At 37.6% G+C, this 60,948-nt stretch overlaps 2 protein-coding genes across 2 annotated transcripts in view; both read left to right on the top strand.

Moving 5' to 3' along the window:
- The first annotated feature begins 307 nt into the window (after positions 1-307).
- Positions 308-19,384, top strand: ADH7 (alcohol dehydrogenase 7 (class IV), mu or sigma polypeptide). The gene is given in 10 exon segments (XM_029234685.1): positions 308-334; positions 4,671-4,772; positions 6,236-6,376; positions 6,985-7,070; positions 7,163-7,379; positions 13,833-14,057; positions 14,403-14,450; positions 16,223-16,358; positions 17,097-17,235; positions 19,360-19,384. Coding segments are annotated over 10 exon segments (1,137 nt in total). The 5' UTR covers positions 308-316.
- Positions 19,385-45,999: 26,615 nt separating this feature from the next.
- Positions 46,000-60,948, top strand: part of ADH1C (alcohol dehydrogenase 1C (class I), gamma polypeptide) — a 15,208-nt gene continuing 259 nt past the window's right edge. Inside the window, exons 1-9 of the mRNA XM_029234682.1 lie at positions 46,000-46,097; positions 49,209-49,310; positions 49,933-50,071; positions 52,019-52,106; positions 52,204-52,423; positions 54,362-54,622; positions 57,483-57,618; positions 58,580-58,718; positions 60,937-60,948. The exon at positions 60,937-60,948 is cut by the window's right edge and continues 259 nt beyond it. Coding sequence (XP_029090515.1) covers positions 46,080-46,097; positions 49,209-49,310; positions 49,933-50,071; positions 52,019-52,106; positions 52,204-52,423; positions 54,362-54,622; positions 57,483-57,618; positions 58,580-58,718; positions 60,937-60,948 — 1,115 coding nt within the window. The 5' untranslated portion in view covers positions 46,000-46,079. The remainder of the gene's footprint in view (positions 46,098-49,208; positions 49,311-49,932; positions 50,072-52,018; positions 52,107-52,203; positions 52,424-54,361; positions 54,623-57,482; positions 57,619-58,579; positions 58,719-60,936) is intronic.

The following is a 60,948-nucleotide window of genomic DNA, read 5'->3' as shown; positions in this document are numbered from 1 at the left end:
TATTCCCAGATATAAGGTGGATAAGAAAGCTTTCAGTCATTTTCAATAGGTTTGATTATCCTGTCTTTGTTAGAGCTCTACCCATGGTTTGATCATTATAAGTTACTGTATTGCTTTTCACAACTTGATCTGCAAATGGTGGGGCTCATGAGCCATTGGAAAGTCTTGAAGGCTATCAGTCATCGCTAAAGGTGGAACTGTTGAGCCAGACTATTTAACTGAAGGCACAAGATGCTGTTATTTACAGCAGACGGAGCCAAACATCAGGCAGAAAAAGTCTCTGTTTACTAATAAACAGAATGAAGAGAAAGACAGGATGGGCACTAATGGAAAAGTAAGCAGAACATTTCTGTATCCTCATTATGATCTAATAATGTGGGACTGATTGTTAAAACTTGGAATACCTTAACGTAATTAAATACTTGGGGTTATTTCTTGGGGAATTAAATGCCCGTTGAGCAAGCATACACTTGGTGGGGGGGACACTAGGTTGGAGTTTCAGAGAATGCCAATAGAAACAGGATAAAACAGCGTATTAAGGTTTTTCAGTAAGACAGTGGGGGAAAATGGAGAAATGTGGTTTCTATTGACATTATTAATAATTTAATTTCAGGATAGCTGGGCATTTGCGCTGGTAAGCAAAATGTTTCCATAAATTGACTTTCAATAGCACGCATTACATTCACTTCTGTAGTTCATAGGGTAACCAAGGTCTCATTCTCAGCCGTTAGAAAAGATTTTCCTGCTGTTGACAATGGAAAAATGCTAATTCTGGAATGCAAAGTGGACAAGAAAGTATCATGCTTTTAAGATTTCTTAATGGTACAGTTTTCATCAAAATACAAGTTAAAAAAATCTTTAAAAACCAAGAATGCATTGTAGGTAAAGTATGTTTATTCTTTTAAAACAGAGTTGGCATTAACTTAGAAATAGTTTTGGCACTTTTTTCATTTGCAGGTTGGTCAGTATAGTTGCTTGCTTGAAATGGGTATGCCAATTGTTTATAGTGTTAGGTGCTTTCATTTGTTTGTTTTGTTTTTGTTTAAACAACTTTGCATTTAGCCTACCTTAAGGTTTTGGAAAAATGAAGATGACACTTGAAGTCTGGGTGATGTGACAAAGTGAGGAGGCCCTATGATGTTAGAATTTGAAATAATTCTTCCTGGAATGCAATAGAACTAGAATAAAAGCATTCTAGTTTGGGTCAAGGACCCAGCAAAACTAGCTCAATCGGGGAATTAATTTTGGACTTTAGAAGCTAGCAACTCTACCCATAGAAATTAATGACTCTTAGGGTTGGAAGGAATCTTAAAAATTTGCAACTCCATCCAACCAACAGATGCTTGAGTTCTAGTTGTGCTACCTCTATAAAGTGGATATCTAGCCATTATTAGAATATTTCCAACGATGGAGAGCTCTGTAACCTAAAGGCAGCAGTTTCCAGTTAAAATTAATGATACAGTATATAATTTAAGATATAGCATAAAAGCTATACTATTTTGATATAGAGATATGCATGCAATAGTGTGGTTTGCATTAGAGTTCTATATTGCCCAAGTTGCTTTAGGGTTTCAGTTGAATCACAGGAAAGGAGGGATTCTCTTTACACTGGGGATTGCTTTTTTCTCTTTTTATAATAAATGTTTTCTTTTTCATTAAAAAAGTAAAAGATGATTGTTTAGTTTGCTAGGGCTGCCATGACAAAGTACCACAGAATGGATGGCTTAAACAACAGAAATTAATTCTCTCACAGTTCTGGAAGCTGGAAGTCTGAGATCAAGGTGCTGGAAGTAACTTCTGAAACCTCTCTTTTGGCTTGCAAATGGCCATCTTCTCTCTGTGTTTTCACATGGTCTTATCTCTGTATATATCTGTGTCCTAATCTCCTCTGCTTATAAAGAAACCAATCATATTGGATTAAGGACCACCCAAATGACCTTGTTTTAACCTCTTAAAAGACCCTATCTCCAAATACAGACATTCCAAAGTACTGGGGGTCAGGATTTCAACATGTGAATTTTGGGGGAACACAATCCAGCCCGTAACAATAATCATTCCAGAAAATTTGGATAATCAGAAAATATGAGAAGAAAAAATCAACAATTGTCTTATATCTTACAGACTACCATTGATTTTTCCATCCATATTTTATGTAGCTGTACTCGTACAATATATAAATATTTTTATCCTATTTTTCCAACTTAATATAAGCATTTTCCAAATTTATAACAATTTATAAACTTTTTAAATGTCTAATTTCTAGATTTACAGTTCATTTACTCATTTCTCTATTATCTACATATTTGTTTACACATACTGTTTACATATTTCCCTTTATAACTAGTGCTGTGATGACCTCTAATATATACTAATATTTTTCTGAATTTACAATTTCCTTAAGTTAGGTTTTTTTAAATGGAATTACCTGGTGAAAGTGTCAAAATATTCTTAAGTAGGGTACAAAGTTTTAGTTATACAAGATGAATTCTGGAGATTTAATGTATAGCATAGTGATGATAGTTAACAATATTGTATTGTATACTTGAAATTTGCTGAGAGGACAGATCTTAAATTAAACCTTAACACACACACATGAACAAACACATGAAAACACAATAGTAACTAGGTAGAGGTAATGGATAAGTTATTTAGCTTGATTGTGGTGATCTTTTCACGATGCATACATATATCAAAACATCAAGTTATATTCCTTAAACATATACAATTTTTATATGGCAAAGATATCTCAATTAAGTTGCTAAACAAAATGTGACCACCCACAGGAAAAAAGAACCATTTTAGTATCCTGATGTATACTGAAAATTATTTTCCAAAGGTGTTGACATGAATGACACTGCCCATTTCACCACCCCTTTGACAATACATAAGTAAAAAATCATTATCGGGGCTTCCCTGGTGGCGCAGTGGTTGAGAGTCCGCCTGCCGATGCAGGGGACACGGGTTCGTGCCCCGGTCCCGGAAGATCCCACATGCCGCAGAGCGGCTGGGCCTGTGAGCCATGGCCGCTGAGCCTGCGCGTCTGGAGCCTGTGCTCCGCAACGGGAGAGGCCACAACAGTGAGAGGCCCGTGTACCGCAAAAAACAAACAAACAAACAAAATCATTATCGACCTAACAGAGAATTATCTCATTACTTTTATTTTTAAAAAAATTTATAACCAAGGAAAACAAACACTTCACTACATATTTACTAATTTGTATTTTCGTCTTTATGTTCTTTGCATGTATCTCCAGGTATGAGTAAAATATGTGGGAGGGCAGAAGAGGTAGTGGAAGTTTTAATGCTTTCCCTATCAATTCGATTATGCATTGTATATATCAAAAAATGTTAACTCGTCATTTTTGCTTTAAGCTTTTTTCCCTCAGACTACTTGCTTGAATTACTTACATTTGGAAGATTTATTTACTGTTTCTCAACACACAAGATTTTCATTCTTAGATGTTTCCTTTATGACTTTTTCTATCATCCTCAAGCATAAAATTTCCTCCATTCTCCATATATTTGATATTTATGTCTTTACTTATCGATAAAATAGTTTGACTTTAAATCTCAACTATTCCAGCAGACACTTGTGTGGAATTGTGGTGTGAGATTTCTAACTTTGAGATTGGCCCACATTGCACTGTGACCCATGACATTTGCCTTGCAGAGGCAGAGGGTGAATGTTAAAGTCACTGATGGCTTTCAGCCTCCCATCTATTTCCAGCATATCATTTCTCACACTTAATCACTTGCAAAAGAGCCATGTAACCATCCATCTAAAGGAGATCTCTAGGAGTGTATGTTAGTCGACAAGTAAGATGAGAGATAACTCATTTTGTATCTGAACAAATTAATTAAAATATTTTATACGATTCCTAGACAGGTTTGAGGATGGGAAAACAAGAAAAATCTCTCCCTGTCTCCTTCTCCCTCTCTCTCTCTATCTCTCCATCCACCCCTCACTGATTTCAATAATGTCAGCAAAATTACTTAATTGAATAACTATACCAAAACCAACTGAACAGCTGGAGGCTACTCACTGAGGATCTCCACCCCTTAGTTTCCACTTCTATAAGATGAGAAGCTTCACCTCGCCTATCTAGACCCATAAGCTGCAAGAACTGGGCTGGGTGCAAAAAAGGATTCAGAGGTGCAAAGACACAAATTGAGTCATCCAGGAATTCAGTCTATACATTTCATGACATTCATGGTTCCCTTCATCTCTAACCAAGCCAATTTCTAATTTCTTCACCATGGCTACATGATTATACAACAATTAAATACTGGCTTAGATTCTTGCAGATAAATCAACAACATTTTCTGTTTTATAAATTCGCTCTTGTGAATAAGTGATACACAGATGACATTTTGTTACTTTGAAATTGTAGCCAAAAAAAACCTAGCTTAATAAAATATTACGTGACCACAGGCAGCAAAAGCAAAGGGTTGGAAAGGGTGTACCTCAGATCTAGTCCAGCCCTGCTTCCCATGTGCTGTGTGCCCATGGATCCATTATTTAGTGTCTCTGGGCTGCATTTCTCATATATCAAACATGGGTGTACATAAGATGATCTCTAGGGATCTTCTGCCCAGATTTATATTATTTGCAGATTCTGTAACTGTAAAGAGATAATTAGGACCCATTATAACTCTCACCAATTTCTTAGGTTATTAAATGTAAAGCAGCTGTGCTATGGGAACAGAAGAATCCCTTTTCCGTTGAGGAAACAGAAATTGCCCCATCAAAGGCTAAAGAAGTTTGTAGTAAGGTAATGAGCCTGAGAGTACATAAGTCTAAAACGTTATCATACCTACTTTGAGTATATCACTGTTGTGAGGTTGGATTCTTAAATAAGGAGATACTTCCCAAATTTTGGTTATTAGTTCTCATACTGGTTTTTTTTTTTTATTTAATAAGGATCTGGTCATACTGAATATAAAATTAATGACTTATTGATTAAAAAACAACCCTGCTAATCTGCTCTATTATAACTTTTATTTGTTGAATTTTTATTGACACAGTGTTTGATAAAAATAGTTAATAATTGTGACTAATGTATCAGATAGTATTGAGATTACTTTTCACAAAGAATGAGGAACTCATTTGTGCCTGGAGAAATGACAGCTTCCTGGATTTCCCTTCCGGAGGATTTCCCCCACTCCTTTGAACAGAGCTTAACCATTAGTTTGAACACCAGCTTGTTGAGTAGGCATTGCCGTCTATCTTTCTTTGACCATCTCCTGTTACCTGAGCACTGTAGTAACAGTACAGTTGTTTTTTGTTTTTGTTTTTGTTTTTTGCGGTACGCGGGCCTCTCACCGTTGTGGCCTCTCCCGTTGCGGAGCACAGGCTCCGGACGCGCAGGCTCAGCGGCCATGGCTCACGGGCCCAGCCGCTCCGCAGCATGTGGGATCTTCGCGGACCGGGGCACGAACCCCTGTCCCCTGCATCGGCAGGCGGACTCTCAACCACTGCGCCACCAGGGAAGCCCAGTAACAGTACAGTTTTGCTCACTTCTCTTCTTATACAACATTCCCTCTACCTTTCATCAAGAGGAGGAACTAACTGTAAAAATCTATTTTTTGTGCTGGCTGCATGGTAACATCTGCCTTATAGTTCCCTCACGAGAGCATCAATTTACTTCAAAAAGGCACTGAGATTCAAAACAAGGCCAGAGGCAGCAATACTACAAATTCCTTAAAGAGAGATTTTTTTTTTTTTTTAAGTTGTTAAGGGTCTTCCTTGCTGCACACAAGCTTTTCTCTAGTTGCGGCGAGCGGGGTCTACTCTTCATTGTGGTACATGGGCTTCTCATTGCTGTGGATTCTCTTGTTGTGGAGCACAGGTGCTAGGCGCGCAGGCTTCAGTAGTTGTGGCATGCAGCCTCGGTAGTTGTGGCTCACGGGCTCTACAGCACAGGCTCAGTAGTTGCGGCATGTGGGCTTAGTTGCTCCGTGGCATGTGGGATCTTTCCGGACCAGGGATTGAACCCATGTCCCCTGGATTGGCAGGTGGATTCTTAACCACCGTGCCACCAGGGAAGTTCCTTAAAGAGAGAGATTTTGGTCTGAGGGTTGATATTTCGGCTCAGAATCTAAGAGTCAACACTATTATATGAGACAATCATACTGATTAAACAATTATAATCTTTTCAAGAGACAGATAAATATTCTCCCAACTGTAAAATGACCCGTTTGCTAGTTGGTGCAATGTTCTTTTCTTTGAACCCAGATTTTGGCCACAGGAATCTGTTGGACAAATGAGCACATGACAAAAGGAGCAATAGTGTCTAAGTTTCCAGTGACTGTGGGACATGAAGCCACTGGGGTTGTGGAGAGCATTGGAGAAGGAGTCACTATGGTGAAACCAGGTGTGTAAATGTCAAGTCACAAGTCTGAGATAAGTAGGGTTGACTGTCCTATCAAAGGAAATAGCACAACTAGGAATTATTAGGGGAGCCTTAATGAATTTAGGAGGATAAAAGAATACAAGGAGAATGGATTATATAGAGTGAAGTTTAATTTAGCAAAATCTCAACTTTTAGCAAGCAAATCTGATGGTGCTTGTAAACTTTAGAATACAGGCATACCTTGTTTTATTGCACTTTGCTTTATTGGGCTTCAAAGTGGAATTTTTTTTTACAAATTGAGTTTGTGGCAACCCTGCGTCAAGCAAGTCTATCAGTACCATTTTTCCAATAGCATTAATTTTTAATTAAGGTATGTACATTGTTTTTTTAAACATAATGCTATTGCATACTTAATAGACTACAGTATAGTGTAAACATAATTTTTACATGCACTGGAAAACCAAAAAATTTGTGACTCACTTTATTGTGATGCTCTAGAACCAAACCTGTAATATCTCCAAGTTCTACTTTTAAGAAGTTCTTGCATGTGGCATGGGCTCAATTCACATTCATCAATTTCAGGCTTTAATGTTAATTACCAACACCTTATATCATGATGTTTTCCCTCTAGGTGACAGTCATCCCTGTCTTTCTGCCTCAGTGTAGAGAATGCAAGGCTTGTCGCGACCCAGATGGCAACCTTTGTGTAAGTAGTCAGTAGGTTTCAGTCACTTTTCTCTAATGCCATTTAGTTGTTCCTGTGCTAATTTTTGAATTGAATTAATATGAGCGTTTGACGTATCAAATAGCATTACTGGTCATGGAGTCCTGGCTGATGGCACCACCAGATTTACATGCAGGGGCAAACCAGTCTATCACTTCATGAGCACTAGTACATTTACTGAGTACACGGTGGTGGATGAAACTTCTGTTGCTAAGATCGATGATGAAGCTCATCCTGAGAAAGTCTGTTGAATTGGATGTGGATTTTCCACTGGATATGGGACTGCTATTAAAACTGGCAAGGTAAGCAGCAGGGTGGGCTAGTTCCTTCTTTTTTATTTTTTAAATAATTTTTTTTGAAAAATTGAAGCTTTTTGGGAAAAATGTTTTTGAAAACATCTCATGTACAGACTGTTTCTACACAATGGCAAATCAACTGGAAGAAAAAATTCAGATTCGAAATTTTATTTCTAAATAAGCACTCCCACTTACCATTGCAACAAAAAGAATAAAATACCTAGGAATAAACCTACCTAAGGAGACAAAAGACCTGTATGCAGAAAACTATAAGACACTGATGAAAGAAATTAAAGATGATACAAACAGGTGGAGAGATATACCATGTTCTTGGGTTGGAAGAATCAACATTGTGAAAATGACTATACTACCCAAAGTAATCTCAGATTCAATGCAATCCCTATCAAAGTACCAATGGCATTTTTCACAGGACTAGTACAAAAAAATTCACAATTTGTATGGAAACACAAACGACCCCGAATAGCCAAAGCAATCCTGAGAAAGAATAACAGAGCTAGAGGAATCAGGCTCCCTGACTTCAGACTATACTACAAAGCTACAGTAATCAAGACAGTACGGTGCTGGCACAAAAACAGAAATATAGATCAATGGAAGAGGATAGAAAGCCCAGAGATAAACCCACGCACATATGGTCACCATCTTTGATAAAGGACGCAAGAATATACAATGGAGAAAAGACAGCCTCTTCAATAAGTGGTGCTGGGAAAACTGGACAGCCACATGTAAAAGAATGAAATTAGAACACTCCCTAACACCTAACACAAAAGTAAACTCAAAATGGATTAAAGACATAAATGTAAGACCAGACACCATAAAACTCTTAGAGGAAAACATACGCAGAACGCTCTATGACATAAATCACAGCAAGATCCTTTTTGACCCACCTCCTAGAGAAATGGAAATAAAAACAAAAATAAACAAATGGGACCTAATGAAACTTAAAACCTTTTGCACAGCAAAGGAAACCATAAACAAGACGAAAAGACAACCCTCAGAATGGGAGAAAATATTTGCAAATGAAGCAACTGACAAAGGATTAATCTCAAAAATATACAAGCAGCTCATGCAGCTCAATATACAAAAAACAAACAACCCAATCCAAAAATGGGCAGAAGACCTAAACAGACATTTCTCCAAAGAAGATATACAGATTGGCAACAAACACATGAAAGGATGCTCAACATCACTAATCATTAGAGAAATGCAAATCAAAACTACAATGAGGTATCACCTCACACCAGTCAGAATGGCCATCATCAAAATATCTACAAACAATAAATGCTGGAGAGGGTGTGGAGAAAAGGGAACCCTCTTGCACTGTTGGTGGGAATGTAAATTGATACAGCCACTATGGAGAACAGTATGGAGGTTCCTTAAAAATCTAAAAGTAAAACTACCATACAACCCAGCAATCCCACTACTGGGCATATACCCTGAGAAAACCATAATTCAAAAAGAGTCATGTACCACAACGTTCACTGCAGCTCTATTCACAATCGCCAGGACATGGAAGCAACCTAAGTGTCCACCGACAAATGAATGGATAAAGAAGATGTGGCACATATATACAATGGAATATTACTCAGCCATAAAAAGAAACGAAATTGAGTTGTTTGTAGTGAGGTGGATGGACCTAGAGACTATCATACAGCGTGAAGTAAGTCAGAAAAAGAAAAACAAATACCATATGCTAACACATATATATGGAATCTAAAAAGAAACAAAAACAAAAACAAATGGTTTTGAAGAACCTAGGGGCAGGACAGGAATGCAGACGTAGAGAATGGACTTGAGAACACAGGGAGGGGGAAGGGTAAGCTGGGACCAAATGAGTGAGTGGCATGGACATATATACACTGCCAAACGTAAAATAGATAGCTAGTGGGAAGCAGCCGCATAGCACAGGGAGATCAGCTCGGTGCTTTGTGACCACCTAGAGGGGTGGGATAGGGAGGGTGGGAGGGAGACGCAAGAGGGGGGAGATATGGGGATACATGTATACGTATAGCTGATTCACTCTGTTATACAGCCTAAAGTAACACACAATTACATTCCAATAAAGATGTTAAAAAATAAATAAATAAAATAAAATTAATCTTTTGTTTCACAAAATAAATATCAAGGCTGGTTTGTTAGTTTATTAGGGCTGTTGTAGCAGAATACCATAGACTAGGGGGCTTAAACAACACAAATTTATTGTCTCACATTCTGGAAAGTAGAAGGCCGAAATCAAAGGGTCGGCAGGATTTGTTCCTTCTGAGGGCTGTGAGTGAAAGATCTGTTCCAGGCCTTTCTCCTTGGCTGTCTTCTCTCTATGTCTCTTCATATCACCTTCCTTCTATGCCAGTCTTTTTTGTCCAAATTTCCCCTTTTTATAAGGACACCAATTATATTGGATTAGGGCCCACCTAATTACCTTATTTTAACTTGATTACATCTGCAAAGACCCTATCTCCAAATAAGATCACATTCTGAGGTACTGGGGATTAAGACTTTAACATATGAAATTGCAGGTTTGGGCATGGGGACACAATTCAACCTATAATGGCTGGCATATAGTATGAAAACATGAATGCATATTTAAGAGTGATTATTTGGATTCAATTTATGTCACTCTTAATGAATCAAAGAAGTAAGTAGAATAACACACAGTTCATAAATAGTAAAACCATTTCCACAAGTAATCTCCATACTGTGGTGGCTCATCCAACTCCAAAGTCTTAAAAATTCCTATATGTTAGTTGACTCCAAATTTATATCTCAAACTCTCTCTGAACCCCAAATTCTTTTGTCCAACTCCTTACCTGACCTCTCCCTTAGAAGGCCTCACAGGTATCTCAAACTGAATATGTATAAAACAGAATTCTTAATTTTCTTCCTCCCTACCACCCAAACATATCTATGCTCACTCAAATTTTCTTCATCCTTGATCTTCCCTCTCCATTACCTTATATGCAATCCAGCAGCAAGTCCTGTTAATTTTACCTACAAGGTATATTTTAAATCTTTCCATTTTCTTCAACTCACTACCATCATCATATCCTGACAGATGCAATGGCCTCCCTTCTGTAGTCTTCATTACTCCTCTTGACCATCTCCAGTAATTCTCCATTTACAAGCCAGAGGAATTTTATAAAACATAAATTGGTCTGCATTACTTCTTTGCCAAAAATCCTTCAGTAGCTTCCATACTTGGAACAATCTCATCTCCTCCACTATGATCCACTCACACTCACTCACCTCTCTTGAGATCTGTAAGCCTGTTTCTACATGAAGACATTTACACAAGCTATTCTGATTGTCTGGAACACTCATCTACTGAGCCCTTGTGTAGGTGCTTCATTAACATAATTCTCAGATTAAAGATAACCCACTTGCTCAAAGAAGTTGTTTTTTGTTTTTTTCTGTCTACTCCATCTAAGCAGGAACCTCCTTCCATTATTCAAGGCTACATGATTGCTTCATTAACAGTATGTGTCCCAAATCTCAAATTCTTATTACACCTTTAGTTTTCATTAGACCACAAGCTCCAAGAAGGTATGGACCAAGTCTCTATTCACTACAGTACTTAGCAAGGAGCCTGGACATAGTAATGACTTAATAAATAATATTTGGAAAAAAAGAGATGTATGAATGAATAAGGAAAGGGATGTCCAAATATGTGGAAGAATAAAAAGGTGAGGAGCTTGTGGAAAATATACATATGGGCGTTGAAGTAGATTTATCCCAGACATAGGTTCAAGACAGGTCTCAGATCTATGAATGTATAACATTAGCATGCATGTACATGTCAATGACATATGTTAGTAACCACTTGCTTTTAAATTTCTTTGGAAAATCTTGGTGCTGGAACATTCCTCGAGACCTTCCACTAAGAATTTTCTAACAAGATAGAGGTGAGAGAAGGGACATTGGATATGGTTTTATGTTAGTATTCTAAGTTTTTTATTGTACTTGATATATTGGTACCATATTAGTACTTGGCTAATATATTATTAACCAAGACATTCTCCACTTTTAGGTATAATTTTTTATTGGAAGCTATATCTTAAGGCAAATTACTTGAATGAACACATATTCTTGCCTTTGCCTATTTGAAAATAGGTCAAACTTACAATATGAGGATGTGTTGGTGTCCCCCAAGACGCTCTTTTGATTTGATGATTCACTAAAAGGATTCATAAAACTCAGAACAGTTATTATACTCATAGCTACAGTTTGTTAGAGTGAATGGATACAGATTAAAACCAGCAAAAGAAAAAGCCACATAGGGTAGAGTCCAGGAGAGACCAGGTACAAGTTTCCAGTTGTCCTCTCCCAGTGGGGTCACATGGACAGAGCTTAATTCTCCCAGCAACAATGTGTGACAACACATATTAAGTGTTGCCAACCAGGGAAGCTCACCCAAGTCTGGTGTTTAGGGTTTCTATTGTGGGAACAGTCATGTAGGCACACAGCACACACAGGACTGACCTCAGCTACTCAGACTCCAGTAGCATCAGGAGTTAAGCTGATGGATCAAAGCCCCAGACATATGAAAACAGGCATTCACCGTAAGTCACACTGTTAGCATAAACTATCTGGAGTAGCCCAATGTCTCAGATGTACAAAGACACTCTTAGTGGACATGATATTCCAAGGACTCAAAAGTTATCTCCCAAGAGCTGGTTAAGGTCCTAAGGTTCTTTGGGAGAGTGAAATTTAAGTATTTATTAAAGATCATGAAGGGGATCAGAAGAGTAAAGAAAAATAATACTAAAAAGTGGAAGCTTACTATATTTTAAAATACAAAATAATAAAATATTATTTTAAATAATAAAAATTTTTAAGTGACCTAAAATTGACATTCTTGTTTTAGACTATAACTTTCTTCTATAATAATGATATGGATAATTCACTATAGATATTAATCTCCAGTTCCCATTCTGTAGAACAAGAAGGTTGGGAAGGAAGAGAAGTTATTTTGGTTTTGGTTTTGGTTTTTCAGGTGGGGGGACATCTGAAGTTAGCAAGAGACTGGGGCCATGATCCACTTAAAGGCTTAGAGTCAGGGTGACATGAAGGTCAAAAATTACAACTTTCCAGATGAGCGATGGAGTCCTAGGGAGAAGTCTTTAGAGCCACAGTTCCCAGGTGGTCAGAAATATCACACTTCAGGGCCACCACAGCCTAATCTTGCTAGAGATTAAATAAGGAAGGCTGAAAGAGGTCCCAGAAGACAGTGCTAGAATCATAAAATTCTAGATTTAGAATTCAACCATCAACAAAAAATTCCATCTCAGATCTAGATACTACAGCTAGCAGATAAACTAGTAGAAAAGACAGAGAACACCCAGTTTAGTTTCTGACATAAAATGCTGACCACAAAGAATCCATCAATAAACTTTGCTGCATAAATGAGTGAATGACTGAATGATACTTGAGAGAATGGCCACACTAACTTCAGAGCTCCAAATTCAGGAAATGAACTGAGGGGTTAGGATGCCGTAGCTGAAACTACAGCACCTCTGTACCCACTTAAGTATCTGCTTATAAATTCAGACATTTCAAAACACATGCATACACAGACCTCCACACACAGGCTATTTTTTCAGGTAATTCCTGCAAAGGAGGACAAAACCGGAGAATCAGGACATATGACAACACACCCTGCTCACACATAAGCCTTTGCATGTTAAAAAGAAAAAGAAAAAAAAAAAAAAAAGGAAGGAAGAAAGGGAAGAAGGGAGGGAGGAGAAAAAAGAAAGGAAAACAAGACAAAAATGATCACAATAAGTTCCATACCCTTTTTGTGGGTTTCCTGGTTTTCAGGTCTCCCTGATTCCTGCTATGAAAAAGGATTAGGACTCTACTAGCAGGAAAGTGAGTTTTGGCTAGAACCTTCTTTAACATAGCACAGTACAGGGTAAAAATATCCCAACTGATTTAACTACATTTCCTTCCTGGAGCTACACATGGATCATCTAATTGCAACATGGAAATTCAACTTCAATGAAAAAACAATTTATTTACAAATGACTCAGAGTTATGGTTATTAAGAAAATGCTAGTTAAACCAAATCTAAAACAGATTTAGCATGGTTTTGTGTAGAAGAGTAATAGAGATCCAAGTGCTTATTTAATCCTGTTATGAGGTTAGATGAGGTTATGGGTGGTGGCCAAAAAGGCTGCAAAAGCTCCCACAACAAAGGCCTGAATGATGTAACCTTTTATCAAAGGTTTTCATTTATATGCAAAATACTGATTTTGTTCCTTTTCTGTTCTCAGACATTCTGCTGTTTCTAGCTCTCTTTGTGGCATTCTCATGAGAACAAGTCATCCATTTCTAATAACTCATCATAGTGATCTTCTGAATTTTGTGTTCTAATATTGGAGATACTTTGCAGGTTCCACATTTTAACCCTAGGTCTAACATTTACAGGAACTTGTCTCTCCACAGGTCACCCGTGGTTCAACTTGTGTGGCCTTTGGCCTGGGAAGAGTTGGCCTTTTGGTCATCATGGGCTGTAAGTCAGCTGGTGCATCCAGGATCATTGGGATTGACCTCAACAAAGACAAATTTGAAAAGGCTGTGGCTGTCAGAGCCATTAAGTGCATCAGCCCCAAGGATTCCACCAAGCCCATCAATGAGGTGCTGTCAGAAATGACAGGCGAGGCTTCCCTGGTGGCGCAGTGGTTAAGAATCGCCTGTCAATGCAGGGGACACGGGTTTGAGCCCTGGTCTGGGAAGATCCCACATGCGATGGAGCAACTAAGCCCATGAGCCACAACTACTGAGCCCGTGAGCCACAACTACTGAGCCCGTGAGCCACAACTACTGAGCCAGTGCACCTAGAGCCCATGCTCCACAACAAGAGAAGCCACCGCAATGAGAAGCCCGCACACTGCAATGAAGGGTAGCCCCCGCCCGTCACAACTAGAGAAAGCCTGCATGCAGCAACGAAGACCCAAAGCAGCCAAAACTAACTAAATAAAATTAATTTAAAATAAAAAAGAAAAGAAATGACAGGTGACACTGGGCTACAGTTTTGAAGTTATTGGGCATCTTGAAACTATGGTGAGAGCCAAGATTAGAGGAGCCACACAATACCCAAACTACCTTGAACGCACAGGGTAAACTCATTTTCCACAGCTTTACTGAAAGCAACTACCTGTTAGGCAAAATACCTGGTAATCATGAAGCACTTGTGCCTAAAAAGTCAAGCAAAACTTATGTGCGGGTCTGCTTCACAAAAGTGTATCGTGTCATACCACTCTCACGTGATCAGACTGCCAGGGAGGGAGTCAACCAACTAGGCAAATTGCTTAAGTGTTAATCTACTTTGTATGTATGGCTTTTTTGGCAACAGTGATTCCATCTCTTGAATGTTAGCAAGTCAAACAGCACAAAGTGACTCTCTGGAGACAGAGAAGGAGGAGATCCAGGGGCGAAAGGAACTATTCCAAATTTGGCAGTCTCTTCCCTCAAAACCACGATGTAGCCAACTTCTCACTCTATACCTGAGTTTGCTTTCTCCTTTCTGAATTCTCTTAAAATAGGAGCCTTCAACTTTTTAAAATACGCCTCCCTTGTAGCAGTCAGTAGCACCAGACTTCCATTTAAAACTGAGAAACAGGTCAGATCTCCTGGATTGGAAAGCCCCAGCCTGGGATAAGGTAGGGAGGGAGACTTGGAAATATGGGACAAAGTCAATTCTGCTCACAATTGACTAGGAGACTAAATTCGCCCTAATACTTTTGGTACTTTAGGAACAAGTAGTCTTTAATTTACCACTGTTTTCATTCCCCTTCCTTAGTGTCACTTAGAATTATTCCATAGCAACAAATACCATGTTTACACAGCCAATATGCAACACTGAATATTGCTATGGCCTACTGATTTCCAGATGATACTTTAATGAACATTGGTCTCTGAAAAATGCCAACATCTATTGCTACAACCTACCAAGTATTCAAAAAACTATTAATGAATGACTGGATGGGTGGATGACCAGAAAATGTGGGGTTAGTCTCAGAAATGTAACCAAGAAAGGGATTCCTTTGTCCCACATTTTAGTATTTGATTTAATTTTCATACTAAACTTTAAAAAAACTGGATTAATTGATTCATTATAGGTAATTTGATTTAGTTCAAATGGCTTTCCAAACCTTATCTGAAGTGGTGATATTGGTCTGAAAATATAGGAATTTCTCCCTGCATTTTGGTCCATGGTAAACTGAAAATGCCATGAACACTGACCACATTAATTTCTACTTTCTGCCTTAAAGGACAAATGTATGAACGAGTTTAATTCATGACTAAAATTGTGTTGCGAGTGTTTTAAAGCAAGCAGAGGGACTTCCCTGGTGGCGCAGTGCTTAAGAATCTGCCTGCCAATGCAGGGGACACGGGTTCAAGCCCTGGTCTGGGAAGATCCCACATACGAAGAAGCAACTAAGCTCGTGCGCCACAACTACTGAGCCCATGAGCCACAACTACTGAGCCAGCGCACCTAGAGCCTGTGCTCCACAACAAGAGAAGCCACCGCAATGAGAAGCCCGCGCACCACAACAAAGAGTAGCCCCCACTCACCACAACTAGAGAAAGCCTGCGTGCAGCAACGAAGACCCAACACAGCCATAAATAAATAAATAAATAAATAACAAATAAAAAGAAAGTTTGAAATAAAAAAAAAAAAGCAAGCAGAAAGAAAAAGGCATGTGGGCCTAATTTCACTTCATGACTTGGAAACAAAACCAACTACTGGAACTGCAATAGTATGTAGGGCATTTCTGAGCCCACAACATATTACGAGACATGAGAAACAGTCTTCTTCATTCTAAACGCAGATTGATGCCCTTGCATCCTGCAGCATGAACTACGGGGTCGGTGTGGTGGTAGGGGCTCCTCTATCAGCCAAGATGCTCACCTATGACCCAGTGCTGCTCTGCGCTGGATGCACACGGAAAGGATGCGTTTTTGGAGGCAAGAATGGCAGAGGCTTATATGTTTATTGTCAGTCTCTCTGCACTAAATGAGAGGATTCTCATGCTTCCTGAGAGCAGGGACTGGGTATGTTATACCTGTACCCTATTCCCAGCCCCGGAAACAGTGCCTGGTCCTTAGCATATTCCCAAAAGACATTTAGTGCATAACTGAATTTTACTTCTAATTCCTGGGTAATCCATAATATCTCCCCACATCACACAAAGAGTCAAAGTGAGGAGGCTCAACCTGTACCTCTTGTGTAGTTCTCAGTTCAAGTCTTATTTCCCTGAAGGAGCCCTCTCTAAAGAATCTCATCTGTACCAACCAGCCTCTCATTTTTTGTGCACCAGGTACTGTGGAAAGAGAACAAGGCTTGGCCTCACATTAACCGTTGTCTGTATCTTTGGTTACCTTGAAAAGAGCTGTTCTAGCCGAGTGCTGAGTGGGCTCAAGAGAAAATGGGAGAAGAGGAAGTGGAGCAGTGAACTGTAAAGTGGTTTCTCTGTAAAAGGAGCAGAGACATGGGGTAGCTAGAAGTTGTGGGGGAAATAGAGGTTCCTCATGGGGTTTTTGCCTTTGTTTCTTAAGATGGGAGAAATACAGCTCATTTGTGTGCTGTTAAGGATAGTCCCGTATGGGGAAAAGGTAATAATGCAAGAGAGAGAAGGAACAAATATAATAACACATAAAGATCATTCAGTAAAGTCTAAAGAGAACATGTATGCTTACTTACAGGTTGGGAAAGCAGAGATGATGTTCCAAAACTAGTGACTGATTTCCTGGAAAAGAAATTTGACCTGGACCAAGTGACAACCCATGTTTTCCCTTTTAAACAAATCAATGAAGGCTTTGAACTGCTCTACTCACATCAAAGGTATCTGTTTTTTATAGTTCTCTTGTCTCCTCCCCACAGGTCACTTTTTAAATTTAGTATTTATAAATGCATCTGTTTCCTTCATATTTTATTTCTGATTATCTTATGTAGCAAGATTGATAAAGCTGATTACTTCTTCTTCATAGACTTATTATGTCATCGTCTTATATCAACCAATTTTTTAAAAAACCTCTGGACTTCATTCTTTTATACTAGATTGATTTCATCTTGGCTATTTTTATTTCAGCACAAAGCTGCTCACTTCTTCAAGTAATGCCACAAAATTTCCTTACTTTACAGTTTTCAAAGTGCTTTTTAAAATGTGTTTTCTTCTGATCCTTGAAGGTTAGGTTTTGTTTGCTTGTTTGTTCTTTAACTTTTGACCTCCATCTATTTCTCCCACCCAATACTCCTGTTTCTGGCAACCACCAATCTGTTCTCTGTATCTATGAAGTTGTTGCTTTAGATTCCTCATACAAGTAAGATCATACAGTATTTGTCATTCTCTGACTGACTTATTTCACTTAGCATAATGCCCTTGAGGTCCATCCATGTTGTTGCCAATGGCAAAATTTCATTCTTTTTATGGCTAAATATTCCATTACACACACACACACACACACACACACCCCACATTTTCTTTATTCATTCATTCATCCATGGACACAGGTTGTTTCCATATTTTGGCTATTGTAAATAGTGCTGCAGTGAGCATGGGGGTGCATATATCTTTTCAAGTTAGTGTTTTTGGTTTCTTCAGATAAATACCCAGAAGTAGAATTGCTGGGCCACAGAGTAGCTCTATTGTAATTTTTTTGAGAAACCTCCATACTGTTTTCTATAGTGGCTGCACCAATTTACATTCCCACCAACAGTGCATGAGGATTCCCTTTAGCCACATCCTCGCCAACACCTGTTACTTATCTTCTTGATGGTAGCCCTCCTAACAGGCGTGAAGTGATATCTCATTGTGTTTTGATTTGCATTTCCCTGATGATTAATGATGTTGAGCATCTTTTCATGTGTCTCTTGGCCATTTGGACGTCTTCTTGGGAAAAATGTCTATTCCGACATACACCTTTACTTATTCAAGCAATATTAATAGCTTAATATGGTCACTTTGAAAAATAGTTACTAGCTGTTATCCAAAGAAACATAAATTCTACTCTTAGGAATTTTGTTTCAAATATTACCTTAAGGCAGTGGCTTCTAAATTGACATTTATAAACCTAAGCTCTTCAATTTCCATCGACTTCCACACAGCTCCAGTTGAATGTCCCACTTGCATCAACTTCACTCAAAATAATGCTTCCACCAGTACATCTTATCTCAGCAAATGATGCCACTTATTCTGCTTTTACAGACTAGAAGCCAGAGCATCACGTTTGACTCCTTCTTCACTCTTGCCTACAACATGCAAACTGATGCTAAGCTCTGATAGTGCCCGGTCCAGTTTCTCCTCCAGGATTCTCCCTCTCATTGCCCATGACTGTTACCTTAGTTCAGTCCAGTAATCTCTCACCTGGACATGTTAACACAGTAGCATGATAATATGTCTCCTGCCTTCTGTATTTTACCATATTAGCCAGGCATTCACTAAGCTGCTAAAACTCAAGTTGCTCCCAAATATCAATGACTTCGCATGGTTTTGAAAGCCTTTACTATTGGACCACAACCTACTTTGTTAATATACCCAGTTATTCAACAACTGAGAATTTAGCACCCACTCTATCACAGCCTGTGTGCTAGGCTCTGGAGATAAAGTAAGGGAGCAGGGCTCACCTACTTTTCTCCTTGGCACCCAGAAGTCTAAGCACACTGGATTATCCTTCCTGTTCACACCTTCCTAGCATATTCATGCTTTCCCTTCAGCAAGGAAACCCCTTTCCTCTTGTCAGCCTTTGCAATTGTACCGATGCCTCAAGAATCAGCTCAGATACCCATATGCATATACTCATATACCAATTCATTTTCTTTCTGGTGGGGACCTCAGGCCCAGAAGGATTTCCAGTAACAGAATTTACCTGAAGTTTCCTAACCCAGGCAGAAAGGACGATTGTATAAAATGTTCTTGTTTGGAAGGTGTGGAAACAAATCACTAAAAACCATCATTTTACACTTCAGCATTCGAACTGTCCTGACATTTTGAGATTCTAAGTGACAGAAGGTCTGTGTCACGTGATGGTGACCTGGGCTTCCCTTTTCACATTTCCTCTGCTGTGACCATGGATCTGTTTCATAAATACAAGCAGAAGTACAAGATTTGATGAAGATATATAATCTTTATGAAATAAAGATTTAGTGTCTTATGAGGACCTGGGAATTAGCAGGGTGTTTAGGTCAACAATATTAAAAATTTTAATTTACATGTTCTAAAGCCATAATTATATATTTTGAGATATATATATACACACACCCACACACAAACACACAATTGGATTTTTTTGTTGGAATAGAGATTTCTGAAAAAGACTTTTACCCAGCTGCCACCACTTAGAGCAGATTTAGCATATAAACATATGGTACGTGTATTTCCTACAGTAATATTAATTTTATGGATAGTGTTTAACACATTGTAACCTTTCTTTTTGGATGTAAATATTTTTAAAAAGCATTTGTTACAAATTAACTTGGATTAGGTTTTGAAATCAGCTCATTGCATGGTACAAGTTACTTGATTAGTTTAGAAAAGAAATAGTGAAATATAAAGGAGGGGCACACTTTAAATGATTAACTTTAAGAATCATTTTATAACTAGATGAACCTGAAAAGCATCCTATAAGGGGTCATGAGGCTACTTGCCAGCATACATTGACATTTCAGAAAATGTCTTTTTATAATACTACTTAAATATAAAAGTGCAGCTAGAATCATACTGTAATATATATACTAATGTTCAGTTCAATAAAGTAGAATTATAAATCCCTAAGTCCCACTTTACTTAGTAATGACTCATTTAACCAAAAAATGTTTTCAATTTGGTACGACTGCACTGGCATATCTAGCTATGTCTATATATATGATATACTTAAAATTCTTAATAAAATTTAAATGTTTTATAAAACATTTTGTGGTGATATATTTTGTTTGAAGAGTGCAGTTTTATTTGTTATAAAGCTTTTATTGACTAAAGTAAGGCACCTGAAAAACATACAAAATACTTCATAAGAAAAATAAGTAAGGTGGGCATAGCAGAAATAGGAGGTTTCAATATAAGGTTGTCATATAGCTTGGACAGTCCTGCCTTGGGAGATTGCAAAAGGTTCAGGTAATTATGAGTCACTTTTACACAATGAATATTTCCCAATGAAAAGTGGCTTGAACTCAAGGGGTAAAAGGTCTCTTTACCAGTTTGTTGGTCTGCTTAATCTAGGTTCAAAAAACAAAGCAAAACAAAAAACAGGAGAAATATCTAAAAAGTATATGAAATCCCTTCATCAAGCTGTTTAGGTATGGCAATTCTCAAAGCACTTATAAATAGTCACAGTTTATTAGAAAAAAATATATACATATATGCACACACACACACACACACACACACACACACACTCACAATCTCCACCTAAGCATCATTCAGAGACATTTCCCTCATCCATTAGCAACATCTATAGTTAGGACCCTATGACCTAATTAATGAAGGAAAACTGACCCCCCAAAAGCATTTTTAATCCATATGTAAAATGGGTTAATGTTTATGTACCTTATCTCAAATTTTGAAAATACTTATTACATAAGGATACCTAAAGTTATATACAAATATAGTTATATCAGAAGAAATAAATCCCAAAAGGAATAAACATTTATATTCTCAGATCACAGTTTTTGAAATGAACTCCACTTTATGCCTAGAGTTTCTTATCAATTATATAATATATATAATATAATATAATATAATATAATTATAATATAACATTATATAATATATATAATCTAATATAATCTTATCAATTATATTTTTTAATCATTATGTATGTCACAATTTTATAGTAATATAAAATTTACTACTATAATTTACTACCTCACAGCGGAGACCCCAGGGAAAAATAATTATTACTATTAATTTTATTATGTTTTGATTCATTCTGTTGTTGGTTCTAGATTTTTTTTTGGTTTCTTTTTCTTTATTTTTTTGTTTGTTGTTTAGTTTTTTTTATTTAGTCTTTTGGGATCTCCATGTTTTATAACATACTTTTATTTTTTTACACATTTCTATTTTTACTTGGCTTTTCTGTTGTTCTGTGTTTTTTCCCTAATTTTTTTCTTCCTCTTTTTCTTTAATATATGTTTCTCTCTCTCTTTTTTTTTATATTTCCATTTCTACTTTACTTTTCTGTTGTCCTGTGTTTTTTCCCTTTTTATTTTCTTTTATTATTTTTTTTTAAATCATTTTTATTAGTTAGTTCTGTTTCCTTGCTTCATTCTTCAGTTGGCACACTGCTTTGGGTTTAGTTTTTAGGTTTTGTGTTTTTGATAGTTTAATTGTAATTCTTTGATTTTGTTTTTGAGTTCTTCTATTTGACTGGTTGTTCTCTTGCTTTTTGTTTTATGTGGTTCTGTTTTTGTTTCTTTTGTGTGTGTGTGTATTTCCTTGTTTCTGTATTTGTTTGATTTTGTTTTTAGCATTTCTCTGGGGTTTTGTTTGTCTTTCTTTTTCTTTAATATATTTTCTATTTTATTTTTTTATATTTCTATTTCTATGTTGCTTTTCAGTTGTTCTGTCTTCTTTCCCCTTTTTCTTTTTCTTTTTTTTAAATCATTTTTGTTGGTTTCTTTTGTTTCTTTGCTTCATTCTGCAGTTGGCACTCTGCTTTGGTTTTGTTTTTTGGTTTTATGTTTTTGTCAGTTTTCTTTTTAATTGTTTGATTTCATTCTTGGGTTCTTTTGTTTGCGTGTTCTCTTGCTTTCTGTTTTATTTGGTTCTGTTTTTGTTTCTTTTTTGTAAGTGCATGTTTCCTTTTTTCTATTTTTGTTTGTTTCATTTTACTTTTTACCATTTGTCTGGGGTTTTGTTAGTTTTTTTTTTTTTTAATCCCTTTATTGCTGGGATGAGTGACTTGTGGGCTCTTGGTTCCTGCACTGGAAGTCAGGCCTGAGGCACAGGGCTGGGAGCACCAAGTCCAGGAAGCTGGACCACTAGAGAATTCCCAGGCGCAGGGTAGATTAATTGCCAAGAGCTCTCACAGAAGCCTCTAACTGAATCCAGACCTGGCTCCACCCAACTGCCAGCAGCTCCCAGCGCTGGATGCCTGACACCAAACAACAAACAAGACAGGAACACAACCCCACGCATCAGCATACAGACTACCTACAGTCATACTAATCTCACAGACAACCGAAAACACACAACCTGATACGTCCCTGCTCATCAGAGGGAAAAGACTCAGCTCCACCCAACAGAATGGAGGCACCAGTCCCTCCCATCAGGAGGCTTACACAAGCCACTGCACCAACCTCACCACGAGGGGCAGAGAGCAGAAGCAAGAGGAACTATAACCCTGCAGCCTAGGGAAAGGAGACCTCAAATACTGTAAATCAGACAAGATGAGAAGACAGAGAAATGACTTGCAGGCAAAGAAACAAGATAAAAACCCACAAGACCAAATAAATGAAGAGGAAATAGGCAAACTACCTGAAAAAGAATTCAGAGTAATGATAGTAAAGATTATCTAAAATCTCAGAAACAGAATAGAGAAAATACAAGAAGCGTTTAACAAGGACCTAGAAGAACTAAAGAGTGAACAAACAGAGATGAATAAGTAAGGAAACACAAGCTTTAAATGACACAATAGACCAGATAGATTTAATTGATATCTATAGGACATTCCATCCAAAAACAACAGAATACACTTTCTTCTCAAGTGTACATGGAACATTCTCCAGGAGAGGTCAAATCTTGGGTCACAAAACAAGCATTGGAAAGTTTAAGAAAATTTAAATTGCATCAAACATCTTTTCTGATAAGAGCACTATGAGACTAGATATCAGAGGAAAAAACTGTAAAAAATACAAACACGTGGAAGCTAAACAATATGCAGCTAAACAACCAAGAGGTCACTGAAGAAATGAAAGAGGAAATCAAAAAATACCTAGAAAAAAATGACAATGAAAACACGACAACCCAAAACCTATGGGATGCAGCAAAAGCAGTCCTAAGAGGGAAGTTTATAGCAATTCAATCTCACCTCAATAAATAAGAAAAATCTCAAAGAAAAAATCTAACCCTACACCTAAAGCACCTAGAGAAAGAAGAACAAAGAAAAGCCAAAGTCAGTAGAAGAAAAGAAATCATAAAGATCAGAGGAGAAATAAATGAAATACAAATGAAGAAAACAATAGCAAAGATCAATAAAAATAAAAGCTGGTTCTTTGAGAGAAAAACAAAATTGATAAAACCTTAGACAGACTCATCAGGAAAAAAAGGAGGAGGACGCAAATCAGTAATATTAGAAAAAAGAAAGGAGAAAACACAACTGGCACTGCAGAAATACAAAGGATTATAAGAGACTACTACAAACAACTATATGCCAATAAAATGGACAGCCACAAAGAAATGGACAAATTCTTGGAAATGTACAAATTTCCAAGACTGAACAAGAAGAATTAGAAAATATAAACAGACCTATCACAAGTAATGAAATTCAAACTGTAATTAAATATCTTCCAACAATCAAAAGTCCAGAACCAGAAGGCTTCACAGGTGAATTCTATCAAACATTTGGAGAAGAGCTAACACCAATCCTTCTCAAACTCTTCCAAAAATTGCAGAGGGAGGAACACTCATAAATTCATTCTATGAAGCCACCATCACCCTGATACAAAAACCAGAAAAAGATATCACAAAAAAAGAAAATTATACACCAATATCACTGATGAACATAGATGCAAAAATCCTCAACAAACTACTAGCAAACAGAATCCAACAACATATTAAAAGGATAATACACCATGATCAAGTGGAGTTTATCCCAGAAATGCAAGGGTTCTTCAGTATATGCAAATCAACCAATGTGATACACCATATTAACAAATTAAGGAATAAAAACCATATGATAATCTCAATAGATGGAGAAAAAGCTTTTGACAAAATTCAACACCAATTTATGATAAAAACTCTCCAGAAAATGGGCATAGAGGGAAACTACCTCCACATAATAAAGGCCATATATGAAAAACCCACAGCCAACATCATACTCAATGGTAAAAAACTGAAGGCATTTCCACTAAGATCAGGAATAAGACAAGTATGTCCACTCTCACCACTCTTATTCAAAATAGTTTTGGAAGTCCTAGCCATAGCAATCAGAAAAGAAAAAGAAATAAAGGGAATATAAATTGGAAAAGAAGTAAAACTGTCACTGCTTGCAGATGACATGATAGCATACATAGAAAATCCTAAAGATGCCATCAGAAAATGACTAGATCTAACCAATGAATTTGTAAAGCAGCAGGATACAAGATTCATGCACATAAATCTCTTGTATTCCTATACACTAATGATGAAAAATCTGAAAGAGAAGTTAAGGAAACACTCCCATTTACCACTGCAACAAAAAGAATAAGATACCTAGGAAAAAACCTACCTAAGGAGACAAAAGACCTGTATGCAGAAAACTATAAGACACTGATGAAAGGAATCAAAGAAAATGCAAACAGATGGAGAGATATACCATGTTCTTGGATTGGAAGCATGGACAATGTGAAAATGACTATACTACCCAAAGCAATCTAGAGATTCAATGCAATCCCTAACAAATTGCCAATGGCATTTTTCAGAGAACTAGAACAAGAAATTTTACAATCTGTATGGAAACACAGAAGACCCCGAATAGCCAAAGCCATCTTCAGAAAGAAAAACGGAGCTGGAGGAATCAGGCTCCCTGACTTCAGACTATACTACAAAGCTACAGTAATCAAGACAGTATGGTACTGGCACAAAAACAGAAATACAGATCAATGGAACAGGATAAAAAGCCCAGAGATAAACCCATGCACATATGGTCACCTTATCTTTGATAAAGGAGGCAAGAATATACAATGGAGAAAAGACAGTCTCTTTGATAAGTGGTGCTGGGAAAACTGGACAGCTACATGTAAAAGAATGAAATTAAAACACTTCCTAACACCATACACAAAAATAAACTCAAAGTGGATTAAAGACCTAAATGTAAGGCCAGACACTGTAAATGCTTAGAGGAAAACATAGGCAGAACACTCTATGACACAAATCAGAGCAAGATCCTTTTTGACCCACCTCCTAGAGTAATGGATATAAAAACAAAAATAAACAAATGGGACCTAATGAAACTTAAAAGCTTTTGCACAGCAAAGGAAACCATAAACAAGACGAAAAGACAATCCTCAGAATGGGAGAAAATATTTGCAAACGAACCAACTGACAAGGGATTAATCTCCAAAATATACAAGCAGCTCATGCATCTCAATATCAAAAAAACAAAAACCCAATCCAAAAATGGGCAGACCTAAATAGACATTTCTCCTAAGAAGACATACAGATTGCCAACAAACACATGAAAGGATGCTCAACATCACTAATCACTAGAGAAATGCAAATCAAAACCACAATGAGGTATCACCTCACACCAGTCAGAATGGCCATCATCAAAAAATCTACAGACAATAAATGCTTGAGAGGGTGTGGAGAAAAGGGAACCCTCTTGCACTGTTGGTGGGAATGTAAATTGATACAGCCACTATGAAGAACAGTATGGAGGTTCCTTAAAAAACTAAAAATAGAACTAACTATGACCCAGCAATCCCACTACTGGTCACATACCCTGAGAAAACTATAATTCAAAAAGATACATGTACCACAATGTTGTTGCAGCACTATTTACAATAGCCAGGACATGGAAGCAACCTAAATGTCCATCGATAGATGAATGGATAAAGAAGATGTGACACATATATACAATGGACTATTACTCAGCCATAAAAAGAAACGAAATTGGGTTATTTGTAGTGAGGTGGATGGACCTAGAGTCTGTCATACAGTGTGAAGTAATTCAGAAAGAGAAAAACAAATACCGTATGCTAACGCACATATGTGAAATCTAAAAAAAACGGTACTGAGAACCTAGGGGCCGCGCAGGAATAAAGATACAGCTGTAGAGAATGGACTTGAGGACACATGGGGGAAGGAGGAGCTGGGAAGAAGTGAGAGAGTAGCATTGACACATATACACTACCTAATATAAAATGGATGGCTAGTGGAAGCTGCTGCATAGTATTGGGAGATGAAATCGACGCTTTGTGATGACCTAGAGGGGTGGGATACGGAGGGTGCGAGGGAGGTTCAAGATGCAGGGGATATGGGACATATGTATACATATGGCTGATTCACTTTGCTGTACAGCAGAAACAGAACGTTGTAAAGCAATTATACTCCAATAAAGATATAAAAAAAAAAGAAGTCCATAATCTGAATCCAACAATACATTAAAAGGATCATACACCATGATCAAGCGGGATTTATTCCAGGGATGCAAGGATTTTTCAATATCCACAAATCAATCCATATGATATGCCATATTAACAAATTTAAGAATAAAACCATATGATCATCTCAATAGATGCAGAAAAAGCTTTTGATAAATTTCAACATCCATTCATGATAAAAACTCTCCAGAAAGTGGGCACAGAGGGAACATATCTCAACATAATAAAGGTCATATATGACAAACCCACAGCTAACATCATACTCAACAGGGAAAACCTGAAAGCATTTCCTCTAAGGTAAAGAAAAAGACAAGGATGCCCACTCTCACCACTTTTATTCAATGTAGTTTTGTAAGTCCTAGCCACAGCAATCAGAGAAGCAAAAATATAAAAGGAATCCAAATTGGAAAGGAAGAAGTAAAACAGTCACTGTTTGCAGATAACATGATACTATACACAGAAAATCCTAAAGGCACTGCCAGAGAACTACTAGAACTCGTCAATGAATTCAGTGAAGTTGCAGGACATAAAAATAATATACAGAAATCTGTTGCATTTCTATACACTAACAATGAACTACCAGAAGAGAAATTAAGGAAACAATCCCATTTACCATCACATCAAAAATAATAAACATAAAAATAATATACAGAAATCTGTTGCATTTCTATACACTAACAATGAACTACCAGAAGAGAAATTAAGGAAACAATCCCATTTACCATCACATCAAAAATAATAAAATACGTAGGAATAAACCTACCTAAGGAGGCAAAAGACCTGTACTTCGAAAAGTGTAACACACTGATGAAAGAAACTGAAGATGACCCAAACAGATGGAAAATATACCATCTTCTTGGATTGGAAGAATCAATAATTATATTACTTCTTTGAAATGATAGCTAACTAGAGTTTTTTGTCTGTTTACTGTTTGGTTGTCTGATTTTTGCTCAAATCTGTAGAGTTAAATTTTAATCTAGTTCCCAGACTATATGACTTTTACAATTTCTACTCTTTGGAGCTAATAGGAATTTTGTTTTTAGCCTAGTGATGCATTTTGTAAGTCTTCCATAAATGTTCAAAAAAGAGGCTAGCCTTTGTAAGTAGAGTATATAGAATATATAATTTTACCTTATTATTTTTATTACTCAAAATGTTTACATATCAAGTACATATCAAGTACTTTACATATCATTACTCATATTAATGAGTAATGTGCATTTGAATCACCTGAGGATCTTGTTAAAATGTAGATCCTGATTTAGTAGGTAGGGGGTGGGCCCTGAGATTCTTCATCTCTAACAAATTCCCTGGTGATGCCCATGCTGTTGGTCCATGGACGTCACATTGATTAGCAAGAGTTAAAGCCATTGTTCATTTGTATTTTGTAACTTGTAGCACAGGCATTCTCATGGATAGAGTGTTCCAACCTGTTTATGGTCGCTTAGCACTTCCAAGTTCTCGTTAAGTGTTTGCTTCTATCATTTTCTCTGTAATTAAAACTTCTAAAATATTACATTATTTAACGCCAGGATATTTCTTGACAATGCAGCTTTCCTTTTATCAATACAAAGTGATCCTCTTTATCTGGTCTCATGCTTCTTTGACTTGAACTCTATATGATGTTTATGAAACCATCTTGATTTCTTTTTGTTTGAATTTGCCCAATACATGCCTAAAACACAATAGATGCTCAATAAGAATTAATCAAATGAATAAAGTCATCATCACCTATTCTTTAATTTTTAACCTTCATCATTTTGTTTTGCAAGGTTTTGTTTTTGTTTTTGTTTTCCTTACCCACTCTATGGTTTCTTGATGAGTATCTCAAATTTGTTCTCTAGTTTGTTGATTTGATGTCAGGAACGTTGATTCTACTCTTTACTGCTTCCATTTTGAGGGGATTTTAAAACTTGTACCTATAGCTTATTGTATAAGTTTCCCAGTCACTCAGATACCACTTGGACTCCAGCCTTTACCTTAGCCTTTTTCTGTAGCTAAAGCTAATTTATGTGCTCAGCTCCTAGTTCCTTTTACATTGACTGGCAATGCAACTGCCATCCAGAGTGCAGTTCTTAACTGAACAATATTATACATGGGACTAGACCTCCATGTGAAGTATTCCCACATTCTATCCACATTTGCAACACTTGTCCTTAGGTCACTAAGCATCTAAGGATGCCATGTGCTTTCTTCAGACCCCTTTCATGTAATACGTAGCATTCGTGGAACAGCCTAGGTGGAAAAAGGGAGGCAGTAATATTGTAGGATGTGGCTAGGAGAGTAGAATAATTCTAATGGGCAAAGACAATACTTCATACTTCAGGAATGGCCAAATTGCCCAATGGTCTGTACAGCCCTTCATCTTGGAAAAAGCACAGAGAAGAGAGATAAAACAAAATACTTTTCTATTTCCTCTGTTAAGTTGCAAGCTGGTTCAAAGGCTGAAGTATATGGTGTGCCTCAAAATATATGCTTCTCAACACAAATGGGAAATCTATTCTTACTGTGGCCTTTTGAATTTCTACTGTGGGTGTCTTTTTTTTTTTTCTGTCATCATTGTTGGTTTGGTTGTGTGGAGGTGTAGCAGGCATGGCTACTTTCCTATCATGTTAACCCTATAACCAAACCCTGGGATGCAATAACCTAGAAAACTAAGAAACTTGTGGTCAGGCCCCCATATTAGTGAGGTATATTAGAAAATGCATGGAGTTCCCATTCCAGATATTTCACCAACTCTATGTGACCGAATAAATTGCATAATCTCATATAGGACCTTTAGTTTTATCATGTGAAAAATAATTTAAACTAAATGATCCCACCCAATAATAGAATGTTTGTGACAACAGCTCAAAGTGAAATAGGAGTTTTCTTTTTCCTACAAAGTTTTAGAGTCAGAAAAGCCTTACAGAGCAGAGGTTCTCATATATTCAAGAAGCAGAGGACTTAAAGTTCGCAATATTCTTTATGGAATATTATATAATGTTGACATTAAATTTCGAGTCACTAATTATGCAATTCTGAGATTAGAGAATAAATAAACATGTGGAAGCAGGTGCAAAAGTTTAAGTTTATGGTAGAAAGAGAAAACACTATAATCTTTTGCTTAATTCTACTTCCTAATATTGTTTTCATGTTCCATACAATAAGCTTACACACATATTCTTTTCAAGTATCTATTACTTTTAGAAGTTTTACAAACTCACCTTATGATTAACTTTTACTGAGCTTATTTTTTCAGACTCTTAAGTATATTATTTTATATGAGGTGCTATTAAACTTAGTTAGTTAAATAACGACCCAATCATGTGAAAACATGAGTAGGAAGGAATCAGTCAAGTCTGACTCAAGGGCTCAGGCACTTTGCTTAATCCTGCACTTCTTTCCTGTCTATTTTTTAAATTGGATTTTTAACTAAAAGTCTTCCCACAAAGTAAACTCCACTTCTAACTGGAAACACTTAAGGAAGAAATAATAACAATTTTACTCAAATAACTTTAGAAAACAGAGGAAGAGGGGACTCATTTTACCAAGTCAGTATTACCTTGACATCTAATCCAGACAAACATTTTTCAAGAAAACTACAGATTTCATGAACACAGACACAAAAACCCTTAACAAAATATTAGCAGATCAATAATATATAAAAATGATAATATCATGATCAAGTGGGATTTATCCCAGGAATTAAAAGTTGGTTTAATACACATATATTAATGAAATTCACCACAGAGTAAGTGTAATTCATAACAGGGTAAGGGAGAAAAGTCATATGATTAACCCAACAGATGCAAGAAAAACCTTTGACAAAATCCAACATCCATGCATGATAAGAAAAACCTCTTAGCAATCTATGAAAAATTTAAAGCTAGCAGCATACTTAATTTAAGACCATATGCCGGGACTTCCCTGGTGGTCCAGTAGTAAAGAATCTGCCTTCCAATGCAGGGGACGCGGGTTCAATCCCTGGTCGGGGAACTAAGATCCCACATGCCACGTGGCAACTAAGCCCATGCACCACAACTATGGAGCTTGCATGCCTCAGTGAGAGAGCTTGCGTGCCACAACAAAAGATCCTATGTGCCCTGGAGCCCATGCACCACAACTAGAGAGAGAAAATCCACACTCCACAACTAGAGAGAAGCCCGTGCGCCACAATGAAGAGACCGCACCACAATGGAAGAGCCCACAGACCTCAGCGAAGACCCCTGCAACCAAGACCCGATGCAGCCGAAAAATAAAGAAAATAAATAAAAATTAATTTAAAAATAGAGAATATCAATAAAGAAATAGAAAGTTAAAAGAGACTGTATACCTATGTTTGGGACCAAGGCAAGGAATTCTATTCTCACCATTTCAACATTGCACTGGAGGTCCAAACAAGTTCCTTAAGGCCCGAAAAACAAATAAAAGGACTTAATATCAGAAAGGAAGAAGTAAAACTGCTTTTATTAGGAAACCCTCCTACACTGTTAGTGGCAATGTAAACTGGTACAACTACTATGGAGAACAGTATGGAGGTTCCTTAAATAACTAAAGATAGAAGTACAATATGACCCAGCAATTTTACTCCTAGGCACATACCCAGAGAAAACCATAATTCAAAAAGATACATGCAGGCTTCCCTGGTGGCGCAGTGGTTGAGAGTCCGCCTGCCGATGCAGGGGACACGGGTTCGTGCCCCGGTCCGGGAAGATCCCACATGCCACGGAGCAGCTGGGCCCGTGAGCCATGGCCGCTGAGCCTGCGCGTCCGGAGCCTGTGCTCCGCAACGGGAGAGGCCACAACAGTGAGAGGCCTGCGTACCGCAAAAAAAAAAAAAAAAGATACATGCACCCCAATGTTCGTTGCAGCACTAGTTACAACAGCCAGATCATGGAAGCAACCTAAATGTCCATCAACAGAGGAATGGATAAAGGAGATGTGGTACATATATACAATGGAATATTACTCAGCCATAAAAAAGAACAAAATAATGCCATTTGTAGCAACCTAGAGATTGTCATACTGAGTGAAGTGAGACACAGAAAGACAAATGTTATATGATATCACTGATATGTGGAATCTAAAAAAAGGGTACAAATGAACTTATTTACAAAACAGAAGTAGAGTAATGGAAATAGAAAACAAACTGATGGTTACCAGAGGATAAGCGGGGGGAGGGATAAATTGGGAGATTGGGACTGACATATACACACTACTATATATAAAATAGATAACTAATAAGAACCTGCTGTATAGCATAGGGAACTCTACTCAATACTCTGCAATGGCCTATATGGGAAAAGAATCTAAAAAAAATTAAAGAGAGTGGATATATGTATAACAAATTCACTTTGCTGTACACCTCAAACTAACACAACATTGTAAATCAATTGTACTCCAATAAAATTTTTTTTAAATGATATAGAAAAAAGCTGCTTTTATTAACAGATGTCATGATTGTATACATCCTAAGGAATGCAACAAAAGTTTCTAGAATTAGGAAGTGAATTTAGCAAGGTTAGTGAATACTATATCAATATATAGAAATCAATTATATTTTAATATAGTAACAATGAAATATTGGAAAATAGTTTTCATTTACATATCATTCAATATATGAAATACTTAGGGATAAAATGAACAAAATATGTACAAGAATTATACACTGAAATCTACTTAACTTTTTGTCACTTATTATAGATGGTGATAAAAGAATAGATATACCATGTTTATGGATTAGATGACTCAAGATTATTACAATATCATTTGACCCCAAATTCATTTATAGAGTTAATATAATTCCAATCACTCTCTCAGTGGGCTTGTTTTGTAGAATATGACAAGCTGGTTCTAAAACTTATATGAAAGTTCAAAGGACCTAGAATCTCCAAAACAGTTTTGAAAAATAAGGACTCAGTTGGAAGACTCAGGAATTACTGTAATGCTATAGTAATCAAAATAGTGCAATATTAGCACAAAGATAAACAAATAGCAATATAACATATTAGAGATTACAGAATCCAGAAATAACAGACCCACATTTGTGTGTGTGTTTAAGCAAAAGTGCCAAAGTAATGTGATGGATAAAAGGAGAGATTTTCAAGAAATGGGGCTGGAACAAGTAGCTATCCTTAGGAAAACAAATGAACCTCAACACTTACCTCCCACCATACACAAAAATTCACTTAACTTGGATCATAGACATAAATGTTTAAGCTAAAACTATATAATTTCTAGAAGAGTACACAGGAAAAATCTTCACATATTGGCTTAACGCAAATATTTCTTAGAACATAAAAGTACTACTTATAAAAGAGAAAATTGATAAATAAGACTTTATCGAAATTAAAAATTTATGCTCCTCTAAATAACACCATTAAGGAAATGAAAATGCAAGCCAAAGAATGGAATAAAATATTCTCAACACATACCTGGCAAAGCACTTGTATCCAGAATGTATACAGAACTCTTGCCACCAAACAGGATGAAGACAGCCCACTAAAAATAAGTAAAAGATTTAAACAGTTAACAAAAGAAATTATACAGATCACCAATAGAGCAAAATGCTCAAAAAATTAGTCTTGAAGTAAGTGAACATTTAGACCACACTGAAATAACACTGCACTCACTAGATTGGCTAAAAGAAAATTTTTTTAACATCTTTATTGGAGTATAATTGCTTTACAATGGTGTGTTAGTTTCTACTTTATAACAAAGTGAGTCAGCTATAAGTATACATATACCCCATATCTCCTCCCTCTTGCGTCTCCCTCCCACCCTCCCTATCCCACTCCTCTAGGTGGTCACAAAGCACCGAGCTGATCTCCCTGTGCTATGCGGCTGCTTCCCACTAGCTATTATACATTTGGTGGTGTATATAAGTCCATGCCACTCTCTTACTTCGTCCCAGCTTACCCCTTCCCCCTCCCCGTGTCCTCAAGTCCATTCTCTACATCTGCGTCTTTATTCCTGTCCTGCCCCTAGGTTCTTCAGAACCTTTTCTTTTTTAGATTCCATATATATGTGTTAGCATATGGTATTTGTTTTTCTCTTTCTGACTTACTTCACTCTGTATAACAGACTCTAGGTTCATCCACCTCATTACAAATAACTCAATTTCGTTTCTTTTTATGGCTGAGTAATATTCTATTGTATATATGTGCCACATCTTCTTTATCCATTCATCTGTCAGTGGACACTTTGGTTGCTTCCATGTCCTGGCTATTGTAAATAGAGTTGCAATGAACATTTTGGTACATGACTCTTTTTGAATTATGGTTTTCTCAGGGTATATGCCCAGTAGTGGGATTGCTGGGTCGTATGGTAGTTCTGTTTTTAGTTTTTTAAGGAACCTCCATACTGTTCTCCATAGTGGCTGTATCAATTTACATTCCCACCAACAGTGCAAGAGTGTTCCCTTTTCTCCACACCCTCTCCAGCATTTATTGTTTGTAGACTTTTTGATGATGGCCATTCTGACCGGTGTGAGGTGATACCTCATTGTAGTTTTGATTTGGATTTCTCTAATGATAACTGATGCTGAGCATTCTTTCATGTGTTTGTGGCAATCTGTATATCTTCTTTGGAGAAATGCCTATTTAGGTCTTCTGCCCATTTTTGGATTGGGTTGTTTGTTTTTTGGATATTGAGCTACATGAGCTGCTTGTATAGTTTGGAGACTAATCCTTTGTCAGTTGCTTTGCTTGCAAATATTTTCTCCCATTCTGAGGATTGTCTTTTCGTCTTGTTTATGGTTTCCTTTGCTGTGCAAAAGGTTTTAAGTTTCATTAGGTCCCATTTGTTTATTTTTGTTTTTATTTCCATTTCTCTAGGAGGTGGGTCAAAAAGGATCTTGCTGTGATTTATGTCATGGAGTGTTCTGCCTATGTTTTCCTCTAAGAGTTTCATAGTGTCTGGCCTTACTACTTAAAAGACTGTCAACAGCGAGTGTTGGTGAGGATGTGGAACAATTGGAATTCACATACACTGTTAGTGGGAATGTAAAATGGTACAACTACTTGGGAAAATAGTGTGGCTATCTTTTATAAAGTTCAACATCCACCCACAAAATGACACAGCAGTTCCACTCCTAGATATTTATCCAAAAGAAAGAAAACATGTGTCCGCAAAAAGACTTGTCCACAAGTGCTTTTAGTGGCTATTTTCACACTAGCCAAAATTGCACCTGAAATGTCCATCCCCTGGTGGATGGATAAACAAATATGGTAAATCCATACAATGAGCTACTATCTCACAATAAAAAGGAACAGACTACTGATACACACATGTTTACATCTCAAAAACATGATGCTGAATAAAGAAGCTAAATACGTGAGACTTTATCCTGGCTTGATTTTATTTATATGATATTTTAGAACAAGCTAAGCAGTCTATACTAATATAGGGCAGATCAGTGGTTGCCTGGGCCTGGGTGTGTGTAGGTAGACTGACTGCAAAGGGGCACGAGGGAACTTTTAAGGAAATGGAAATTTTCCATATTCTGTTTGTGGTGGTAGATTTAGAGTAGTTTTAGAGGTATATTAATTGGGCAAGACTCACCAATGTGTACACTTAATGTTAAAATAAAAATTGCTCAAAAAGCCCAGAACCCCTCAGACTTGGAAATAATCAGTGGCTTGAGTATTGTGTGCCTTGGAATAATCCTGTAAGAGAGGAAGTTTCTGTGTGTCACAGAAATAGGTCATGACTCCTCCAAACATTTCCTGCTATTTATTTTTATTTGCCCTTTGGTAGGAGGGGTGCTTTTGAATTCTCTTTTAGAGATAGAGGAATATACTGCACTCCAGCTTTCTTTTAGCTTCTACTTTCCCAAGGCCTGAGTTTAGACTCTGGAGAAATACTTATTCCTTAAGTTATTTTTTGGCATCCTTTGCTTCCCCTCTCTGCAACTCAGATCCCAGACATGGCATCCGAGGAGGATATTTATTTTTGACATTAGAATAAACAAATATTAATTCTGTTTTGAGACTGCAGCGATCTACCTTAAGGCAGCTGGATACCACCAAGTTTATTGCAATTCATTGATTTCCGGGTGAGCAGTAGACCAAAAACATAATGCTGACATAAGAAAAATCTTGCTTTTCTTCTGGTTTGTTTTCAAAAGAAAATTTCGTAATATTTGTCGACAAATATTAACACATTAAATAGCTTATCTGGATAATACTTCACACAGCTGTGCGAACCAGAATTTTTTTTAAGTTCCACTTAGTATGCAGCTTAGGCTAATAAATAAGTTCTGGTGTTGTGTGATGTTTGTGACAGTAGCACACAGAATGTCTTCTGGATTGTAAGTCAAAAAAAAAATCAAGTCCGCATATAAGACCATTAATCTCATTGAATTAATCTCAAATTCAAACACCAATTTGATAAAGCTACAATGTGACTATTGTACTTCTCATGCATTCTCATTTCAATAATTTTGCCTATTCCCATGCAATGGCCCATTTCCAGGTTATTGCAAGTTTTATACAAATAAAAATGGACATACTTCAATACAATCACCACTTTCAAATCTTTCAGTGAACACTTAACTGAGGTTTTGTAATAATCAGTTCCTAACAAAATTAAATATTTAAATATTATGTAGTTATTGAATATAGACTTTGACTCATTCTAATATAGCTTCTGAGAGTAGTTTTCTTATGAATCTATCTAATTTTTTTAAAGTTACATTAGCCTTTGCGCTTTCTAATCCTAGACTAGCTAGTATGACTCATAAAGTAGTAAAAATTAGTTAAGTGTTATATTACTCTTTTCATTGTTGCAATATTGCTGAAATAGGTCACCACCACAGGAGCTATTGGTTAAATAATTAACATGAACTTCTAACTCTTGAAACTTTGAAAGTTTTGTCTATTCCAAGGAAGCCTTTTGCAACTGACTAAATCTAAGTTATATCCAGGCATAAGTAGGGTGATCACAACTAGAACACTCCTGAAAGTGAAAAGTGAGCTATCAATAATTAACACTGGGACAACAGTAACTGTCTCTGGCAAACCAAGATCTTATATTATCTAGCTATAACTGTTCAAGCAGTAGCACCAGTCTTAAGTGGACCACGAACTTAACAATCATCATATAAATATCATTGATAATTTCTCAGGGTACTAGCTAGCACGGTAAGCAAAAAATCAGGGCCCCTATTTCCATGAATATAAGGTCTGCAAATTCAAAGGGTGACAATTAGGGGGAGATTAATAGAAGTTCTTGATCTTAGAAATCAAATTTGTCATTGCGGGGAGCCAGGAAGGCACTCTGAGCTGGTACACTACTGCATGACATTACTAAGGCTCTGTTCCAATCTTCTGCTTCCCCCCACTGGAACTAAAGATGAAGTGCCAGCCCTAGGTTTATAAATGCCCCCAACCCCTAGGAAGATTGTGCCATGCTCTGCAAACCCTGATGCTGCCACCTGTGCCTGCATTTTAAGAGGGAGTTTGGAGCTGGAGGGAGCAAACACATAAAGAGATAGAAAAAAGGAGAAAGGGGCAGGGGGAGAGAAAATTAGAGTACCAAATGAAGATGTTCAATATATGAGCAGTAGGAGTTCCAGCATGAAAGAACAGACAAAGCGGAGTGAAAGGGGCAGGAACGGAAGAGCATTAATAAAACAATCTAAGTAAATTTTCTAGAACTGAAGGAAGTTAATCTTCATATCTTTTAGAAGCCACTGAATGCCAATAAAATGGATAGAAATACACCCACACCCAGAACAGATCACTGGAAAATTTCAGACTACTAGGAATTAACAAAACATCCTACAAGCTTCTGAAGACAATATGAAAAAGGAAGAGGAAGGAAAGGAGCAGAGAAGAAGGAGAGGCTACAGTGATGCAGCCACAAGCCAAGGAATGCGGCAGCCACCAGAGGGTGGACAAGTCACAGAACAGATTCTCTCCTAGAGTCTCCGCGAGAGCGCAGCCAAGCCTTCGCCTTGATTTCAGCCCAGTGACACAGACTTTCAGCCTCCAGACTGAGAGAAAAATAAACCTCTGTTATTTTAAGCCATCCAGTTTGTGGTAAAGTCGTCCCCCCTTATCTGCAGTTTCAGTTACCAACAGTCGACTGTGGTCCAAAAATATTACATGAAAAAATCCAGAAATAAACAATTCATAAGTTTTAAATTGAGCGCCTTTCTAAGTAGCATGATGAAATATCATGCAATGCCCCTCTATCCTGCCCAGTGTGTGAATCATCCGTTTGTCCAGCATATCCATGCTTTATAGACTACCCACCTGTTAGTACAGGGAGAAAGAGTATATGTAGGGGGGCTTCCCTGGTGGCGCAGTGGTTGAGAGTCCGCCTGCCGATGCAGGGGACACGGGTTTGTGCCCCGGTCCGGGAGGATCCCACATGCCGCGGAGCGGCTGGGCCCGTGAGCCGTGGCCGCTGAGCCTGCGCGTCCAGAGCCTGTGCTCCGCAACGGGAGAGGCCACAACAGTGAGAGGCCCGCGTATTGCAAAAAAAAAAAAAAAAAAAAAGAGTATATATAGGCTTTAGTACCATATATATTGTTTCAGCCTGTATATATCCAAGGTTTCAGGCATCTGTCTACTAGAGGTCTTGGAACGTATCCCCCTCAGCTAAAGGGGGACTACTGTAATTTGTTACAGCAGCCAAAAGAAAGCAACATGACAGATGCAGAGTGCACCCACTCTGGAACAATTGGAATTCACATACACTGTTAGTGGGAATGTAAAACGGTACAACTGAGAGAGAAGCAAGTCAAAGACTATGGGAGAGACTTCCCGTCAAGACAAAATGGATGGGATACTTGATACATTTGCATGCCTTGAATGGAGAATTAGACAACTGGCTATGCTTTGGGCATTGAATTACTTGTTAAGTATAAAGACAAAACCAATCTAGTTTTTTTAAAGCCAGTATTTAATCCTAGGGAAAAATTAAATTGTTGAGGTAGAAAGAAAAAAAAAAAGCAGTGCAAACTGCATGGCTCATCTGTAAGTAGCATTTACATTGTCATAATAATATAAATTACTCTAATATCTATTACTCGTTTGGGAAACAGGGGAGAACTAGAGTCTTTTTGTGGTAATGACTGCCCCAAATTCTCATTCTTCAAAGTGAGAACAAAATGCCCAAAGAAAAACCAAGTTAGGAATATATGCATGCTACTTAGAGATGTAGAGATAAAACACAACATGATAAGTTTCAAAAGTTGAAAGCAGTGTCTTCTAGGGAGGAGTAATTGTAGGAAGAAGTGGGAAAGCAAATACTGCTGTTAGACTTCTTAGGAAAAAAAATTTGCGTGTGTATATTCATGTATCACTTTGGTAAAATGAAAATAAAAAATAAAAAACTGGAAAAATGATGAAGACATTAAGAGTTGGTTACATTCTAGGATTAATAAAATACAAAGTGAATGAACACTTTAAAACCAATTTCATAGCACTGTACAAATAGGTATATGTAGCTGAGTCATTTTCAGTGACTGTATCAGATAAAGATTCAAAAGGTACTATATTGCAAACACCTTGGAATGTTCTGGAAAACTTCTGCTTGAAGGCACATGGAGGGTGTGCAAAACACTGCAGATCAGACCCATATAAATCTGTCATGGGAAAGAGGAACTGGGCCCTGTTAGTCATCTCTAGTGGCTTCTCCTTAGTTGACGATTCTGGATCTTTGCCTTTCTTCTCACATCCCTTAAACATACTCATCCCAGTGCTTTCTATTTCAGCAAGTTATGACGATTAAAAAGACATCAACTCAATCTGCGCTAACACTTGTTTATTTGAGGGTCTGCTTCTGGAACCACTCCTGCTGCCAAGAGCTGTATCAATATGCCCCATTAGGAAAGCAGACAACTCTGTATTTCAAATAAAGAGGAATTTAATACAGAAAAATTGGTTATAAACTTGTTAGAAAGATCACAAAGGGCATATTGAAGTCACCAAGAACATTAAAAGCATTAAGCCCCAAAAGGGCTGGGAGAATGAAAAGAAAGTGGTGGGGTTGCCAGAACAGAAACCTGAGCAAAAGGGCCCCACGGGGTTGTGGCTCAGACCACGCGAGGAGAGGGTACAGCCTAGTGGTTGCTCAGAAGGCAAAGCTCACACTCACTCTGCCCAGAGAGCTGGGCCCAGCTGCTGCTGCTGCCTCTGAGGGGTGAAGCAAGGGTGCCCCGAGCACCTAAAGCAACTGGCGGATGGAGCCAACCGTGTGACACGGTGTGACACTAATGGGAACTGGAAAGAAAGTCCCCTCTCCCTTCTCCTATGTTCACATCTCTCTGTGACAGAAACCTTAGGGAAACTACATGTCAAGGGACTCTGGGAAGTTTAGTTAGGAGAGTCACAGCTCCAGCATCACAGAGTAGACTACAAAAGGGTAAAATGATTGTTACAATAGATCAATATTAACAGCAAAGCATTTATACCTACTTAATGCCAAACTACACTCATCCTGACTTCCCTCCAGGGAAGGACAGGGCATCTCTCTGTTCACATTGCCCATCTGCTCTTGCATGCTGTCTGCTTTATCCATGAGAGCTCCTAGCATCTTAATCATAGTTGTTTTAAATTCCCAGTCCAGTAATACCAACATTCCTGCCATATCTGAGTCTGGTTCCTAGAGTCTGGTTCCTCTGTCTCTTTTAGTACGCCTTGTAATTTTTTCTTGATATCTGGGCATGTTGTGCTGGGTAAAAGGAACTGATGAAAATATGATTTAGTAATGCGGTGGTAAGGTGTGGGGAGAGGGGAAGGATCCTGTGGCCCTATGAGTCTTTCAGTGAGCCTGTGCCCCTGCACTGTGAACTTCATCAAGGCTTCTCAGTCCCCCTCCCACCCCCCTTAGGTAAGACAGGATGGCTAGAGCTGGCTGGAGTTGGGTATTTCCCTTCCCCCAGGTGACTTAGGCTCTGATAAAAACCCCAGAAGGTTAGGCTTTGGTTAAATAGCTGCTCCTGAGGGAAGGCCTTGTTGAGAGGAACAAAATATGCTGGCATATTTCAAAAAGGTTCCTCTTCTCATCCCCCCTGCAGGAAGCAGGAGGGGATTTTTCTCCAATAATAACTGAGAATCCGGTCGAGATCCAGGAGGTAAAACTCACAAAAGTGTGGAGGTCTCCTTCTGACTGAGTCCCCCTGGAGTTGTTTAACTCTCTCCGTTTTTAACTGAGCCTCCAGCAATTCTTCAGTTGCAGTTCAGGTCTTCCTACCCAGTGCTGGCTTCCCTGGCAGTCGCTGCTCCAGTCAGCTGTGATCCTCTGTATTCCAATTGGTTTCTCCAATTTGGGGGGCAGCAGTCTGCCCTGAGGCCTCATTTCTCTTATGATTCTAAGAAGAGTTGTTGATTTCTCAGTTTGTTTAGCATATTACTTGTTGTTAGGATGGTGTGGTGACTTCCAAGCTTCTTGCGTGCCAGATTGAAAACCAGAAGTTCTCTTACCTCTCTTTGCACACTCTCGAATCTACATATTGAGTCATTTTATATTGCCTATTACATTCCCATGTTTCCCAGCCGGACATTCCACTCAGAATATTTCAAGGTTATCTAAAATTTAACATGTTGAAATCAACCTCCCCTATTAGTCAATAAAACCACTTTCTCCTAAGCATTCACACTGGAACATTGAGTTGTTTTGGATTTATCACACGTACTTTAATTTTTCCTTTGTAATTTCTCTTTTCATTCTTTCTTTGCTACTTTCACGAAGCCCTGGGACTAGAGCAGTAAACAGATGAGTGCAGACTTTGGAGCTGAACTGTTCGAATCCTGATTCTGCCCCACACTGGCGGGGGAACCTGGTTCTGGGCCTCGGTTTCCTCATCTATAAAAAGGAATCTAGTAGTACTGCATAGGATTGAATTGAAAATTTTTAGTAAATATAAAGCACTTAGTGCCTGGCACATGCTAAATCTACATAATTGCTAGCTACTAGTATCATCGTTATTATTCTTTATTAAGAACTTTGGAGAAAACCTCTTAGAAACTTACCTCAATCAACTTTTTAATGTATTATCTTCAGTTTCTTATCTACAAAGGGTGATTATGATAATATCTTCCTAATAAACATTAAGCTAAACAATGTAAATAATAAAGCAATCACTCAATAAAATTTGGCTATATTTAGTAATATAATGTGATGATCAATAAAAAAAAAAACTATCCTGTGGAAAATCACCATAGATTCTTCATGGTTAAACAACTGTTTTCAGTGTGTAGATTGCATCTTTCCCTGGTACATATTTTCATATTATTTAAAGTGCGGAATTCATGCCATTTTGCATTACTTTATTATATGATATCACTTATATGTGGAACCTAAAAAAATGATACAAGTGAACTTATTTACAAAAACAGAAATAGACACAGACACAGAAAACAAACTTATGGTTACCAAATGGGAAAGGCGGGAGAGATAAATTAGGAGTTTGGGATTAACATATACACACTACTATATATAAAATAGATAACCAACAAGGGCTTACTGTATACAACAGGGAACTATACTCGATATTTTGTAATAACCTATACGGGAAAAGAATCTGAAAAAGAAAAGACAGATAGAGACAGATAGATAGACAGGTAGATAGGTAGATAGATAGATATGTATAATTGAGTCAATTTGCTGTATATCTGAAACTAAAACAACACTGTAAATCAACTATACTTCAATGTTTTAAAAATCATTACATAATATTTGTTTCTGCATCATCTCAAAAATTATCATTTGAGCAGCACTTCAGCATATTGATCCATAACATTTCCCTAAAATATCCACTACACATTCAGATAATTCAAATTTGGAACTCAGAGAAAACTGTCAAGAAAATCTGCATGGCTTTGTCTTAACACCTCTCTGAGATTATTTCCTAAGACCTTTCACAAGGAGATCTACAAACAAATATTTTAAACATTCTATACATGCTCTTTAGGTCAGGATCAGGGGTCAAAGTTGCCAAAATATTTTCTAACTTGGGGGAAAAGGAGATAACTTTAACTCCCTCAAAAACTTAGGCTTCAATGTCAAAGTAAAATGTTAAGTAAATACTTGATTTGTTTGTTTAAAATTAATTAATTTATTTTATATTTTATTTTTGGCCGTGTTGGTTCTTTGTTGCTGCGTGCAGGCTTTCTCTAGTTGCGGCGAGCAGGGGCTACTCTTCCTCGCAGTGTGTGGGCTTCTCACTGCAGTGGCTTCTCTTGTTGTGGAGCATGGGCCCTAGGTGTGTGGGCTTCAGTAGTTGTGGCACGCATACTCAGTAGCTGTAGCTCGGGCTCTAGAGCACAGGCTCACTAGTTGTGGTGCACGGGCTTAGTTGCTCCATGGCATGTGGGATCTTCCCGGACCAGGGCTCAAACCCATGTCCCCTGTATTGGCAGGTGGATTCTTAACCACTGCGCCACCAGGGAAGTCCAATACTTGATTTGTAGTATTGGATTTGGGCAGTTTAAACATATTGCCATAGCAACGTAAATGTTTGGCTGTTGCTAACCTCCCTCTTTACCTTGCCCAAACCCCACAATATTTGAAAGCTATTAGATTATTTATGCACCCATGTGAAGAGTTACATCTTTTTCCTTTCCAAATATCTTTTAAGTAAATATTAACCACATTGCTTTGCCAAGTCATTTGGCCTATAAAATAAGGAATTTGGATTGGATGGTTTCTGATCTCCTTGCTAAAGAGTTCTTTCTCAGGCCTTATAAAATGTGGGGGCCACCTCTGTGGATAGGTAGCTGAATGTCTTATTCAAACCCTGTTCTGCCCTGCCTCCTTTTTATAAAGTAGTGGGGAAAATATGGGTTTCTGAATTGGGCAGACCTCGTTTAGGATTCTTCCACTGCCACTTTCCAGCTTCATGATACCATTAGAGATGGTATAGCTCTCTACAGCTGCATAAACTCAACCATCTGTTTTTAACTGACTATTTCATGGCTGGACACCTGATACAGACTGATGTGTGCGTTCCCCAAAATTCATATGTTTGAACCTAACCCCCGATAGCTGGTATTTGGAGGTGGGGCCTTTGGGAGGTGACTAGGTCATGAGAGTGGAGCCCTCGTGAGTGAGATTAGTGCCCTTATAAAAGAGGCCCTAGAGCACTCCCTTGCTCCTTTCACCATGTGAGGACACATTGAAAAGATGGCCATCTATGAACAGGAAGTAGGCTCTCACCAGACACAGAATACGCCAGCACCTTGACCTTGGACTCCCCAGCCTCCAGAACTATGAAAAATAAATGTTTATTGTTTAAACTACCCAGTCTATGATATTTTTGTTATAGCAGCGCAGACAGACTAAGATAACACCTGACCCAACTGCTGGATGGAGAGACTTTAGTCAAAAGATAGAAGACTTACGGCCAAGCTATGTTCTGAGAGAGAAAGAGAGAGAGAGAAAGAGAGGGAGAGGGAATCAAAGATAGGAAATAGTCAGTTAGCCCTGATATTTCACTTTTTCAGGGCATACCATTCACTTCTTGTCCTTTGATGCTTATGTGATTGCCTATTATATTCATACCCTAACACTCTTATTAACATCAGCCTGAGTATCTTGATGTTCTTGAAGCCAATATTTCTGACTTAGAAAGGATATTTAGGGATGTATAATTTCTGAGCGTCTCTTACCTCATCTGTAAAATGGGAATAATAGTAGTATCTTCCTTGTAGGATTGCTCTGAGGATTGTATATGAGAATGTAGGAAAAACTCCCAGTAGAGTTCTGGAAGCATAGTAGGTGCTCAATTAATGGTGGCCATTAGCTTCCTGTAAATTTATATCTCATAAATAAACCACCAATTTATTAAGAATTTACATTATTCCTGATACCCTATCCTTCCATTATCCTATAAACACAAGAATCCCATGAGTCTTTCAAATTGGTTAGGATATATCAGCCCCTTGATACCATCCAGAATCTCTGAAAAGTGGTCAGACTCCCTTTCTTTGCACTGCTCTCCTCCACAAGTTAAGGTAGGTGAGAGCTGGGTGGTGGCCATTCCTTAGAAGTGGTGCCTACTCAATGATTATAAGACCACAGTGAGATGGAAGACCTTTCTTGCCTCTCCTCTTGGTGGATGTAGTGCAACCCTAGTATGGCCTTCTACACCTGCATAAGTAAAGTTGGAAACAGACAATAGTGTTGCTCCCTTGACAATTCCAGAGAAACATACCCTTTTTGTTAACATATACATGTTGACAGACTAAATCTAATTAAGTAGTTGAATGCACTATGTCCTCCAAGTGCTGGTAAAAGACTTGAGATTTATTAAAAATCAAACTCTTTCTCATACTCACTGCACTGAACAAAGGACAATGGAAATGCACAGGAGTTTTCTTGACTAATTGCCAAATGATCATTATTTAGTTTCTAACTTAAATGTCTTCTCTCTACAAAGCCTCCTCTGAGTCCTTCAGTCAGAATGCCCTCCCTCTGATATAGAACATCACAGATGGTCTGACTTGGTTGCCTGTGTCTTTTTCCGCCATAGATTGTGAGTTTACTTTTATGGATGATCATTGTAGCTAACACTTATTAAAGGCTGTCCTGTGTGTCAGGCCCCCTAAGTGCTTTAAAAGGATCAACTCATTTGTCCATCAAACAACCTTTTCAGGTGGCACTACTATTCATCCTCATTTTACAGATAAGGAAACTAAGGCCAAGGACAGTTAAATAACAAGACCAAGTTCACACAGCTAGTAAGGATAGGGTCTGCTCAAATCCAAGGTCATGCTATAACCACTGCCTCATAATGCCTCCTGGCACGGGTAGAGGCCATCTCTTATCCATCATTGTTACCCCACGGTACCCAGCTGAGTGTCTGGAACAGGGAAGTTCCCAGCCAGTGCTAATTGGTATTGAGTGGAGCAGAAATGCCAGAAACAGTGAGCACCTTTGCTGTCACTGACTGGTGTCTGACTTCTCTGCTGTGAAGAGGAGGAGAGTGCTGAAGCAAACACATTCCTCAGGCTTGTAACTCTCTCCATCCTAAGGCATTTGTGCTGCTTTCTTACTCCTCCGCCTTGCTAACTGCATTATGTGCATTAGAAGTTGGAGCTTAGCTCACACAAAGGGAAAGCAGAACTCTGAACACCCTGTGTGGGATTGAGAGAAGAGAAATACGTAATCCAGGAAAAAGATATATCTAGGGAAATATTTAACCTGATGAAATCAAGATGTTACCTGAAATTAGCATATTGCAATCAAAGTCAGTGTTTCAGTGCACTGTTCTTCCTGATTTGACTTGGTCAAAAAGAAGCTGATGGGAGGGGCTTAAAGATCCCAGATCACATGTGTAGAATTGGGCATTATCCAAGCAAACAATAATCTGTGCAATATATCTGTTGTACATACTTAAGCAGGGAAGAGTCTGTAAGAATTCACGTCTCCTGGCCTGCAGAGAAAGCAGAAACATGAGTACAGCAGGAAAAGTAAGGCAATTTTTTTTTTACTTTTGGAATTATATTCTAATTAATATAATACACAAAGAGATACAGTATTTAATGAATAACTTAAAATTCATATATAAATTAGAAATAATATATACTGAAATACAACATAGAATATATGCTTCAATATACAAGGTATATTAAACTACAATTGAGATGGGCAATACCTAAATATCTTTAACAAAATGTATAGCATTATACCTATTACAGTCTGTATTTCATATATTAAATAAATGTGAAGTAGTACATCCAATCATGAGTAATTTTCAAGTCGAAAGTTAGAAATGAAGTGTTTTTATCAAGAAGTTATCTTTATGTTAAGATACCATAATATGAATGTTATTCTTTATAATCATAGTCTTCTTATGAATACAGGAAAGTTCAGTGTGACAAAACTTTTATTGATCTCAAAGCATTAGAACCATCAAGACAAAACAAACGAACATCAACATGCAAATTCTGATTTAAAAGGGTCCTATTGTGGCACAATTCAGGAAATTTCCATAGAAATCATATAGAACAGTTGTCCCCAACCCCTGGGCTGCTTAGAAACCTGGCCTCACAGCAGGAGGTGAAAGGCAGGCCAGCCAGTGAAGCTTCATCTGCTGGTCCCCATCGCTCGAATTACCTGCTAAACCATCCCCCTTCCCCCACCCCCCAGTCCGTGGAAAAATTATCTTCCGCGAAACCAGTCCCTGGTGCCAAAATGTTGGGGACCACTGCTAAAGAACGACATCTTCTTCATGTAAAAGTCAATGTGATTAAAAAAAAAAAAAAAAGTTAATACTGATACAGTTTGAGCCACTTATTAGCACTGGGAACAGAGATATTTGGTTCTAAGTCTTCCATAGATTCATGTTTATTTGTTCAATGTGCTTACAGGTGCAGAGAAATACATGTGGTTATTCAATACAATCAATTCATGTTGTTTAACTTCTTCATGGCAAAAGCCTGTGTAACTGTTTCCAGTAGGTTTGCTGTATTAGGAGTTGATTGCACAATATAATATCTTGCTATGATGACTCAACTGAAAGATTCTGAGGTTTCTACGCACACTGTGTGACACACAAAAGGCCTATATTAATGAGATTGGTTGGAAATCTTATGGGTAACCAATTGTCAGTTTTCTTATTCTAACTTTATTTTCATCCATTACTGATTAGCATTTACAGTGGCATATTACATTTCAAATGAAGAATAGTAAAGAAAAAGAAAAACTAAATTTTCCAAAACTCAGCTTGAAAGAGTTCAGAGATCAAAAGGGTAAACCAGGGCTTCCCTGGTGGCGCAGTGGTTGAGAGTCTGCCTGCCGATGCAGGGGACATGGGTTCGTGCCCCGGTCCGGGAAGATCCCACATGCCTCGGAGCGGCTGGGCCCCATGGCCGCTGAGCCTGCGCGTCTGGAGCCTGTGCTCCGCAACGGGAGAGGCCACAACAGTGAGAGGTCCGCGTACCGCAAAAAAAAAAAAAAGGGTAAACCAAATGTATTAATGATAATTATAAATTATAGGCAATCAATTCTCACTCCTCAGGTGCAACATCAATAACTTTTAGCTATGATAACACTTCATTTATGTTTACCCTTCCTGCATTGTATGTTCTTCAAATGCTAAATGGCAACAATAATAATACCTACTTTCATAAGGTGGTTGTGAGAATTTAATAAATTCATATTAAATTTTTTCATACTGGAAAGCATTGAAAATAGTGCCTGGTACATAGAAATAATTTAATAAATACCAGTTACTGCTATTATTGCTGTTATTGCTATCTAACCTCTAACCTTTTGTTAATCTTTTACTACCATCAAGTAGTGAAAAGATAAAATGATGTTAATTCTTTGGACACCCAGCTTTGTGATTCTGGGAAAAGTGTTTAGTCAATTACTAAATCAGTTGAGCCTCAATCTTTTCATCTGTAAAATAAGACTAATAATTCAATAATACTGCCCTGTGAAGTTTAAAAGTCAAACATGTATCAAGAACTCACCCAGCACAGCCACTTGTGCCTGCTACATCATTGGCACCCAATAATCAACACCTATCTACCGTTAGTGTATTATTTCCAAGTACTCTTATATTTATTGTGGAATTGACCATGACAAACACTTTGCAAAGTAGAAGGATTTGGCATACAAATAATGAAAATAAATTATCAGATAAATTTCAATTGAATTTTTATCATATTTGCAATATGTTAATTCTCTCTAGAAAAAACTGTCAACTATACAAGCTTTGCAAAAATGAACACAAGTCTTATACTACATTCCCAAGCACTAAAAATGTGTTCAACTTTTATTTGTAAGAACACCTGTAAGTAAGCTATGCTAGCTAGAAAGTCAAATACACAGTTGTCCCATTTTTAAACATATGCGTGTGTGTGTGTGTGTGTGTGTGTGTTGTGTGTGTGTAGAGTTTTAACCTCTACAATTTTGGGCTCAAGTGTAATCTGGAAGAAATCCCTATACATAAATTATATAACAAAACAGAGCTGCCAAAGCTAACTTTCAAATAAGTGATGCAAACAAATAGCACATAGAACAAGTGTAGAGAGAAAATCAAAGGAACAGGCAAATAGAGAGAGAGAAACCCTAGGCAGGGAGGCAAGTCCATAACTGGAATCATAAAGTCAGATCATTTTGGCTTAAGTGGAGAACTGAGCAAGGGAGAAATCAGTATCATGTGAACAGACACTGAATCTGTCAGCAAAGTGATAGTGATTTAGAACTTCACGTACGAGCCAATAGTTTTGGGTAAACAACCAATTTCAGGACTGCATTAGGAAATAGAAGCAATAAACAATCCTTAGAGAAAAAAAAAACCCATGGTGTTCTTTCTTCATAAAAGAATATATTCCATTTTATCTCAGTGTCTCACTATAGTTAATTCTGTTTCTCTTTGCTTGTGGTATTGCTTTACACATTTTTATAAAGAGGTACTATTATTCTTTTTGCAAATCAAAGGTTTTCATTTCTGTGGAACAATGTTACTTTCTAGACATGGGGCTAGATGTTGCACGTAAAAAGGTAAAAGACACAATCCCTGACTTCAAGGGTGGGGAAAAACTGGCATCATCTTTCTGTTCAATTTTCAGGTAATAAAATGCAAAGCAGCTGTGCTATGGGAGCTCAAAAAGCCATTTTCCATTGAGGAGGTGGAGGTTGCGCCCCCTAAGGCCTATGAAGTTCGTATTAAGGTAAAACTTTCTTCCATTTCTATTTAATCTTAGGTTTAAAAATTTCAGAGAGTAACAATGAAAATAACCAAAATCCATTAAGAGGCACTTTTCATATGGTTATCCAGACTGTGGAATTACATTCGTTGCCAAGGAAAGTTGTAAGTATAAATTGTTAAATTTTTAAAAAAGAGACCAAAGAGTATATACAGTATAAACCTAGTAAAATAAAAAAGAATTTATGTGTTAATACAGAAAAATAAGTGCAAAGGAATATATATCCAGATTTTAAATCAATTAGCATTAGATGGTAGCATTTAAGTAATTATTTTCTTGGTGCTAATCTGCATTTCCTACTTGTATACAAAAGATTGCCTCCTTGTATATTATATGACTTAACTATTTCAGAAACAATATTTCACAGATTATTCCAAATTGTTTAATGCATGAAAGGAAAGTAGAGGAGGGTTTTAGGCTAAATAATCTTGGGTATAAATTGAATCTGTATTTGGGAAGAGTAGGAATTATCAGTAAAACCCGTGAAAACTCTTTAGCGCAAATTCAGGAAACTGGGTATGTTAAGTCCATCTGAGTGAGGGTCATAATCTTTTCTGAATCTAATCATCCTCCCTTTACCCTGTAGATAGTGGCCACAGGAGTCTGTCGCTCAGATGACCATGCGATTAATGGATCTTTGGTCACACCTCTTCCTGCGATCATAGGCCATGAGGCAGCCGGCATTGTGGAGAGCATTGGAGAAGGGGTGACTACAGTAAAACCAGGTACAGAATTCACAGCTGGGGAATGTGCTTTGGTTGAGGACCCCAAGATGATCCAGCCTGGATGATGACACTGAAGTAATAAGAGATGAAAGAACTTGCTCAAGGCTGAGCTAGGACTTGACTGGAGGTCTCTTCCTTTCCTCCCTCCCTGCCTGTCTCAGGCATGTATGCATCCATGCACTCCTGTATTCTCTCCTTCAGCAAGTATTTCTTGAGGACCTGCTAGATGTCAGCCACCATGTTAGATCCAGGGAATACATGAGGATCAAAAAAGACCCAGTGCCTGCCAGGGTGGAGTTCATAATGAATTAATTCCCATTTTAGTGTTGCTAAGCATTGTCTTCTATCAGGTCCAAATTAAACTACAAATGAGACAAGGGGAAAAACACGTCTGTGTCCTGAGCCTCTAGATCAGTGTATGGAACCTGTTCTGTACTGACTTCACACAATGGGGATTGTGAGGCCATGACTGAATCAACATTATCTCTTCTCAGGTGGGAAGTGGAGCCCATTCACTGATTTCCCCTTCCAATATGGCCTTCTTTACTGAACACGGAATGAACGAAACAGACTAGTTGGCAGGAAATGAAAGAGAACTAGCAGAAGGCATCCTGCCATAAACAATATCTGTTTTATTACCTTTAACCATGATTAAATGTGACTGGTTACCAAGTACTATTTTTCTTTAATATTTATTGTATCCTAATATTATTGTGTATTAATACAGATAAATATTTTTAGGGGTAAACTGTGAATAAACAGAAAATTTCCATGCTATCATCTCATATAAAGTTTATCTATTAAATGTTATCTTTCTGAGTCTTTTGGATAAGTAGTATAGATGATTAAAAATAAATATTTTTAATTCTAAAAAATCACTTTAGCCAGTAGATTTGACCTCCCTGCTTACCAAATACTTAATTGACCTGTGAACAGAAAATAATAAAATCAGTTGTCTGGTTTGAGTTTCAGCTCTCAGTATTTCCTTTAGTTAGAAATCTATTAATAATAAATGACACCCCTACTTTTTTTTTTTTTTTTGTGGTACGCGGGCCTCTCACTGTTGTGGCCTTTCCCATTGCCGAGCACAGGCTCCGGACGCGCAGGCTCAGCGGCCATGGCTCACGGGCCCAGCCGCTCCGCGGCATGTGGGATCTTCCCGGACCGGGGCACGAACCCGTGTCCCCTGCATCGGCAGGCGGACTCTCAACCACTGCGCCACCAGGGAAGCCCAACACCCCTACTTTTCACCCCTGCTCCCTCCACCATAGCAGTAAAAATGAACTATTCACAAATTACCAGCTACAAACATTGGAAAGTCAGTTCTTATCCTAAAAGAGTCTAACTTATTATTGAGGGTTGAGGTTTTCAAAAGCATTTCTTAAATTCTTATGTGTCCTATTTTTGTTTGTTTTCCTTAAAAAAGAATTTTTTTAAAGGACTCATTTCATAGTAGAGATAAGCATAATCACTTTGAAAAGCCAAGAAATAGTTGTTGAGATTCTCATTGTTATTGTATCCCAAACTATTATAAAATACTGGATCATCTAGTGGAACTATGGCAGGCTGCTCACAACTTAAATTTATATTTACACTTACAGTGAGAATATTTGTTTTAATTATTAAGGATTAAATGAGATGGTACATATAAAATCCCCAAGAGAAAGGGCACACAATAAAAGATAACTATCAACACAGTGGAACCACTTCTAAAAATCCATGTTGTTTTCCACATTTGCATTTTCTTTGGGCATCTTCAGGCATATATAAACCCAAACTGGTAACGATGCTGGCAGGCAATGACCAAGACATAGTGCTGACTGGACCCTATTGTTGGAGACTTTTCAAAGTCAAGTGCCTCTAATACATATGTGTAAGTTCTAAGCTCTAGCTCTATTAATTCCTGGGTAGAAATTTAAGAAGAATTTGTTTTACCCCCTTCCCCAGGTGATAAAGTCATCCCACTCTTTGTTCCCCAGTGTGGAAAGTGCAGTGTTTGTAAACACCCGGAAGGCAATTTCTGCCTGAAAAACAAGTAAGTTTCTGATACTCTCCTTAAGCAGCCAAGGAATCTGCACGTCAGTTATACTCCTGTCTCATACCCTCATGTGCCTGTGTGTTGCACTGACCAGTGTGACCAAGCCTCGGGGGACCCTAATGGATGGTACCAGCAGGTTCACCTGCAGAGGGAAGCCCATCTACCATTTCATCGGCACCAGCACCTTCACCCAGTACACAGTGGTGGATGAGATTTCGGTGGCCAAGATTGATGCAGACTCACCGCTGGAGAAAGTCTGTCTCATTGGCTGTGGATTTTCTACTGGTTATGGGTCTGCGGTCAAAGTTGCCAAGGTAGGAATTACAATGGGTGATAAAACCAGCTACACTCAGACTCTCAGGAGCTAAAAGGAGAGCAGCTTCTCAAAGGAATCAGAGATCATGCTACACAAATTTACTGGTAGCTTCTCCCCCCACCACCGTAATAACATTGACATGCTCCATAGAATTGAGTCTGTTGATTGTAAGTAGAAAATGCCCTCAGAAGGAATTGAGAGCGCATCCTAGAAAATTTATCTGTTAATCACAAACGAAAAGCTGTTGATAATTAACTAAGAGAAAGTAAAGATATTTTCAATACTTATTCTTCTACATGTGTTTTTCTATGGGATTACTAAATTTTAGAGGTGGGAGCTCGTTTTGTCATTCATTTTGTAGTTAGCACCAACATGAGCCATACACAGCAGTTTCCACTAAGTTCAGAGTCAGGAAAAGTAAATGAAATGAAGGCGTTGCCTTTGAGGAGTATCTAGTCCATGGATCTTCTACTCCCAGAATTATGATCAACAGTAGATTTCAAAGCCTTACCTGATATCCTGATATACTTCCAAACTGAGGGTCGCCAACATACCCACTCTATGGATCTCTATGAGGAAAGCAATGAAGCTTCAATGATGCATGAAGCATTTATTCCACAGCTATACCTCCACCCCTGCCACAAATACACACACACACACACACACACACACACACACACACACTTCAGAAGTGGTAGATTTTAAGGAGAAATTCTTTAAAGGCTCCTCTTCCCAAAAGGCTGGAAATCTAGTAGTATCCTTTCATTTTATGAAACTCAGGTCCAGAGACATAGAGCTATTTGCCCAAAATCTCACAACTGGTTAATATGACAGCTGTGACTAGCCTCTTTCTCAAAACTCCTACTGAATCATAAACCATAATACATAATTACCAGCACTTTTAAATCACAATCACAAGCCTCATGTTTTTCTAAGGTAAAAAAGTGGTGTTGTGCCCCACAGAACGTTTACTTGGGACAGGAGGAACATTTCACCCACACTGAAGGCTAGCTATAGCTGATTAGGTTTATTAAACAGTTCCTTAGGCAAGTTAAACAATTGAGAGCACGTGTTTTCCAAATTTCTGTGAGCCTAGCACTAAGTCCCTTGTGCAATTGCCTCATCTGAGCAGGTAGTCCAACTGAACCTACACACAGAAGCCAAGAAGCACTTGTGATGATGAATTTCATCCATTATTAAAGTACAGACTAGCTTTTCATTGCATTATTCTTCATTAGTGTATTTTAAAAAGCAGATATAAAGACCCACTCAGAGCACACTGGTCCCAAGCAGTATTATCTTAAAATTACCTGTTAAATTACCCCTGTTGTTAAGTTTGCTTTAAGCCGAGGATAACTCTTCTATGCTTCACCGATAATTTCTGCTCTCATTATACTGATCATGACTACTGAAAGTTAATGAAACAAGGAGTTAATTATTGAGGGTTCAACTAGATTATTTTTTTTCAGTCTCCTCTCTTCTACTTATTATTTAATTTCCCCAAAATTGTGTTTGTGTATGTGTGATGGACTGAAGCTGGCTATCAGTAGATTCTCTTTAAGAGGGGGTCACTAGCATTTAGAGCTCAAAGATCATCCAGTCCACTGGCTCCCAGCTTGGGTTTCCCATTGGAGTCACCTGGAGACTTGGTCTTACCTGCAGAGAGTCTGATTTAATTGCTTATGGGCTGTGACCTGGGTGTTGAGATTTTTTTTGAAAGCTCCCCAGGTGAGTCTTATGTCTAGCAAAATTTGAGAACCACTGATCTAATTCAACTCCTTCATTTTAAACATGAAGCAGCTGAAGCCAAAAGAAGTTTTGAAAACAGATGGACATAGTTTGAGTCGCTCCTGACAAGGGAAAAGCATGGCACTTTATACAATTTAGGCTCTTTCTAACAGTCATTAATCTGTATTTGCATTTTCTGAAAACACAGGTCACCCAGGGCTCCACCTGTGCCGTGTTTGGCCTTGGAGGAGTTGGTCTGTCTGTTATCATGGGCTGTAAGGCAGCTGGAGCAGCCAGGATCATCGCAGTGGACATCAACAAAGACAAATTTGTAAAGGCCAAAGAGGTGGGTGCCACTGAGTGCATCAACCCTCGGGACTATGAGAAACCCATCGAGGAGGTGCTGAAGGAAATGAGTGGTGGAGGTGTGGATTTTTCATTTGAAGTCATCGGTCGTTTTGACACCATGGTATGTACCCTGAAATGCCTTGAGACATCAGCTTCTGCATTCTAGAGTCTACTTTTACGCAGCAGAATATAAACATTATATATAAAGAATATTTTTTAAACTATGGCAACCTTCCATCTCCTATTTGTTACCTGGATTGCTTAATTATTATTATGAGGAATCTCATTCCATCAGTTACGTATAACTGTCACAAGTATTATTTCCTTTTTAGAGACAGAAGAGGGTTTTTTTATTGAGCCATCATAAATTTATTTTAATTTTTAGTTAAAAAAAATTCAACCTCAAGTCAACATAAAGAATATAAATTCTGGTTTCAAGTTGGCAAGTTTGATTTTTCCCCCACATTCTTAACAAAAAATGGTTTGACAATTTTTATAGGTTTCAATGGATATCATATTTTGGCCAAAAGAAAAAATGAGCAACTTTAGGCTCCGTATCATTTTATTAACAGAAAATATGCCCTGTTTTACCACAGCACGCAGCACAGTGCCTGGTACATAATATGCATCCAAATCTGTGTGTTGAACTGAATACTTTAAAAAGTCAACAGGTTTTTCCACCAAAAAAATTTAAGTGATATGTATCTCATAGTGTTGTTTCTGGATTAAGTGAGATAAACATGTAAAATACTTAGCACGTGCCACCTGTCAGTAGCAAGCTCTTATTAATAAATGTCAGCTGGGGTCATCAACGTACAGTACTGTTTGCAATCTTGCAGCACTTACATCATCTTTAAAATATACATATTACTTTCAAATAATTACAATTATCAATTGCAACAGAGAACACATCCCTAGCTACATTTCACCTAACCAGAATTCTCTAGAATCCTAATGAAAACACCCCCAGACACCAACAAAAAAAAGCCCCCTTTTAAGGTTCTCCAGTAAGTCCCAGCAGTGTTGGTAGTAAGAAGCAGCACCTAAAGAGTAAAGCTCTTTGCAGCCTTGACCTGGGACAATATGCCATAGATGACTGAAGTTCCAGTACAATCCAACTTTTTCCAAGGCTCTAGCCTTTCTCCTTATGCCATTTTTCTATGGTTTCCCCTCCATTTTCTCTTGTGGAATTGGACTGTTTTAAATGTCTGATAGCCACATGTTCTAAAGTTCTCTGGTCTTCCAAATGTCATACTCCAAAATCAAAGGACTGATTATCATATATTTCGGGGGGGATCCTAAACAACTTTCTTACTGCAAACCTGCTTAAAAACCTGACTGGAGGGGAAAGGCTTTCTTTTCAAGTTCCAGAGTAACAGGTGTAGTTTAAAGTAAAGTCACACAGGAGTTAAAAGCACATTTAAAACATGCCCATTTTAGGTCAACAACTATATGGAAAGGTGCTCAACATCATTAATCACCAGGGAAATGCAAATCAGAACCACAAAGAGATATTACCTCATACCTATTAAGAGTGGCTATTATCAAAAGACAAGCAATAACAAGTGTTGGAGATTGTGTGGAGAAAAGGGAATTTTGTGCACTGTTGGTGGGAATGTAAAATTGGTACAGCCATTATGAAAAGCAGTATAAAGCTTCCTCCAAAAATTTAAGATAGAACTACCATATGATCCAGCAATCCCACTTCTGGGTATATATCCAAAGAATATAGAAATCACTGTCTGCACCCCCATGTTCATTGCAGCATTATTCATAATAGCCAAGATATGGAAACAACCTAAATGTCCATTGATGAATGAACGGATAAAGAAATTGTGATGTATATATAACATATATATTCATATATATTATATTCAATAATATATTCAATAATATAATTCATATGAATGAGTATTATTCAGCCATAAAAAAGAAGTCCTGCCATTTTGCAACAACATGGAATAACCCGCAGGACATTATGCAAAGTGAAATAAGGCGGACACAGAAAGACACATATTATATGACCTCTTATATGTGGAAACTAAAAAAATCAAATTCTTAGAACCACTGAGCAGAACAGTGGTTGCCAGGGTCTGGAGGAGCGGGAGAGGAATAATGGGTAGAGGTCAAAGAGTACGAACGTTTAGTTATGAGTACGTTCTGGAGACTTCCATGTACAGCATGGTTATTATAGTTAATACTACTGTACTGTATACTTCAAATTTGCTAAGAGCGTAGATCTCAGATGTTCTCACTACAAAAAAAGGTAGTAGCTATGTGAGGTGATGAATGTGAATTAACTTGATTGTGGTAATCATTTCACATGGTATATTAAATAACCACATTGTTCACCCTAAAAAATCACATTGTACAACCTAAAAATAAACAATTTTTATTTGTCAATCATACTTCAACAAAACTGTAAGAAAATAAAGTACATAAATTAGGAAAAAAGTGTCCACTAGAAATGGGCGGTAGAAATGGGGATCCATTAAAAAGGGAGACTGTGAAGTGGGAAAGAGAGAAATGTTGATGATGTAATTGACCTTGTATCTGGTTCACCATCAAAATACCTGGTTCAAAGTACTGAGTTCAAAATATCTTAATAAGTAAATGAAGAATGAGTTAACTAACTCAGATTGCCCAGGGGTCATGTGATGATAAACATTACCTTTATTTGAGGAATCAGATTATATATATGTAATGATATTTGCTTCTTTATTATTTTCTAAAGAAGACTTAAGTACATACAAACATACAAATTCATTCATCTATTGTCTCATTCAACAATATTTTCTGGGCATTTTCTAAAGCCACACCTAGTGGCTTTAGGAAATAATGGGGAGTGAAGAAAAAGGCATAATCTCTTCCCGCCACACACACACAATTTAGCTAGATCCATATTACACGATACCGTGTATCATAAGTTGGGACTACCAGAAAATCCACTTTAATGATGCTACATATTAATTTTATTCCAGATGGCTGCCTTGTTGTGCTGTCAAGAAGCATATGGAGTAAGCGTCATTGTAGGAATACCTCCTAGTGCCCAAAATCTCCCTATGAACCCCATGTTGCTGTTGACTGGACGTACCTGGAAAGGAGCTATTTTTGGTGGTACGTAGTTAGGCTTGAGGGCCAAATTCTTACTAACGTCAGGATTTCTTCCTTTTTACAAGTGACAAGGCCAGGTTTTAAAATGCAGTGTAGGGACTTCCCTGGTGGTGCAGTGGTTAATAATCCACCTGCCAATGCAGGCGACATGGGTTTGATCCCTGGTCCAGGAAGATCCCACATGCCACGGAGCAACTAAGCCCGTGCCCCACAACTACTGAGCCTGTGCTCTAGAGCCTGTGAGCCACAACTGAGCCCGCATGCCACAACTACTGAAGCCTGCGCGCCTAGAGCCTGTGCTCTGCAACAAGAGAAGCCACCACAATGAGAAGCCCACACACCGCAACGAAGAGTAGCCCCCACTCACCCCAACTAGAGAAAGCCTGCGCGCAGCAACAAAGACCCAACACAGCCAAAATTAATTAATTAATTAAAATAAAACGCAATGTAGTTTAAAAATAAACTAAAATTCCTTTGTATCTATAGGCTCCAAATCAACTAGATGTGGAACTAATGCACACAGAAAGTCCCAAGATAGACTTTAACGGAGTCCCCATAAACTAACAAGGATCTTTCAGCATCATCTCTTTTGATACTTGTGACTGCACAATGCACTGAAATACCTAGGAGGATCCAGGAAATCCATAGCGATAATTTATGTCTGCACTCACTGCCCAAATTTAGACAATTGTTAAATTTTCTTCTTCACTTTGAGAATAACCATCTGTACTATAATTTCTCTATGAGAGAACTAATAACCAAGGACCCTAGTTTGTTTGGGGAGATTGTATTAAAAAGTCAAACCACTGCAAAAGGATATTGAAACACACCATCTCTTCTTAACCTCAGTAATAGTAGTCTGTGGACACTTTATAAACTTTCATTTAAATTCTATGTGGAAAGTCTCCTCTCCAATTCTCCTCATATCTGGCTGAATCTAACATTGATGTCACTTCCTTTTCAGGCTTTAAAAGTAAAGATTCTGTCCCCAAACTTGTGGCTGATTTTATGGCTAAGAAGTTTCCACTGGATCCATTAATAACCCATGTTTTACCCCTTGAAAAAATAAATGAAGGATTTGACCTGCTTCGCTCAGGAAAGAGGTAGACTTTAAGTTTCTTTTTATGGTGCGGTTTGACTAACAGAGAAAAAAAGGTAGAAGGATGAGAGAAAGCAAGGGTGCAGTACCTTGGTTTTCCATTCCCAGTTCAATTTTGCATGTAGGACACTTAAGATCATGTGAGAAGCTAAATGCTTTGCACGGCCTGTTTTGTTGAAGTCAAATTATGTTGGTCACAGTAAATCTGAATGATCAGAGCCCTCTGCCTTCTTTACAAGAGAACTCTCACCTTTGCAAGGAAAAAGAATGAGACACACAGTCATATTATAACATGGAGTTACTGCAGCCCCTGCCTAACCACCTAAAACGGTTGACTATTAATAGCTATAAATTTAAATTATATTCAAGACATGCCAAAAACTCATTATGGGAGCTGGTGGAGCTATATAGGCATTATTTTCTATACAGATATTACTTTCTTCATTAAAATGCTATTATTGTTATTCTTTTTTTCCATTTACAAAGAATTTTTCACAAATAAAAATTATTGCAAAGAGGAAGGGCACATAATCTATTTTAAATCTTTAAATCTTACATGTTCTTCAAAGCTTAGGAAAACAAGCCAGTTCCATTTTCTACCTCTAACGTTTAACTTTTACAACCACCTAAAAAGAAGAATTTTATCATTTGCCTTTATATATGGGGCACAATTAATAATAGGCAGTTTTACCTAACTCTCCCCTTCTTGTTCCATAGTCCCTGCGTTTTCTGCACCTTCACACTTCTTCTCATGAGGTTTTCAATTTTAAACAACATTTCTTTAGCACCCATACACATAACACATACTAGGCACTTAGTCTGATAAATATTATTGAGGAAGGAAAGAAACTAGCATCCAAACAGTACCAGATTACATCCTTTCTAGAAAGCAGTTTGGTCATTTGTATCAGAAACCTTAAAAAAACAAAACAAAAAAATAAAACTTAGATCCTATGTCCCAGCAATGCCATTTCTGAGAATATATTCTACAGAAATTATGAGATATGCAAACATACATATGTTAATATCAAAAACTGGAAACATCCCAAAGGTTAACATTAAGGGGATAGTTAAATAAATTCCAAACATGTACTAGAAATCAATGAAGCCATTTAAAAAGAAATGATTTCATTAAATTGGGAAATTCTCCTGATGTAATTTTAGGCTATAGAGTAGAGAAAACAAATTTATATATACAATATGGTTCCAAGTTTTCAATAAGAGCAATAAAAACTTGCATATGTTTAGAAAAAGTTGATCAAAATTCAAGAAAATATTAACACTGATTATTTCTGGGTTGTGGGATTACAGGTTATCTTTACTTTCTTCTTTATACTGTCCTTTACTTTCTAAATTATCTACATACATTTTTCATATATATTATATATATACACACACACATATATATATATATATATTTTAAATACAAAGACCACCTTTTTCTAAAGTACCCATCAGAAGATGGTTTTTGGAAAGGACATTAGTTCCAGTAAAATGTAACATTTCTGATCTTTCCAAGAATAAAGTCTCACCCAGTACAAATCAATTCTTTTTTTTCTACTTCTAAGTCTCCTTAAACATTTCTTTATCAAAGCTCTATTAAACTTTCAACATGGTCTTAACTTTATTACACTATCAGCACCTTTAGGCACATTACCTATCATCTTGTAATTTGTGCAACTTTGTATTTGGATTTAAATCCCAGGATCCCACACTAGATGTGTGATCTAAAGAAAGTTGCAAGTCTCTCCAAGTCTCAGTATCTACAATCTCTAAAATGGAAATAATATTAGAAACTGCCTCCTAGCATTGTTGTTTAAGTAGAAGTTTAAATGATAAAATACATGAAAAACATCTACATAGTATGTGACAAACAGCATGAACTTATTACATATCATTACACATTGTTATTTTGTATTCCTTATTATACAAGGCATGTGGGATCTCAAAAATTATATTTTGAAAATCTAATACATAATGAAGCCTAAATGGCAGTCATATTCAGGACATAATAGAGCTTCAGGTTGGAGAAAACACAACAGGAAAAGATGAGATGATGTTTTACTTGACTTGACTTGAGTGCATTACGGATGGGAATGAAATAGCAGGAAACAAAGATAGCTTTTCAAAGAGACAAATCAAGTGCTCCTTGTTCTCTCACATGGAAGAGCGTATATTATCTAAACATTAAAACAATCAGTATCTTTTATTTTCTGTTTCAGTGTCCGTACCGT

The sequence above is a fragment of the Monodon monoceros genome, unplaced genomic scaffold, assembly GCF_005190385.1.
Source record: "Monodon monoceros isolate NGI ecotype Baffin Bay Population unplaced genomic scaffold, NGI_Narwhal_1 Super_Scaffold_20, whole genome shotgun sequence".
Taxonomy (NCBI): domain Eukaryota; kingdom Metazoa; phylum Chordata; class Mammalia; order Artiodactyla; family Monodontidae; genus Monodon; species Monodon monoceros.
This window is presented reverse-complemented; position numbering and strand designations above follow the sequence as displayed.